The sequence below is a fragment of the Sodiomyces alcalophilus genome (genome assembly GCF_042370955.1).
Source record: "Sodiomyces alcalophilus JCM 7366 unplaced genomic scaffold ACRALscaffold_1, whole genome shotgun sequence".
NCBI classification, from domain to species: domain Eukaryota; kingdom Fungi; phylum Ascomycota; class Sordariomycetes; order Glomerellales; family Plectosphaerellaceae; genus Sodiomyces; species Sodiomyces alcalophilus.
Genome location: NW_027263532.1, coordinates 10,864,804 through 10,936,892, shown reverse-complemented (window position 1 = coordinate 10,936,892; position 72,089 = coordinate 10,864,804). Strand labels below are relative to the sequence as shown.

Below are 72,089 nucleotides of genomic sequence, written 5' to 3'. Positions count from 1 at the left end.
TAAGAGCTTCCTATTAAGGCTATAAATTCCTGTTTTCGCCAAGCCTTCGGCGACCGTGTACTAATAGTTAGTAAAATTAGTAGCTTCTTTTAGATAAGGTTACTTCCCTGCGTTCGGTTATAATATTAAATTTTATACACCGCCTCGGCTATATCACTAACAATAACGCTACGGTCCTCCTAGACTGGGTTCGTCCGCCTTATAAAGACGATTTACGGGATATTATATCCCTTCGGTGTTATCTCGCTGACCTACGCGTTATATATCGTTACGCCTATTCTAATAAGAATGGTTAGGAAGGTCTTAAGGCCTTTCTGGCCCTACCCGGTCTCGCCGCTTTATTAGCGGCTGTTAATAGTATACTTATAATAAGTAATAATTATAATAATAATAAGTATAGTATCTAAGTCAAAATAAACAGTATATGGTTATAGCTATATAACTAGACGTCTACTTAATAACCAGCTTAACCTATACTATAATACTATACGTATTATACGTGTATATATACTTGGCTTATAATATATATAATATAATATAAATACACTAGGTATTATAAATACGATATCTTAGTTATTACTTAAGCTAATAACGTGACGTGATAACCGTCGCGTAGGCTGTTAACATAACAGTCGCCACCCAATCTTCCAGGGTCTTTTGCCAGCCCCGGATCCAGGAAGAAATCCCAGAAGTCAGTTCTTTACACATTCGAAAAACAAGCAGTAATCCTACGGATCTACGAATTCAACAGCTATTTACTTGATTTTCCTCTCTTCCGCGCGTACAGCCTACTACTCGTAGCCCAATTTATTAAAAGGTTATAAGCCCGGGTTAGCAAAGAAGGAAATCTACTCTTTTCTACCCTATTATTCTACTCGAAATACTAAAAAGACTCCCTGCCTTTTTAGGCCACCTGCCTTTTCAGGCCATCCCTTTATCCTCCCCCGGTCGCAGATCCTTATCTCCGACTATACGAAATCCCTTTATCTCCCGAAGATAGCTAATCGATTCGAACCGTTCGTTCCGATACCACGGTTCAAAGCTCTTTATTCTTCCTAATACGGTTGCTAAGAGCTGTGCCAAGCTCTTTGTTCCTGTTCCGGAAGAATCATATAATCGGAATAAGACTCTTTGTTATGATCGGATATACTGTTCCTTTATTCTAAAAAGGACTTTTTAAAAAAGAAGAATAACGAATACGTGGATTAAACACAAAGGCTCTTATAACTGCTCCACGAACAACAGCTATAATAATTAAGCCACTTAACCTACCGCGCTGCCTATAATAACAGGATATCGTAACGTGGTATATAAGCTTTTAGCAAAAAGTCCGCCCGTGGAAATCCTATTATTCGCTTTATACGAGCATCGCTTTTCTTCGCGTCGCGAGATCTATAAATAGCTTCACCGTTTAGACCCACTTTTAGACCCACTTTTCGAAGCTAGGCTAATCAGAATCAGACCTTTAGCTCAGTATTCTTTATTTCTGTCCTTTATCGACAACGCAATAAAGAAAAAGGAAAAAGTAATAAAGAAAATAATAAAAATAAATCGTTAGATAACTTAGTTAATTCTAACCTAAATAAATAATAAAAAATATCGTTCTGCTGCTTAAAAATGGCTGAACAAGAGACTATCCAAGATGTCTTAGTCCGGAAGTCACAGAGCAGTTCTGCAACTAATAACAATAATAATAATAATAATAATACTAACCTTAATATTAATTAGTTAGTAGAAAAGATCTATAAAATATAAGCAGAAAACAGTATTAAGCTTAATCTGAATTTCTGTGTTAATAGCGGGGCTACGGCGTATATAATAACTAATAAAAGACTCTTTTCTACTTATAATATAAAAGAAAGAACCATTTGTTAGGGCCAGGTAAAAGAAATAAAGATATAAGGTGAAGGAGACTGCGTGATAAAATTCCGGGATACTAGAAAGCTTCTGCTTTTAAAAGAGTATCTTTATATACCGGAAATAGGCACGAATATTATCAGTCTCTCTTATCTTAATAGTAAAGCTCGCGGTCTTACTAGAAACAAAAAGCTCTTATTATTTACTAATAAAGAGCCCCTCTTTCTTTATATAACGGCTCTGCTTTATAACGGGCTATACTAGGCTACAGCACGGGCACTATCGTACGGGGGGGTTAAGTCTTAGAAAATAAATATAATAAATACTAGAAAAAACACAAAGAAACTATTACAAAGAAGTATTTTACCTAAAGAACAGTCTCAAGACTTAACTAGGATAAAGAGGTTTCAGAGGTTTAAAGAACAGGTTTTAAAGAAACTAAATAAACAAAGAAAGGGATTAGTTCAACCTTAATAAAGAAATAATATAATAAAGAAACCTTAACCTCTTTAACCTCTTTAACCTTAAGAAGAGCTTTATAAACAAAGAGACCGTAATAACCGTCGAAGGACTACCTCTATAACTGAAAACATAACGCTATGGCATAACAAGATAGGTTATATTAACCTTGTTGCCTTAAAAAGTCTTTATACTAATACTCTTTAAAAGGATTATAATATAACTAACGAAGAGTTAACTGAAATATAGAGCTATAATACCTATAAAAGAAGCAAGTCTATTATACTTACGGATAAAGATTGAGTTAATAAACACAAGGACTTTTCCTATTTAGAAAAGGTTTATATAGATCTTTACGGACCGATCGAACCTCTTTCTTATAAAAAAAAGCGTTGGATTTTATTTATACTAGACCGTTCCGCCCGGTTTCTATAGGCATAACTACTCTCAGACAAGTCTAAAATAACGGTAGTTATAGCTATAAAAGAGTAGAAAGCTCAGGTAGAAAATAATAATAATAATAAATATCACTTCTTTATTAAAGAAGTAGTGTTACGGGTTAACCCCTTAAAAGTATAGTTCCGGTATAAGACCGGAACCGCTAATTAGCACGCAGAACCGACGCTCGGACCTCGCGCTGCCCTTACCGCGGATTCGTATAAACCTAGTAAATCCTACGCTCTTTATAGACCTTTTTCCTTTCCTTTCCTTAATTCTAGCTAATATAATTATTTGGCCTTACTTAGTGCGATTAACCTATAACCAGCCGCTTATATAGCTAGAATTTAGCGAACCCCACGCGCTATATTAGTATAGAGCCAGATACGAACGCGCCGTTAGGCGGCGGCGGTCCTATAAACCCCGCTAAGCTAGCTAAGTGGACGGATAGAAGGATCACCGAAGCTATTAATACGACGCTCGGTCCCTTATAGGAATAGTTAGCTTAATAATAAGAGCTGCTTTAACGACTCGCGAACGGCCTCGCGAACGTCTAGGCCCCGTAGTAACCTACCCTTAACCTCGCGCCCCCCTCGGAGGGGGGCCCCTACGAATACTCTTATAGAATCGGTGGTAGGCCCTCCTACCCCGGCGACCTCTACTCTCCCCTAAATCAAAGTCCCCTAAGAACTATATCCACTACGTACTAAACCTCTGCTATACCCCGCGAAGTTTAGTAGAAGGCGAACGGAGTACGCTACCTAATTATAGTAGATACGCGATAAGCTTTAGTTAGATAAACACTTATTTAATAACTAAATAGAAATATAGTATTATATTAATTTATACCTAGAAGGGAGTATATAGTAAGTGGTGTTAGCCTTTTACGCCACGGGGGGGCCGGGAGGTACCCGCGACCTAGAATCGTTCCTTACCTACCTAGACCGTATATATAAGGCCTAGAATAAATAGCCTCGCGCGGCCCTTACGCTACGTTCCTTTAAATAACACGAAGAGTAAACCTTTTCGTAGTTCCTACTAAAATTCGAAAAACAGATCGCCTAAGCAGGTAGTAGCGAGTAGGTAGACTCGGCGAAGATTATTTTCCTAGAGGGAGCCCTAAGCTAGAAGCTATATAGCGCCCTAGTCACCGCGAAGTTACCCCATAACTATATAAGCTAGGTTATTAAGGTCTAGAGTATCGCCTAGAAGCTAAAGGGTCTACGCCTAACTAGTCGGAACACCTACGTACTAAACTAAACCCGGAACTAAGAGACCGACGCTAATAAAGATATCGTGATAGGCGGGATTAATTAGGTCCGGCCCGATACGATTATAGACCGACCTCGTAATAACCGGGAGTGCTAGGGTTATAGGAAAAAGGGATATATCCGTATAAACTATAAGTCTCGGGATAAGGATAAGGGCTCGAAGGCTAAGGGCGCCCGCGTAGCGAAGGTCTAGGCTAAGGATAACGATATCGCTACGAGTTTAAATAGCTTAGATAATAAAGAGTCGGGAAAAGAATAGCTCTAACGCGAAAACGGGTATTAAAGCCGATAGCCGCTTTACGGCGGGAGTAGGAGGCGTTTAAACACTTAGCTAGTAGCGACTTAGCTCTAATATTAACGTAAGTAAATAGAAGATATATATATACTCTTATAAATACGGGTTATAACTACTACGCTGCTATAAATAAACGCTTTACCTAAAGACTTTAGTTACCGTTAATCGATAAAAGGAGATAATTACTAAAAGGATTCTCGGATACGTCTAAGCCGGCTACTAGCGCCGGGATCGCCGTGTTTAAGCTTAAGATTAGCGGCTATATATAACGAGTCTTTGCCTATATAATAAAAGGACTAGATTAGGATATATTCCTAGGAAAACCATAGCTAGAATATAACGACGTTATATATTACGCTAAGAACCGTAGGTTATACTATAGAGTCGCCGATATTAACCTGCGATTAATAGGCGAGGAAGAACTAGCCGATATACGAGCTATCCGCGAAGTAAGGCTAGTCTCGGGATCGGTGTTTACGGCTATAATATAACGGATAAGAAGAGGATTAAAGGGAAAAGAAAGAGACGAGTTTAACGCCTTAATCCGGGCCGTTAGTATACGGGATATCGATAAGGCCCTCCGTAAAAAGGAACTAGTAGACCCTTAGGACTATATCCCTACGAATATACTATAAGAGTTCGGCGACCTCTTCGCGCCTAATAAGGCTAATAATTTACCCCCTTACCGACCTAGCGTTAACCACGAAATCACCCTAAAGCGAGGTCCCGATAGGCTTAAGCCGACCCTACTATAGGGGCCCCTTTACGGTATATCCAGCGAAGAGTTATTAGTACTCCGGAAGACGCTTAACGACCTAATAGATAAGGGATTTATACGAGCTAGTAGCTTAGCGGCTGCCGCGCCGGTCTTATTCGTGAAGAAGCTAGGGGGCGGGCTACGCTTTTATTATAATTATAGAGCCCTAAACGCGATTACCTAGCGGGATCGTTACCCCCTCCCCCTAATTACCGAGACCCTACGTAACCTAGCTAGCGCTAAGTGGTTTATAAAGCTCGATATAGTCGCCGCCTTTTATAAGATCCGTATAGCTCCCGGGTATAAGAGTAAAACGGGCTTTAGAATACGCTTTAGTCTCTTTAAGTGGCTAGTATATCCCTTCGGACTAAGTAGCGTACCCGCCACCTTTTAACGCTATATTAACTAGACTTTATAGGAGTTCCTTAATAACTTTATTACGGTATATATCGATAATATCCTAATCTACTCGAGTAGAACTCGTAAGGACTATAAGGCAAAGGTCCGGCTAGTACTATATAGGCTTATAGATACCGGCCTAAATATAGACCCGGCTAAGTATAAGTTTAGCGTAACGATAGTAAAATACCTAGGCTTTATCGTTATAGTGGGTAAAAGAGTGTCCTGCGACCCTAAGAAATTAAAGGCTATCCGCGGCTAGGAGGCCCCTACCTCTATAAAGGGAGTGCGAAGCTTCTTAGAATTCGCGAACTATTACCGGATATTTATCTACGACTTTATAGGTATCATGGCCCCCCTTATAGTATTAACGAAAAAGGACCGGCTTTTTAGGTAGGGGACTAAAGAAGACGCTGCCTTTAAGGAACTAAAACGACTCTTCTAGATAAAGCCTGTCCTATAGCTATAGAACCCAGACTATAAGACTATATTAGAAACCGACTACTCGGGCTATACGCTAGGTGGTATCCTATCCTAGGTAGATAAGCTAGGATATCGCTACGTAGTTATATATTACTCGCGTAAGCTTACCCCGGCGGAGTATAACTACCCTATCCACGATAAGGAGATACTAGCGATTATAAGCTACGTACTCGCCTAAAAAGCAGAACTAACTAGCTATAAGTAATTCACGATACTATCGGATTATAAGGCCCTTAAATACTTTATAACTAAACGGTCCCTTACCGAAAGGTAAAGCCGCTAGGCTAGCGAACTAGCCTAGTTTAACTTTATACTAGAGTACCGGCGAGGTACTAAGAACTTCGCGGTGGATACCCTCTCTTATCACGAATAGGACGCACTAAAGGATAGCTTAGACGACTAAGAATAGGGACGAGTAATCTAATTAATACCCGACTCTATATTCCCGAAAACGACCCCTAAGCCGGTTATACAGAGAACGATATTTATTAAGCGTATATTTATAGTTAACGAAGATCTTTAACGACTTTAGGATAAAACTATAGCGACTAACCCGTAGTATTAAGGTATCCTCGCCGCGATTATTATAAAAGCTCGTAGCTTTAACCCGTCCCTTAGACTATAACTATAAATAGCGGAATACTTTTTTAACCCTATAGGATATATAACCTCCCGTGATCGCCTCTAGGTCCCGAGCTTAGGAAAAGACTCGCCGCTAAGAGGACGCTTAGTATAAGCGATCCATGACTCCGCTATTAGCGGTTACCCGGGTAAGGAGAATATAATCGCTATAATAGCCCGATAATTCTTCTAGCCTAGTATAAATAAGGATATACGGAAGTTTATCCGTAACTATAACCCTTATAACGGAGGTAACTAGTAGCGGAACGCGAAGCGCGGTTTATTAAAACCATTACCTATACCGGAGCGAATCCGTAGCTACCTCGCGATAAACTTTATAACGGACCTGCTACTTACCGGTAAGAGCAGAGCGCGTTATCTATAAGTAATTACTAACCGGTTAACAAAGTTAGTAACGTTAGAAGCTATAGAAATAATAGAAGTAGAAGCCTATACGGAACGCTTCCTAACCTATTATTTTAGGTTTTATAGTATACCCCTCTTAATTATTAGTAACTAGGGCTTAAACTAAACCGGGAGGTTCTAGCGATACTTCTATAAGCTTATAAGGATTAAGCAGCGACTTAGCACGGCCTACCACCCTTAAACCGATAAAGGGCCCGAAAGGTTAAATTAAGATATCCAGGCCTATCTCCGTGCCTTTATATACTATTCCTAGGATAACTAGGGTCGTCTATTACCCGCCGTGTAGTTATCGCTTAATAGCAGGAAAAGCTCCACGACTTAGCTAAGCCCCTTTTTCCTAGAACACGGGTTCTATATCGACCCTATCTAAATCTATAACCCGACGCCCGTATACCTAAAGGAAGCCGCTGCTTATAACCTACTAAGTCGCTTATAGAGAGTTATAAAGTTCGTATAAGTAGCTATAGCCTCGAAGCAGCTATAGGATAAGGAGTCCGCGAATAAATAGCGACTCTTAGCCGAACGATTCGAGGTAAGAGACCTCGCCTAACTCTTTATAGCTAACTACTCTACGCCTAGACCTTTAAAGAAGCTAAGCTGGCTATATTAAAAGTATAGAGTAACGAAGGTGATTAACTCCCACGTTATCGAATTAGATATACCTTCGGGGATATATCCCCGTCTCCACGTTAATATCCTAAAACAAGCTAGCCGCGACCCCTTCCCTGGATAAGTCGTAACCGACCTATAGCCTAAACCGATCCGGGATACCCTTTACGGCGATAAAGAGTAGGAGGTAGAAAGTATCCTATGCGTATAGAATAAGCGGTAAGGTTATAGCGTACGCCGTAAAGTATTAGTATGCTAGGCAGGATACGCAGAACCCACTTAGGAACCGTTAGATACTATAAAAGATATTATAGCGTTAGACGTTTTCGAAGTAAAATACGGCCTAGCTAATATAAATAACGGGCCTTTATAAGACTATATTATAAGGAATACGCGAAGATAAGGAGACCCTAGTACGAGGGGAGTATAACCTATAGTTATAAGTTAATTAAAGGGGGGGAATTTACCGGCCCCCTTACCGGTTTCTAAGGAGATAGATAGTGCCTCCGTAAAAGACTTTAATTAGCGGTATTACCGCCCGGACCCTCCTAGCTATTATTATTACTATTACCGGTAATAGGACCGCTATCTCCCTAGAGGGCGGCGAGGATACCCTCTAGGAGGCGCGTTATCGCTACGCCCTATAAATAAACCTTATAGCGGAGGGCCGCTACCTCGCGGCGGAGACCCTTATTATCGTTAATAGAGGCAGGAGCGGGGTTAGCGGCGGGGGCGGAGGCTGGCTTAGATAAAGAGGCGTAATAATCGCTACGAGCTAGTTCGTAGGCCTCGCGGAGCTAGGCCTAAGTTAGTAGCGACCTAGATAAGGATATAGAGGAAAAGAAGAAGATACTTATATCGTTATTATCGGGGTTATTATATATAGTATAGCCCGTGTCGGCTAAAGGCTTAATAAAAGGCATAGCGGCGGCGGGGAGCTATAAAGGTTAGTTATAACGACCTCGCCTATAACTTATAGGAAACTTATAGGGCGGTACGGGTAGGATCCTATAGTATATTCGTAGTATTTAGGCTTATTATAGGCTATACTAGGCCCGGATTAATTATAGTATATTTAGTTAAATTTTTAATTAACGCCGGCTATATAATCGGTATAAGGATAATAAAAGGCGTCGCGGAGATAGCCGGGGGGATAAGCTAGGCTATATTAACGCTTAGAAAGCGCCGCGGACTACTAGAGAGTTAGTAGGATCCTCGTAGCGAAATACTAGGCCGTATTATAAACCTCCTTTTTAGCCGGATACTTACCGGTATTCGCTATAATAGCGAGGGCCTCCTCGGCTACGCTTTTAACCGACTAACTATGTTTTTTATTATTAGGGGCGGGGGGGGGGGGGCGCGATATCGCCGGCGGCCGGCTACTCTTTAATAGTGCCTTTATAGGCGTGGCGGGCGCTACGGCGGAGAGGGGATATCTATACGCGCTTTATTAGTTACTATTTAGCCGGCTTAACGCGAGGGCTTATTAAGAGACTTATAATAGTTAGAAAGATAAATAAAGATACGGATTATAAGATCGACGAAATAACTATAAGTGCGGAACGACTATACCGCGAGTTAGCAGAGAACGATACGGCCCTAGGCATAGAATAAGTAACGGAGCTTATTACTAAAACGAGGTTATAGACTTATAGAAGAAGAATTAATTATAAATAAAAAACCGGGTAAAGCTATGCTTATACTACGATATCGGACTATAGAATATAATAGAAGCCTATAGAGCTGTTTATTATAATAGTTTACGAATAAAGAAGAAGGAGTAACCGGGCGTTTTTAGATAATAAAGGGTAAGCGCTCGGCGTAACGCGGAATATTAGCGATTTAGGAGCGAGTTCGCCGTGAACGCCGCGCGACACGAATATATCCGATATAAGGGAGGATACACGCCTCCCTCGCGATGCGTTTAGGAAATAACAGGTTCGGCGCTTGGTTATTCCGGCCCCGGAGGAGGGGGGGGAGGGGGGTAATATTACGGGTTAACCCCTTAAAAGTATAGTTCCGGTATAAGACCGGAACCGCTAATTAGCACGTAGAACCGATACTCGGACCTCGCGCTGCCCTTACCGCGGATTCGTATAAACCTAGTAAATCCTACGCTCTTTATAGACCTTTTTCCTTTCCTTTCCTTAATTCTAGCTAATATAATTATTCGGCCTTACTTAGTGCGATTAACCTATAACCAGCCGCTCACAAGTAGATACTAACGGTGGAAAAGAATTTAATAATGCCTCTTTTTAACGCCTCTTTATAGGTATAAAGCATAATATAAAGCCACTATATACTTATAAAGCTTAAGGCTCTGTTAAACGAGTTATAAGAACTATAATAGAAAAGGTTCGAGCTTTTCTTTTCCACTTAGGGCTACCTCGATACCTTTAGGGTAAAGCTATTCTCTTAGCTATTTATATATATAACAGATCACCTAATTCAGCTCTTAAATATAAGAGTCCCTTTAAGCTTTCACAAGGTCAGAAACCTAATATTAATAATATACGGGTTTAGGGTTCTATTATTTATTATAAAAACAACGACCCGAATATAAAGAAACTAGACACAAGGGCACTTCAAGGTGCTTTAATAGGTTTTAATAACTATAACTATAAGGTTTATAACCTAGTAACTGGAAAGACTGGTTGGTTGCGAGACGTTTATATCTTAGAGAATTAGTTTCTTCACTCTTCTTTAGATAACTATAATAATAACTATACGCCTAAAAATAATAATAATAACCTCCCTCCTTATATTAATACTCAGGCATACAATCAGGTTTCCAACCGCGGGCCTTATTAACCCGTTAAGTATAATAAAGGAATCACTTTTAGTGAAAATACCGGTTAATTTTTATAAAATATTCCTTCGCGCGTTTCGAAACGTTCTGTTAAGTCTATTTAACCTAAAGAAGAGAATAATAATAGACGAAAGAGTCTGCGGGCAGCGGGCTATAAAGTTCCAGCTAATAATAATAATAATAATACTAATATTATCCATAGCCCGGCTAATAATAATAGTAGCCAAAGTACCAGGCTAGAAGTCTAAATACCTTCAGAACTATTAAATCCGGACTATAAGGATTTAATATCCTATAATAATAGTGCGCACTTACTATATTATATAAAAGATATAATACTTAGAAACCTATAGTTTCAAGAAAATTCCCCATTTCTTTTAACTATAAATTCGATTAACGAACCAGCTACCTATAAACAGGCTATGAACTGCCCAGATAAAGATAAATAGGTAGACGCGATGGTAGCAGAAATATCAGAACTCGAAAAGAGAAAGACCTGGGACTTAATAAGTATAAGAAATACGCCTAATAATTATAATAAAATAAAAGAAGACTACCACGTACTAGGAGGTCGTTAGGTCTTTAGAATCAAATATAATAGCTCTGGCGAAGCTATTCAATATAAGGCTCGGTGGGTTATTCAGGGTTTTAATCAGGTTCTAGGTCTTGATTATCTAGAAACCTTTTTAACTGCCTACCGGCCAGAAAGCTATAAACTAGCTTTAATACTAGGCGTATCACGCGGCTAGAAATTCAGGCAGTTCGACGTTAAACACGCGTTCGTTCATACCGATATAGATACCCTGATATACGCTATACAACCTACAGGCTTTAAGAGAGAAGATAGCTTAGAAAATAATAAAAATAAAAATAATAATTATATAACACTCTGCAAGCTTAATAAAGCTTTATACGGGTTAAAACAAAGTCCTAGACTCTGGTATAATTACCTGGTTAAGATATTATCTAAACCAGGTTACCGGGTCTCTGAATATAATAACGGACTTTTTATCTTTTATAAATATAATAAAATTAAAAGAATAGAAGAACAAGCTATTTTTTTATGCCATATTAACGATATAGTGGCTCTAAGCCCTTCTAAGAACACTTTAGACTACCTTTTTAAGGAGATATCTAAAGATATTACACTTAAAGACTTAGGTGAAATAAATACCTTTCTAGGCCATATAATAAATATAAATAAAGATAATAAGACTCTTTTTATAAGTTAGTTGCCTTATACTAATAAGATACTTAAAAGGTATAATAAACGAAGTCTGAAAAGGGTTGATACTCTTGTATATATAAGAAGGTCCTAGTACTAAATCCTGAATAAGCATTAACTAATAATATAAATAAATACTAATAGGAAATCGGGGCTTTATTATATTTAGTCTTATATTTAAGACCAGATATAACTTACGTAGTTAACTAGTGTTCTCGCTATATAAGTAATCCCTTATAAGACTACTTTACTATGTTAAATCGAATCTGGGCTTATATAAATACATATCCTAATATCGGTCTTTTATATAACCTTAATAAAGAAGACCTTGGTATTTACGGTTATTCTGATGCCAGCTTTTTGGATATAATCGAGGATAGAACCTCGACTTCAGGATATATTTACTACGTGGGAGTAAATAACCCCGTTAGTTAGACCTTAACTAAATAAAAAGTCGTTGCTTTATTAATAACAGAGGCCGAATATATGGCTCTTATAGAACCTTCTAAAGAAGGAATCTATCTTTATAATCTATATAAAGATATACTATAGAATCTAGGTCTAGATTCCAATATAAGAGGTAATAATAGTAATAATAAAAATAATAATAATAATAATAAAACTCTCGAGATTCCTATTATCTTAATAGATAGTGAGAGTATAAAGAAGCTCGCCGAAAACCCTGAATTTTATAAACGAGTAAAGCATATCGACAGGCAGTATCACTACTGCAGGCAATAACTTTATAATAATAAAATAAAAATCGTATATATAAATACGAAATTTAATATAGCTGATATAATGACTAAAGGTTTAGCAAAAGAGACTTATAATACTCTTTGCGGCTATATGAACCTAGGTTATAAGGACGATACGTTGCCTAAGTATGATTTACCGCCTTATAATAATATTAAAGAATTAAAATACTAGGTTTTAATACTTAGTATTCTTAGTTCTTTACAAGGGGATATAACTAGGTTTTTTACCTCCGGGTTTTCCTAGATATTAAAGGTTTGTCTGAACTTTCCTTTGGATAATATACTATAATAATAATAATGGTTTTTGAATTTTCCCTTGAATTAAAAAGAAGAGGTTTTTTTAAATTTTTCCTGTATGTATTCTAGTCTTAGATAGACTAGGATTACTGCGCTATAACATAATATAACTATAAATATAACCTGACTAAGCTGCACTTATTATATAAGAGTTAGCTTACGGGGGGGTGTTAATATTAGACTTGTAACAAGTAATAATTATAATAATAATAAGTATAATATCTAAGTTAAAATAAATAGTATATAGTTATAGCTATATAACTAGACGTCTACTTTATAACCAGCTTAACCTATACTATAATACTATACGTATTATACGTGTATATATACTTGGCTTATAATATATATAATATAATATAAATACACTAGGTATCGTAAATACGATATCTTGGTTATTACTTAAGCTAATAACGTGACGTGATAACCGTCGCGTAGGCTGTTGACGTAACAGTCGCCACCCAATCTTCCAGGGTCTTTTGCCAGCCCCGGATCCAGGAAGAAATCCCAGAAGTCAGTTCTTTACACATTCGAAAAACAAGCAGTAATCCTACGGATCTACGAATTCAACAGCTATTTGCTTGATTTTCCTCTCTTCCGCGCCTACAGCCTACTACTCGTAGCCCAATTTATTAAAAGCGGCTATCGATAAGCCTTATCGTCCACTTCTAAGGCGTTATATCGCTACTATTCCGCGGCTTCTTATTATAGCTATACTCCCGTAACGGTCCCTTTATTAGTTAATCTTATACTATTAAGCCGACGCTATCTAATAAGCCAGTTTATGCTCCTTATCGACGTGCATTTACCGCCTTATCTACTACTAATAGCGACGGTAATAAGGATAAGGCTCTGTCTGGTCCGTTCCGGCCTAACTATTACTGTTATTTATCCGGCGGTATTTCTGGCGGCGAAACCGACTTTTATAATTTCGATAACTGATTTGTTTTCTTTTTCCGGTTACTAAGCGTTCGCCGGAATTAATCGTTTATAATAGCGTTAAACTTTATTTTAATAGTTATTAGTTTCAGTATAGTTAAGGTATTAGGCGCGGGGCGTAAACTTGTAAGCCGCCTATAAAACCCTTATTTGTTTTTAGTTACTCTTAACTATAGTCCTCGTAACTAATAAATTAATTTATTTTTTATATATAATAACCCTTCGGCGATCTAACGCCGCCTTATAGTCGTCCCACTTTTTATATATATGTTTCTTATACTTCTAGTACCTTTCCGGATCCTAAAAGCGTTTTCTAGGTGGTTCTCTAGTTCCTATGTATTATATTCTACCGGCTAACCTATCTATTTTATAAGGTAGAACGCTTTGCCTTATTCTTCCTTGTGACTAACGACATCTTCTACGCTTTACCGCCTAGCTTATCGTCAAGCCTCCGCCGCGTTATCAGTAACCGATAATCAGATTAGTAACGCCGACTATACGCCGCCCAGTTAAGCCGGTGACCCCTCCTTCGATAATAAAGGCATCCCTTATAGCCGTATCCGCGCACCTTATCGCCGCACTTGTATTGCCTAATCAGCTTCTAACGATAACGACGATACCGATAATAATAACCTACCTAGTGTGAGCGGCTGGTCATGAGTTGTTTATAAAGTGAGGCCGAATAATTAAATTAGCTAAAGCTAAGGAGAAAAGGAGGAAAAGCAGAAATCTCTAGAGGTGCTTATAACCTAAATATAATATCGCGGCGACCCACCTAGTACGTGATACAATTAGTCAGTAGATCCAGTGCTTTACTTGATTATATCCACGGGGTGAACACCTAATATCACCCCCCTCCTCCCCTTAGTAAGTCGTTAGTTTCCGGTATAAGTTAGTAAAGCGTTACTATTTAATTAAATAACGACCCTTTATCGATTAAATAAAACCTCTAATAACTCTTTTCCCTCTAAAATAACCCCTTATAGTTCCGTTTATTCGTCGAAGGATACTAAAGGCGAGCCTTTGTATAGTTATACGATTAATTAACGTTCTAACTAAGGATAGTGTTATGATTAGTAACCGGGTCGTATAGTTATTTCTTCTATAAAATATTCTTATAACGTATCTTCCCTAACTATATAACTTATTTATACCGATAATACTATGTTCGCCGTCGCCTCTATAGTTTTATTTTTCTTCTTTTCTTTAATAATATCTATTACTATTAGCAGTACGTTTCCTATCGCCTATAGCGCTATCTCGCGTCGCTATATCATTCTAATCTCTTATTCCTCTTTATAAAGGATATTTAAGTTTTTGGGATTATCTCTGGCTCCTAAGGTACGTTTTCTTATTCTTCCTATAAGCTTTACACGACTTTTACTAACTTGTATATAATAATAATAATAATAATAATAATAATAATAATAATAATAATAATAATAATAATAATAATAATAATAATAATAATAATAATAATAATAATAATAATAATAATAATAATAATCATAACGGTAAGGAGGCGCCTACTCCCGCCCCGGCTAGTAAAAGGATTACTACCTCTGCCTTAGCTATAGACCGCCGCGCCTAGCTAGGCCGAGCCGCTAAGGCTAAGGGTAAGCATTTCGCGGGCGACGCTTTTATAGTGGTTACGAGCCGCGTAAAGCATGCTCGTAAGATAAAACATCCTTTTAGAGGAGCCCGTAAGGACTTCTGCTATACTTATATAAAAATAGTTACTTCCGGCTAGGATAAGCGGCCTTATAGCGACTACTTAGGACCTAGATTAAGATTAGCTAACCTTAAGTACTATAACTACTTAAAGGGCGGTTATAAATACCTTCCTCCTCTACCTAGAATAGCTAGTCTATCGGTAGTAGCCCGAGAGGTAATGAAAATAGTTAACGACGACCCTTTCTATAATTCCAAGGCGATAAAGACGCTTATAGCGGCTTATTCGGCCTTCTAAAAGGCGTTAGGAGTTTATAGAAAGACTCCCGGCACTTTATAGGAGGATAAGTCTATCTCGACACCTATTAACTTAGGAGCCGGTAAGCCTCGCTTATCAGTTTATATTATTACCTCCCCGCCCCCGACGGGGATTCCCTTATTATAGTAGGTAGACCTACACCTATTATAGCGTCTTTTATTATCGTTACGCCTACTCCTAGTATAACGATTACCCTTATAAGGGTAGAAGGCCTATACCAGTTTAAACTAGTTTATATAGGTGGTTAAGATTATTATAAGGGTTATAGATGTTAAGGTAGCGGACGTTAAGTCTGCTAAGGAAAAGGAGAAAGAGAAGGGTGGGTAGGCCAGAGTCGCGTCGGCTATATTATCTCCTATTATCCCTAAAAGTGATAGCAGTCGCGAGGGCGATTGTAACGATATTAACCTTAACGCCTAAACCCGGTACCTAGGAGCGGGGCTTATCCGCCTTAAATTAATTAATATAGACGCCTTTATTACTATCCTAACCTTTATTTAATCCTTATAACCTTCCTTATAACTCTTTTTCTTTTTATAATATTCATAGGGTCTATTATTAGTCTTAATTAGCCTATACTTCTCTTCGTAATAATCTAAGGCGCTTCGTTCTTATAGGGACTCCGTCAGCTCCTAGGATATTTAGGCGTATCTCTATTACTTTACTAACGCTTCTCTTATCACGCCTTTACATACTTTCCCACTCCTAGTGTATAGGATCTCCTCCACTATCTCTTCGTCTTCCTCTAGACTATTACGGATCGGGCCGGGTTAAGGGTTACATAGGATCTAGCTAGGTAATAGGTCCTCGTTTACGCGTCGTAATAGGTCTATATTAAAGCTCGGGTATATATTCAAAGGTACGTTTAGCTCTACTATATATAAGTTAATAACCATGGTTACTCTATACTTTTGGTATAACTAGTTTAATTTATATAGTAGCCGAGGAGTAAAGTAATTCGTAAATTTATAAAGTTACCCTCTCGGAACGGTTCTACTAAAATACGACGTTTATTGGCAGACTCTTTTTATTATAGTTATATAGCCGCTATCGCGGCTTAGGCAAACTCTATGGCCTTTTAAAGGCGGCAAAATAAGTTATAGGTAGTAAACTCCCGGGTATCGCCGCTTAATTCTTCGTCTATCTAGATAGGGTTAATATAGTATCTACGAGATTTCTCCCCTCCCCCTACGGGGCAGGAGAGAAGATCTCGCCCTTCGGGCACAGCTGCGATTTTTAGCTGGCTCTCTATACGATAATTGTAAGTGGGCTCCTAGTACGATAGATTATTAAGCGACCGTATACTACCCGTAATTAAGTTCTGTACCTCTGATTAGATCGCTTTTCGGAACCCACTATAGTTGTGTTTAGTTTATTAAAATAAAGATCGCCTGTTGTTTTCTGTGCGCCTATAAACTAAGCTTCTTTTATTGTTTATAACGCCGCCCACTATTTTGTTTTTATTATTTTATAACGCTAAAGAAATAATAAATCGATTAATTAATAAACTATGCCTACGTTAATCAATTAATTAATTAATAACGATGAAACTCCTTACTACTAACGTTAAGTAAGCGGGCATAAATAACCCTAGTAGCCCCGAAGAACTTCCGATACTAACCGCCGAGCTATAGGATATCCTACGATTAATAGATTCGAGACTATATTCTAATAACCCATGATGCCTTACCTGCCCCGCCGCCCGCTCCCTCGCCCCGCCCCTAGTCGCTATAACGAGATAATCGCAGAGCTATCGGCATATAACCGGCCCGATAGTCGCGCACGGACCGCCGATCCGAATCTATCTCTACGCGTATTAAGGGATACAGTTTAATCCCTTAAGTTAAAGTCTTAGTTAAAAGTCAGCGCTTAGTTAACGAATATACTGCGATCACTCTGCGATCTTAAGCTATCGAGCCTTTTCTATAATATCTTTTCCTTAACCAAAGTCCACGGACTTTCCTTTCGTTATAGTCGCTTACTAGTAGTCTGTCCCCTAGCTTATCAGAGTCGCTATAGGATCTACTATAGTTAATCCCTGGTATTAATCTAATAACGCCCCCTAGTGCCCGAGCCTATACCCCCACTACCCCTAGCTTCTACACTACCCGCACCGCTAGCTCCTAGGAAGCCCCCCCGCCCCCCTCACCCGCTAACCCCCCTCCCCCGTTTCCCGGGGCCGGGTTTAGAAGACGATAGCTATAAACGGAGGATATATAGTGCCACGAGGAGAAATCCTCGAGAAAATCTATAATAAGGGCTATAAAGATTCTAAAGCCTTACGGACTATATATAGTATTCGGGTATATTTTTAATACAACGCGACTTATTCTTATAATATACTAATAATCTATAACACCGTAGGCTAAACGCGACCTTATCCTCTAGGAGAATAAATAACTTAATCTTAATCGCGCTGCTAATCGAGAGGCAGTTATAATAACACTTATCAGTATATATAGTAAAGACTATAAGTAGTACGCTAATAAAGACAGTGTATTTGCTATCTACTATACTATACCCGGTATAACTAATAGTAGTTATAATAACTGCTACTTTAATTTAAAGGGTAAAAAATACTTATATCGCCCTGCCGCCATGCCTCGTAAAAGTAAGCGTGCCGCTAATAATAATAACGGTAAGTAGTGACCCTATATTGCGCCGAATACTATAATAGTATACTAACGCCTTGCGATACTCTAGAGCCCGTAACTCCTACCCCGTTTTTAAAGAAGACGAAGACCTTGGCTAGCGCCTCTAAGGGCAAAACAAATACGACCCCCGGACTATCGTATACGTGGCCGGTCCTAGCGCCCGCCCCTCCCGCCGTACCGCCTGCCCCCCCCGAGCCCCTAGCTCCTACCGCTGCCCCCCCCGTAATATCCGTTATCCCAGCGATACAGGGAATACATAGATACACGGAATACAGGGAATATAAAGCTGGCCCGTAATACCTATAATGCCTGTAATACCCGGTATAATAGGAGGTATATATAGTATATATAGTATAGCCGGAATATATAGGATATATAGAATACCCGGAATACCCGCTCCCGGCCCCCCCGCCTACTCCGCGATACTCGGTAATATAGAGTAGAACCTTATAATATTAACGGGTAGTATAACGAATACCTAGAAGCGGGCCTTAATCGGATTCTACTAGGATATTCTATAGATCCTAGAGCGTAGTCTAGAAAATAAGTAGTAAAGGATAGGGTCCAGTTTTTGGTTGGTTTTATAGCTATAAAAGGATTATCCGTTATTTTCTTTTTCGTTTGTTTATGTTTTCTTTTTATTTTACTGCTTTCCTATTTTTTTTTTATTTGCTTATTAATATCATGGAGGGATATAGGCGTTCGGCCTTACTTTTCTTTTACTTTATACGATACTATAAATTAACGCGCCCGCTATTCTCCTGCCTATAATCTATATTATAATACACGCGACCGGTAAAATAAGTATTAGGAAGTATATAACCCTAAATAAACGACTCTAGTAAGACCTCCAGGTATACAATATTATTTATATAACGCCCCTCTTCGGTTAGTAGCCTATCTTTGCCCGGTAAAGGAATAAATAATCGCCGTATATCGGTAACCCTGGATATAGCGACGTAGAACTACCTATACGTAAAGACCGGCAGACTTAAATCCATACTAATTGTACCGAACGACTAACCTTACGACTTATTAATAGTTATCGTAAAATAGAGGCGTACGAGAAACTAACACCTATGGAGAATAAACGCGCATTCCTCCTCGGTATTATCTAGTATAACCCGCGGGATAAAGTGATACTAGCCTGTATACGACACTAATAAAATTTTCACGTCTAATACGTTAGTTACTATATATAACATAACTATCTACGTATCGTTATAAAGGCCCTTCTATAGGCTAAGGTTCCGTATAAGAATACCCAGGGCCCTAATCTTAAGCTTAAGCTTAGTAGGCGGGATAAAAGAGAACTCTATTAATAACAGGATATCTAGACCCTAGGCCGGAATTATACTATTAGTATCGGATAAGGGATTTTTAACCGTGTTCGTAAAGAAGTAAGTCCGCGACTCCCCCGGTAGATACTCGATTATAGTATTATTAATATCGCTAATATATACGTTAAGCGCTATTAGGATAACACGATCTATAAAGACCGTGTGATTAAACGGACTCTGCTAAAGAACCTTAATAGGATAGATATAATTGTACAGATAGACGCGCTCGAAGATAGTGGTAATAAAAGGGAAGAGGTTAATTAAACCATGATAGGCCAAGCTATATAATAGGTCACGTAACTATTATATAAACACTTAATTATCCGAGTTAGCGTTAGTAACCCGTATATTCTAAGTAGGGCAGAGAACACGAAGCTAGGGCTAGAGGGGCGATCGCTAGAAGTAGGCCTGCATAATATAAGACCGACTACCACTATGAATAATAGGGAGAATCCAAGTAAAATCGCTACCGAATATAATAGGTATCCTACTAAAAGGCTCGCTATAATCCCAGATATCCTATAATATACGATTAACCGCCTCGAAGCAGTGCCTCTACTATATAGGAACCTTATCCTAGATAACTAAGGCCGCCTCCTATAATAATCGGGTAAGGTTAGTATTCTTCCAAATATTATAAGAAGAGTCGCTATTAATATAAATAGGTATCTTAAACTGGGAGTAGGCAGTACAGCCGCCCTTTAGTAATATAACGGTAGTCCTAGAAGACGCGATATATAGAATAACCCGTCCTTATAATGGGAAGTAGGCGTAGAGGCTATGGTATATAAACGTCTTCCCAGTACCGCCAGGGCCCTATAAGAAAAACCGACTACTACGCCTAGACTCCACACTCCACCGCGTCGATAATCTTATAAAACATAGCCACCTAGTAGGCGTTAAACTTCTAATTAATATCGTTAAAGGCCGCTAACTAAGCTGCATGATCGTAGTTAAGCTTATTTACTAAAAAGGAGTTCCTAGTACTAAGCTGCTAATTATAAGCGGGAGGCGGTAAACTATACTCTTTAAGAGTCCTGCTAGCGTTAGTAAGCCATATCCTTATAAGAAAGAGACTATAGTTTATATAGGGCCGCTTAAGGGGTAGGGGATAACAGAGTCCCTCTCGCTTAATCCTATACCTAAGGTTATCGTAAATCGACTCTATTATTACGGGTTGACCCTGTGGAGATAATCCGGTAGAGCACCGGATCTTCCGACTAATTATAGCGTGTTCCTAGCGGGTCGCCGCGATATTATATTCAGGTCGTAAGCACTTATAGAGTTTCCCCCTTTCCTTATTGTCTCCTTAGCTTTAGATAATTTAATTATTCGACCTTACTCTATAAATAACTTATAACTAGCCGCTTATATATCTAAAGCTTAGCGAAACCTATACGCTGCGCCTATGAAGATAGACTATTAGTTCGATCCACCTCCCGGCGCTCTGTCACGCCTAGCGGGCGAGTCGCCCGAGGCTAAGCAGTGGAGGAGGGAGATTATTAACCCTCTATAGACTTAGGTCGCCACCTTAACTACCCAGATCTAAGAATAATAGAACGCTATTAACTAACTACTATAAGCAATATAAAACTAATAATATATAGCTATACCGCGGCTAGCTACCCTATTAGAGGAGGTTATATAAGGCTCCTAAACGCCTACCCCGATATACACGCCCGACCTAATATCTGCTACGAACCTATAAACTAAAGCACTCCTACCACTATAGAAGTTTAACGGAAAACGCTTAGAGTATATAAGCTAGTTATCCGAAATATATAAAAAGCTCCTATTAGATTAATACCTCTTCTAGAGTCTTTATAAGAAGTGGTACTTTATTAACGCCTATCTAGACAAAGCCCCCCGCCGTGTTATTACCTCCTTTTAGGCGGCGGGCGGAACCGATAGTTATTATAACCCTAAAGACTTCCTTAATTACCTTAATCGTATATATAAGAATATTAACGAATAACCTCGCGCGGCTAACGCCCTATAAATATTACGATAACGCGAAGACTAAGTGTTTAGTAGTTTCGTGCCCGGCTTCGAATAATAGCTAGCTATTATAGGCAGAGGTTAATAGGATAATACGGTAAAGATCACATTCCTAGAAGGAGCTCTTAGTAGCCGCCTCTATACTGCTCTTATTGTTACGAAACTCCCGAATAATTACCACGCTTAGGTAGCCGAGGTATAGAGTATCACTTAGAGACTTAAAGCCCTCGCTACGAGGCCGCGTTTTAGTTAAACACCCCGTAATAGTAATAATAATAATAATCACGCCTAGGACTATAACAGTAATATAAAGATAGGAGGAGTTAATCGAGTATAGACTAAGAGAAAAAAGATAAAAGAGTGCTATAACTACGGGAAGAAGGGATACGTTACTAGGAAATACCGCTTAAAAAAGAAGGACGCTAAAGATTAAAAGGATAACCGTATAGCTAAAGTCTTAGTAACCTCGGATAATGAGATAACCTATATAAGAGTTATAGATAATAATAAAGACTTTGAAAAAGAATAGCTTAGTACGAAAACGGGTACTAGAGCCTATTATAAAGGAATAGAGGGATTAAAAAGAGTTTATATCGTAGTCGCGAAGTAGTTACTTAGCTCTTATACGAGCGCGGATAAATAAGAAGTTAATTACTACTCTTATAAATACTAGATATAACTATTACGCCGCTATAAGTAAACGTTTTATAAAGTCCCTCTGCCTCCCGTTAATCGATAAGACTAAAAGACCCCTCTCGGGGTTCTCTAACACTATAGGGTCCACTAAGAGTTCCGGTATCGCCGTATACGATCTTAAGATTAGTGGATATATATAACGATTATTCGCTTATATAATACTAGGATTAAATCACGATATATTCCTAGGGAAACCTTAGATAGAATATAACGATATTACTTATTACGCGAAGAGACGTCGCCTTTACTACGGAGTAGCTTAGATAGATATCCGACTCTAGGGCAAAGAAGAGCCCGATAATATTAAAGCTATTCGCGGAGCTTAAGTAGTAACCGGGTTAGTGTTTATTGGTATTATATGCCGGTTATAAAAGAAATAACGGTTCGGAAAAAAGGAAGTCGCGCTCTATATAGTTAGTATTAAAGATATCGATAAGGCCCTCCGAGGTAAGTCTTTAGTCGACCCCCGGAAGTATATCCTAAAGGAGATCTTATAACGATTTCCTGACTTATTCTCCGATTTATAAGCGAACCGCCTTCCCCCTTATCGACCCGGGGTTAACTATAAAGTAAACCTTATATAAGGGCCTAATAATAAGGAGCTAGAACTACCCTGGGGTCCTCTTTATAATATATCTAGAGAAGAACTACTAGTCCTACGGAAGACCCTTACTAACTTACTCGATAAGGGGTTTATATAAGCTAGTAGCTCCGCCGCTAAAGCTCTAATTCTATTTATAAAAAAGCTAGGAGGGGGGCTATAATTCTATTATAATTACCGTGCCCTAAATACGATTATATAAAGAGACCGCTACCCTCTCTTACTAATAATAAAGATACTCCGAAACCTAGAGTAAGCTAAGTAGTTTACGAAACTCGATATAGTTACTATATTTTATAAGATCCGAATAGCCGCTAGCTATAAAGCGAAGATAGTATTCTGAACCCGATTTAGCTTATTCGAATAGTTAGTATACCCCTTTAGACTTAGTAGCGCCCCCGCGTCCTTTTACTAATATATTAATAAAACGCTATAGCGTTACCTTAATGATTTTATTACCGCCTATATTAATAATATCCTAATTTACTTAAGTAGATCCCTATATAACTATAAGAAGAAGGTTAACCTAGTACTATAATCGCTAAGCGATATAGGATTAACGCTTAACCCGGCGAAATACGACTTTAACGTAAAGACTATAAAGTACTTAGGGTTTATAGTCACCGCCGGTTAAGGTGTTTTGTATAACCCCGATAAACTAAAGGCGATCCGAGAATAGGAAGCCCCGACCTTAGTAAAGGGAGTCTAAAGCTTCCTAGGCTTTATAAACTATTACCGTATATTTATAGAGAACTTCGCCTATATTATAGCCGCCCTAATAAGACTAATAAAGAAGGATCGAGTATTCTCCTAGGGTCCTAACGAATAGGCGGCCTTTAAAGAGGTTAAGAAGAGGTTCTAGGAGGAACCGATCCTACGGTAATAGGTCTTAAGTAATAAGACCTTCGTGGAAACTAACTACTCGGGATTCGTATTAGGAGGTGTATTGGTTTAAGAAGACGAATAGGGACGTTATTACTTGGTCGCTTACTATTCGAGACGACTTATAGGAGCTAAGTATAACTACCCTATCTATAATAAGGAGATATTAGCGATTATAAGTTATATAATATATTAAAGAGTAGAGCTCCTAAGTTATAGTCGCTTTATAATCCTGTCCGATTATAAGGCCTTAGAATACTTTATAATAAAGAAGATACTTAATAAGAGATAAAGCCGATAGGCCAGTAAGCTAGCCTAATTCGACTTTATACTAGAATACCGTAAGGGTGCCGATAACTATACTATTAATACTTTTTTACGAAGAGAATAAGACGAACTAAAGGACTTCTCCGACGAATAGGAATAGGCATAATATATATAGTTAATCCTAAAGACCTTAATTCCCCTAAAGGTCCGCCTCCTTCGCGAATACCTATAAGTATTTAAAGCCGATAACGAATTAAAATAGCTATAGGACGCTATTATAGAATAAGATAACTAATATCGCTAAGCTATATAAGCCGTATCTAAGGGCGATTAATAGTTTCCTCCCTTATTAGGTCTCCGAGCCTAGATTACCGAATACGGGACTACCTTATAAGGACTACTAATATTCTAAGATCGCCTATAAGTGCCGGGAGCTTAAGAAGGGAGTATATTACGAACACGAGTAATTTAATCTATACACGACTTTATAATTAAAGGCTACCTAGGGCAAGATAATATAATTACTTTTATAGCGAGACGCTTCTTTTAGCCGGGGATAAATAAAGATATATATAGGTTTATATATAACTACGACGTCTATAATTAGAACTATATATAGAGGAACGCTTAATAAGGGCTCTTAAAACCGCTCCTAATTCCTAAACGAATAAGGAGTATGTTATAGGTTTGTGTAAGGAGTGAAGAGAGTCGTTAAGACTATAATAAGGATAGGTTACGAGGCTGACCTTAGGGGGGAATGATTATAAGATTATTCGTTAAGCCCTTCTAACTTAGGACTTATCGGGAAATACCCTACTTAAGGGCTAGTGACTATCCTCCCTAGGACCAGTATATAATAACCTAAGGCTCTAAGACGATAGGTCTTAGGCCAGCTTAATAGTCCTAAAACATAACTCGGTCCTAAATATCTCCTAGGGTTAACCTTAGGGCCGGTTCCGGGTTCCTAACGCATTCCTTACTGCCTCTAAGTCCCCCTTAAATAGAATGCCCCTGATATCACGCCCCTCCTTCTAAGGCTCCTGTCTATAGGAGCCGGTGACTGTTATTAGTCCGGACCCGTCCGTTAATCTATCCCGACCTAGGGACGGATAGGCCGGCCTAAACCCCACCTATTAGGGCCACTAACTCCCTCCTCGTCTATCCGAGCCAAACTAGACGTCCCTGTTAACCTGGCCTAACCTTCCTCTAATTAATCCCGTCCTCCTTATATAGTATAACCGTAATCCTTATAAACCGGGAGACCTCGTTATCTTTAGATAAAGCATAACTCTCCTAGGTCCCCTTATTTATTACTACCACTACGACTATACCCTAATAAAGCCCCGAGCGCTCTGGCCGGGGCCCCTCCGATAAAGGGCTTTAGTCTAGATAAACTATAATTCTAAAGGCAGGTATTATATCGGTAAATAGTGGTATTTATAGGTAATAAACCGTAGTCCTTATTACTTTAGTAATCCTCTAGGGCTCCTTTTATCCACTCTTCTTATACTACCATTATTATTAAAGCGGCCTAAGATATATATATAAAGGGCCTATCCTAAATAAAGCCCGTCACGATATAGTCCTAAATAATAAAGAACTTGCCCCGTTTCCTTTATCGCCCTCTCGCGGCTTATCTAGCTTAAGGCCGGGCAATAATAAGGCGTGATATCTATTATAAATATTAATAATAATAAAGCCCCTCCGTAGACACGTATTCTATAATAGCACCCTAGACGCGCCCTTTATTAACTAAATAACCGTATCGTAGAAACCCGTAATAGGTAGTCGTATCTAGGTAAAAGGGGAAGGAGTAATATAAGTAGGGCCTATATTAGGTTATACGCCTATTCTAATATAGGACTTTTCTATCTACCTAACTTATCTTATTATTTTTCCCTTTCCTTACCTATTCTTATTTACCTATCTATAATAATAATAACGCTATCACTATTAATAGTAAGTTATCCGCCCCCGTCTATATTAAGGGCATTAACTTATCCTATCGACTCCTTATTAGGGTACGTATTATCTCTACGTGGTTCCGTGTATTATATATAGGAACGCGGGCGGCTTAGGGTCCGGCTAATATCGTAGTAGATTATTATTATTATTATTACCACCGTTACTATTACTACTATATAAGTATTATACCCCCTTCGCGTAGACTATAGGCTAACTTATAGTATTAGAGCAGACTATTATTATATAATAGCGCCCCCTACTTTAGCTAATAAGTATAAAAAGTCCGGCGCGGCCGGTAAATCTAAGAAGTCCGGTAAGGCCGGTATAAAGTCTACTAAGGTAGCACCTAAGGTTATCGATAAGGGGATAACTAAGACTGCCAGGAAGAAGGCATAGCGGGCCGCTAAGAAGGCTTAGGCTAAGGCTAAGGCCGCGGCTATAACGGCTACTCTTAAGTAGTAGTAGTAGTAGTAGTAGTAGTAGTAGTTTAACTCTTTATCGGACTCGTCGTCGGATTCGTCTTCGGATTCGTTATCTTCTTCCTCCTCGGAGGATAAAGCTATCGAGCAGCCAGGTATAGCGGCTACTCTAGCTAAGTAAGCTATGCCGGTTAGGACTATTAAGAAGCCGGCTACTACGGCTACTCCGGTTACTAAGTCGACTAGCCCTCTCCCTTTAGGGCGTAATAACTCGCCGTAGGGTGCTCTTAAGCCCCTTAGTGACCTAGAGGGCGTCCTTGACTATACTAGTTAGGATATCGTTATAAGCGGTGGTGCCGATAAAGCCACCCTCTTTAACGATAAGGAAGCTAACTCCGATAAGTCGTTATTATCGGAGTTCGCTTTATTTATAAACGGGTCTAGTAATAGACCCTTAGACTTTAGCGATAGCGACGGCGTTAAGATACCGGTGCGTCCCGTTATCTTAGTTAGGTTAGGCCTAAAGCTTCGTGCTCCTTATAGGCGGTACGCCCGCGTACTGGGTTTCTTAGTGCTATATAGCGATAACGCTACCGGTCCTATCACTATACGGCCCTGCTATAGCAGTAAGGTATCCGATAAATACTATTACTACTATAATAATAATAGCCGCGACTACGAGTTAGTACGTTTATATAGCTATAGTCCCCTTTACTTTAACCGCTCCCGAGGTTACTAACTAGATATATAGCTTTTATTATAGGCGGAGAGGGTAGCTAAGAAGCTATAGAAGATATTAGTGGCGGCTATACGGGGCGGCGGTGGTCTAAACGACTAGGCGTTTATAAGTTAGCCCGATATCTTTATAAAGAGCACCACTAATATATATAAGCGCCGGGCCTTCCGGGTCTAAATTAAGTTACGCCGGGCCCTCGAGGCTATAAAGAAATACGCCCGTGATAATAAGGGGTTCGACCCCCTAAAGCGTTATCGCTAGGAGGAGGAGGAGGAGGCGGAGAAGAAGCGCCGCGATACTCCTATTAATATAGAGCGCTACCTAGCCACTATTACCCGCTATCTAGGCTAGTTAGTTAAATAAAATTCGAAGTTAGCCGGTCTTCGTGAAAAAACCGGCTATAAAAAATAAATAAGGACTATTTACGGTTATCGTTAGGCTCGGACTAGGGGGAGTTAGGGGTAGGGGGGGGGGGTATTAGTATTTAGTTTTTTTTAATTTTTCTTTTTTCTATTTTTTTTTTTTCTATTTTTTTTTCCCCGGCCTAAATAAAAAAAGACCCTACGGGGCACCGATAACACTATTAATTAGCTTCCCTCTTCCGATTATAATACTCCTTAATAAGCGTGTCGGGGAGGTGTCTTCGTGGTTCCTAAGTATTATATTTATGCTTATACCCGGCCTACTTAATAAGGTATTCGCGCCTATTCCTATTATAACGATAAGACAGGACTTCCTTTACCTTATATTTATCCGACTCTTATAGTTCGACTTTAACGTCCGCGGGTATAGGCGACCTGCTATCCCGAGACTTCTATGGTTCGAGGAGCGAGATCGGGAAAACGTTTTAAATCTTTATTAACTCCGGGAGCTATAGCTTATAGGCGAGCCTATGCTAACCTATTATAGAGGTGATCTTATAGGGGCCGAGGAACTTATCTAATAGTTTCTTATTAAGGCGACGTTACTTAATATTCTTCGAAGATAATAGCACGTAGTCGCTAATCTTAAAGCGCTAGGCTACCCGGCCGGCGTTATAGTATCGTTTATAGGTGGTTTAGGCTTTCCTAATAAGGACCTCTATAGCCCTACGATTCGATATAAGGTACTTTACCCTTTACTTAGCTATAGCGGCACGAACCTTACCCGACTTACGTATCTGTATATTATATAGTCCGCGTAGGTTAAAACCTATTAGCGTAATAGAAGGGGTTTACCGGATAGCTAAATACTATACGGTGTTATAAGTGAACTAGGCTAGGGGTAGCTAGTTAACCTAGTCGTCCTATTATAGGGTACCGAATACCCGTAGAAAGTGCTCTAAGTTCTAGTTCTATTATTCCGTCTAGCTATCCGTTTAAGGGTAGAACGCGGTTAATAACCGCCGCTTAACGCTTAGGAGGCTATATAGGGTGGTCTAGAACTTACTAATAAATAGGGACCCTTAGTCTAAAACGATACTATTCGGTAGGCTATGGATACTAAAAACGTGCACCTATAGAATATTAGCGAGACCCTTAGCTATTAAAGAGCTGCTATAGGGGATATAGATCGCGTACTTAGTATATTAATATACCACGATTAGGATAAAATCCTTTTTTTTTTCCCTATAAGGTTATAGGGGGGAGGCCTATTATAAAGTCTATCGAGATCTCTTAGAACGGCTATTCGGGTACGGGCAGAGGTGCTAGGTACCTAAAGGGCTTATACTAGCGCGGCTTAGTCCTTTAATAGATACTATACGTAGGCACGAACTTCTTAACGTCTCGCGAGAGGTATTCCTAGTAATAGGACTCGGAAATCCTCTTAATCGTCTAACCTAACCCATAGTGGCCTATAGTAGGCGCGTTATAAAATACCTAGAGGACCTTCTTACGTAAACCTAACTAGTTCGGTATAAAGAGACGGTCCCTAAAGTAGACCGCACCCTAACCGTTATAGGACTATAGGTCCGCTAAGTTATCTTTTAATGCTAAGGAGATATAAAAGGGATCGTCCTTTTAGGCAAAGATAATCTTATCCTTTAGGCTGGATAAACCCAAGGGCTTAGGTATACCTCGGGCCCTTATAAGGCTAATAACGAACTTCTTAGTAAATCCCTTAACGGGTTTCTGCCGCTCCGCTTCGAGATCTACCTAATCTATAACGAGCTACGGCTTCTATAAAAGCCTATCTACGGGGTTCTAAACGCCTAGGCGGTAACGGATCTTAAAATTAAAGCTTAATAGCTCCTTTAGCTAATAGGCGTATTAAGGTTTAATTCGAGGCTTATTTAGTAGATACCGGTAGTTTAAGTAGTTAGTTAGTACCTTTACTAGGGTCTAACTATACGCTAAATAGTGGCGCTATTACCGGAACGCTTCGATAATCGCTATTAACTTAGTGTCTAGCGTCGGATAGTTTAGTTCGGGTCCCCTTAGCTTCCTAGATAAGAATACCACGGGTCGCTATATTCGGTCCTTATACTAGCTAATTATAGCGCCTAGTATAAAGTTAAACGCGTCGGGTTTTACACGAATAGGTAAGGCTGGGTTAAAATACCATAGTATAGGTGCCGACTAAAATAACGATCGTAACTTCTTAAAAGCGGCCCTCTCTATATCCCCTAACTAGAACGTACCTGGTCTGCCCCCTAACCTTAATAGGTCCGTAAAAGGGGCAGCGACCTTAAAGTAGCCTTCGATAAAATATCGGTAGAAACCGGTAAAACCCAGGAAGACCTGAATCTTCTTAACGGAAGTGGGTTCCTCTTAATCCTTAATAGCCTTAACCCTCTTTAGGTCTATAAAGACCCTATTAGGGCTATATATAAAGCCTAAGAACTCGACCTTTTATATCTTAAACACGCACTTCTAAGGGTTTACGAATAGGGACTATTCCTTTAGGCGTATAAGGATCTCCTTAATATATACGCGGTGGGTACTAAGGTCCTTACTATAGATTAGGATATCGTTTAGATATATAACGCAGATAGTATCGATAAAACCCTTTAAGGCTTTATTAATATAACGCTAGAAGCTAGCGGGGGTATTATATAGACTAAAGGGTATTACTAAGTACTTAAAGTGTCTATACTTAGTTCTAAAAGCCGTCTTCTACTCGTCCCCTTCTCGAATTCTTAAGCGATAGTAGGCGTCCTTAAGATCTAACTTAGTATAAACCGTGGAGGACGCGAGGCGGTTAAGGATCTTATATATTAGGGGGAACGGGGTACGGTCCTTACGGGTAACCTTATTAAGACCTTAATAGTCTATATATAGGCGTAGCTATCCACCCTTTTTTAGTATAAATAGAATCGGGGCGCCTATAAAGCTTATTAATAATCGAATCCACCCTTTAGCTATAGCCTCCTTAATATATTCTTATAGGACGGCTAGTTCTTACTCGGCTAGGGGGTAGATAGGGCCGAATAGGGGTGACTTACCTTCCTCTATCTTAATAGCGTGATCCTAACGCTAGTAGGCGGGTAGACGGCCGGCCTTTATAATATCGAAAACGTCTAAGAACTCTTAATAGTGCTCGGGGATAACGTTCCCTAACTTGTCCTTATCTAGCGACTCTTAATACGGCCCGGGATTAAGATATTCCAGGATCCCTTTATTTAGTCGGGTCGGGTTAGGGGGTATAGGGGGTATAGGTTATAACGGGTCTAATTAAATAACAGGGATTAAAGGACTATTAGGTAATATATCCTTTTCTTCCTTAGTAGCGTTCTACTTTATACTAATAACTCGGCTAATATAGGGGGCACCGGACTTTATAAAGCGGATAATAAGCTATATATACTCTTTCGCCTTCTTTAACTCTTTTTGACCCGGGACGCCTTAAAGGTCCTCTCGCTAAAGTCGATATATCTATTCGCTGGACTGGAAGGAGGTAATAAGGTTATATTCCACTAACCAGGGTATACCGAGGATAACTTAGGACCTATCGGGGTCTATATCTAACACCTCGAACTTAATCGGATATATCCGGGTCTAGTCCTAACTATCCGTAACCTTAATATACGTCTTAAAGGTCCTAATAAACTATACGTTAACCCTAGGGATAACCTATCTAAGTCGCTTTAGTGGTCCTAGGGGACTATAGGCAGGAGGCAGGGCCTTTCGGTTAATTAGGTTAACCTCGGCACCTCTATTAAGCTTAGCGCTCCGGCGGCCCTATCCGCCGCTTAGCCGTATCTCTAACTTCGCCTTAATCGCGCCCTTACTAGCAAAGAATAGCTAAGACGGCGGCCCTTCCTAGGCCTAAGCCTATTTAACGACGGGGTGCCTCGTGTTAACCGGTAGGTTATTCGGGTTCTAACTAGCGGAGTATCCTAATAACTAACCTAACTTAGGGGGTTCCTTCGGGTATTCGTTCCGGTAATACCCCTTTTTATTATAGCTAAAACACGTAACGCTAGGGTAGTAGCGCCTTTTAGGAGGCCCGGGGGCTTTTATATCGTCTACTTTAATTAATTCTATAAAACCTTAGGGAGGCATAAAGGGCCGAATAGTTATAGTACGGGCCCTATTAGGGGCCCTATTTCGCCTACGCTTCTCGCCGCGGGGCTGCCTTAGGCGATTATTCCGGGGCGTCTTTTTTTTATTTTTACGTAAAAGAGTAATCTCTGCCTATTAGGCTATAATACCTAACGCCTTATTATTAGTAGGGATACCGGCGGCCACGATTTAGTTATATAACGGCTTATTAAGCTTTATTAAGATTAACTATATACGCTACTTATCGGGGAAGGGTAGGGATACCTTATTAAATAATAAGTCTAGCTTATCGATACACTTAGTATAGGTCTAATTAGGTTTCTATATAGTCTAGTCCGAGAATAGCTTCTTAGTTATATATATTTTATAGGTTTTATTATTAACTAACTACTCGGTTAGGAAGGTCTTAAGGTCCTCCTAGGTAGCACCTCTAGTCTTCCTATAGACGCGCTTATAATAAGCACGCTATCGGGACTTTATAATCTTTAATAGCAGGGTAAAGGTAAGATAGATCTTCTCTGCCTTAGACGGCTCGACCTTATTAAGTATAAAGCGCTCCTTAATTTCTTCGATAAACGTTTAGAACTGGTTATAGGACTGCCTATCCTATTCGGGGAGCTTTTACGGGACCTTATACTAGCTTTTACGGGAGTCCCCTTAAGGGGTATATTCGGAGGTATCGGGGTCCTTCCCCTATTAGAGGGTAAGGAGACGCTTCTCCTTCTTTTCGCGCGCTCGGCGGTCCTTATAGTGCTTAATCAGGAAGTCGAGTTCCGCCGACGATAAAGTGCCGGGGGGGCGGCCCTTAAGGTCTTTAATATCGAATTAGGGTCCTATATGGATGACTTAGGGGGTCCCTTAGTCGAGTAGTGGTCCTATTATAGGATCACGAGCGCCCGGGTTAGCTTATCCGCGAATCTCGAATTCGGGGTTATTATCTTTATCCTCTAACTCGGGCGTAAGGGATTACTCGTGATCGACGCCTAATAGCCCGGCTTCGGCTCCTTTAGTAGCGGGGAAAGTATCCTAGGTATAAACGGGGGCGGTGCGCTTAGGGGGTATCTTAGGTATTAGTTAGGGGTAGTAGTAGGATTTAAAAAAATAACTAGTTTTTTAAACTCTTAATAGTCGTTATACCCGTAAACGGTTAGAACGAATAAAATGTTATAGGTTTATATAAGGAGTAAAGAGAGTCGTTAAGACTATAATAAGGATAGGTTATAAGGCTAACCTTAGGGGGGAATAATTATAAGATTATTCGTTAAGCCCTTCTAACTCAGGACTTAACGGGAAACACCCTACTTAAGGGCTAGTGACTATCCTCCCTAGGACCAGTATATAATAACCTAAGGCTCTAAGACGACAGGTCTCAGGCCAGCTTAATAGTCCTAAAACATAACTCGGTCCTAAATATCTCCTAGGGTCAACCTTAGGGCCGGTTCCGGGTTCCTAACGCATTCCTCACCGCCTCTAAGTCCCCCTCGAATAGAATGCCCCTGATAGAGTAACGTATTAATAGACTTTATAACGGATCTACCTCCCGCTAAAAAGAAAAAGTATAGGTACCTATAGGTTATAACCGATCGACTTATAAAGGCTATTACTCTTAAAGCGATAGACTCTATAAAAGCGGAAGTATACGCCGAATAGTTCCTATACTATTACTTTCGGTTTTATAGTATACCTTATTTAATCGTAAGCAATAAAGGTTCTAACTAGATAAGTCGCTTTTAGTAATACTTCTATAAATTAGTTAGAATCAAATAATAATTAAGTATAGCTTACTACCCTTAGACCGATAATGCTATTAAATAAGCGAAGTAAGAAGTATAGGCGTACCTCTAAGCCTTTATTTACTACGCCTAAGACGATTAGGATAAGTTACTACCCGCCGCCTAACTAGCGTTAAATAACCGGGAGAGCTTTACTACTAAGATAAGTCTGTTCTTCCTAAAACACGGATACTATATCGACCCGATTTAGATTTACGAAGAACTAAGTTACGATACTTAGGAGTTTATAGCCTATAACCTGCTCCGCCGCCTCTAAGAGGCTATAGAGTTCGCCTAAGCCTTAATAATAGCTATATAGCTATAATAGGAAGAGTTAGCGAATAAGTATTATATCCCTGCTAAACGGTTTTAAGAAGGCGCCCTTTATAGCTCTTATTTATAAACTACTTTACCCTATAATTATCGCGTAAATTAAGCTAGCTATACTAAAAGTATAGGGTTACTAAAGTTATTAACCCGTATATTATAAAACTAAATATACCTTCAAATATATACCCGAGGTTTTATATAAACCTCCTACGATATATAAGCAAAGACCCGCTTCCTAGTTAAGTCCTATATAACCCCTAACCCGGACTAATTCGTGATAGTCTAAAAGAAAACGAATAGATAATAAAGGAAATCCTATACGCTAGGAATAGGAAGGTAGGTAGAGGCGTGGTAAAGGAGGCGTTAGTAAAGTAGGAAGGATACGCCTAGATATACTAGGAACCGATAGAGTCTTTATAAGAATTAAGCGCCCTAGACCGCTACGAAGAGAAGTATAGCCTAATTAAAGTTAATAATAGACCCTATAAACGTTACGAAAAGAAGAAGGGTTATAGGAAAGGCAGTAAGGATTAAATAAAGGTTAGAAAAACGGTAAAGCCGTTTATATTAATTAAGTCGGGGTGGATAAGCCCCGCCCCTAGCTACCGGGTTTAGGCGTCGAGGTTAATATCGTTACGAGCGTTCTTATAACCGTTAACGCTTTCCGCGATAATAGGAGACGATATAGATAGCGTAACCTTAGCCTGCCTATTTATCTTCTTTCCCTTAGAGGACTTAACGTCCTTTACCTTAACGGCTATAACCCCTACGATATTCTTAACCACTTATAGGAACCGGTTAAGCCGGCGTAGGCCTTCTACCCCTATAAAGGTAATCGTTATATTAAGGATAAGCGTAACGATAATAGGAGGCGCTATAATAGGTATAGGTCCACCTACTATAATATAGGAGTCTTTATAGGGGGGGGAGGCGGTAATATATACTGATAAGTAAGGCTTACCGGCTCCTAAGTCGACGGGTATTAAGATAGGCTTATCCTCCTACGAAATACTAGAAGCCTTTTTCGAGACCCTGGACGCCTTCTAAAAGGCTAAATAAGCCGCTATAAGCGCCTTTACCGCTTTAGGGCTATAGAAGGGGTCGTCGTTAACCACCTTTACCGCCTCTAGAAGTGCTACCGACGGATTAGTTATCCTAGGCGGAGGAGGAAGACACCTATAACCGCCCTTCGAGTAGTTATAGTATTTAGGATCAGGTATCCTCGCTCCGGGTCCTGACTAATCGTGGTAGCGCCGCTTATCCTAGCCGTTAGTAATTACCTTTATATAAGCGTAGTAAGAGACTAAACGGGTCCCTTTAGGAGGATATTTTGTTCCGCGAGCGCGCTTCGCGGGGCTCTTAACTATTATAGAAGCTTCGCCCGGAACGCTTACCCTTAGCCTTAGTGGCTCGGGCTGGCTAGGCGCGGCGGTCTATAGCCGAGGTAGGAGTAGTGATCTCCTTACTAGCCGGGGCGGGAGTAGGTGCCTCTTTACTAGTATTATTATTGTTATTATTAGCCCCCTGTATTATATATATAAGTTAGTAAACGTTACGCGAGGATTATAAGAAGAACGAGAAGACGTACCTTAGGGGCCGGGGATAATCCTAAAAACTTAAATATCTTCTAAAAGAAGGAGATAAGAGGTTAGCGTGATAGTACGATATATAAAGGAGTCGTAGTTAACGGAAAACGTATTATAGATAGTGATAGATATTATTAAAGAAGAGAGGAAAAATAGATCTATAGAGGCGACGGCGAAGTTAGTATTATTAATATAAGTAAGTTACTTAGTTAGGGAAGGTACGCCACCGGGGCTCCTTATATAGCAGAAATAACCCTACGACCCGACTACGAATAATAACTATATCCCTACACGGAACGTTAATTAATTGTATAACTATAAAGGCTCGCCTCGAGCGCTCTTTAATAAACCGAGAGGTTACTTATAGCAGAAGAGCTGCTAGAGGTTGTTATTTAATTAATAAAGAGGCGTTATTTAATCTAATATTAACGCTTTATAATCCTATACCGGAGGTTAACAGCTCACCGAGGGGGGAGGGGGGTAATATTACGGGTTAACCCCGTGGAGATAATCCGGTAAAGCACCGGATCTTCCGACTAATTATAGCGTGTTCCTAGCGGGTTGCCGCGATATCATATTTAGGTCGTAAGCACCTACAGAGTTTTCCCTTTTCCTTCTTTTCTCCTTAGCTTTAGATAATTCAATTATTCGGCCTCACTCTATAAACAACTTATAACCAGCCGCTTAGATCTATAAAAGCCTCCTAGATAGCTATTAGACGTAAAATATCGCTAAAGGTAAGTACTATAATAAATAGCTCCCGTAAGGCGTAACTAGTCTACTAAATAGCGGCCTCTTTAAAATAGTTGACCTAGTAATAGTCGTTATATAATAAACCGGTAGTAACGCAGGCCTCGAGAAAGGTTCTATAAGGGACTCTATTAATTATACGTAGATTAGTAAAAGAAGTCGGGCTATAAATAGATACTAATAGTAGCTATAGGTACTAGGGCTCTCCTTTGGTAGGCGGGATATAATATAGGCGGCTAATTTAGAAGCCCCGCCGCCTTAGTCGCCACGTAAACTCTTAAGGTAACTAAGTATAACGGCCTAGGAATTCGTAATAGTATAGATTATAACCGTAGCTATATTCGCGATTATAATTAAAGAAAGCTCTAAGCGGACCTTTCCACTACTCTAACTACCTAATAATCTAAGAGGCGGTCGCGTCCTCTTAGAAATAGATCGGCTCCTGACCCTTAAGATAGACCGGTAGGTGTATAATAGGCGGATACTCTTAATTAACAGGGAACTCGAATAACTGCACCACTGCCTCTATCGGCCCGATATAACGACTCTATAGATAAAGGGATACCTTATTTTCGCCCTCCTTAGTAGTAATCTAAACCGTTATACGGTCGCTGCCCTTATAGACGTACTTATATAGATACTTAATTACCTTTATAGTCCCGTAGATCTTAACGTTAATATAAACGCTATACTTAAGATATAGATACGGATTATAAAGGACTACGAAACAGTTTTCTAGGCGGACTTTACTAGACCGGCCCCTCTTTAATATATACTACTTAGTATCGTAACGCCTATATTCGGGGTAGCTATTATCCTATATAACTATCTCCGGGGTAAAAGGCTTCGGAAATCCCTTAGAGTAGCGAGCGACTAGGCCGCGATTAGACTATATATTATAGAGGGGTAGATCGGGGACCTAGTGCTATGTTATTAAGATATTATATAACGTTATAGACGCGCGGTCTTTTATTTATCTTATACATTATATATACGTAGCGACGCCACCTAGACATAGAGGATGCGTATTATCCTATATAATCATTATCCTTTTAACCCTAAGTTGTGCAGTTTATTGTATTCACTTCGTTTAAGCTACGTTGCCCCGATCAGAGCACAATGCACCTCCAGAAACCTCTCTTAAAGGTTTCCTTATTATATATATTGTTTTGATTATATACACTTCGTAGTCTTAAGCACTCCTATTATCGAAGATTTATACGAGTTTATACTACCCACGCCGTTCTGTATAGTAACGGCTTTGTCTTTCTTTAATATAAAGCGTAGAAAGCTTATCGTCGTCGTATAGACTATAGACTATATTCCTACTGACGATATCTAAGAGACAGCTGGTCGGGTCTATCTTTAACGTAGGTAACTCTATAAAAACCACCCTATTAATATTAGCCTGCTTTTTATATAAAGCGGACGCTTCTGGGATAAAGAAAAGAAGTATATACCGGTAAAGTAAACAGTGTTTTTAGTGCTGAATAGTCTAGATAATCCCGGTAAACGCGCTAAAGATCCTATCGCGTAATTCCTTCTTAGGCTTACGCCACTTAAACTTAAAAACGAGACTAACTAAATTAAAGCAGTTATTTATATCCTAGCCCGGTAAGAGTATATAATAAAGAAAGGCGAAGCCGTCACCGTGCAGAACGGCTCCGCTAGGGCCAAAACAAATAACCAACCAATAGGCTAGCCGAAGGGAGGGTCAGGCTCGTCACGGGTCCGTATCTAGAGCTAAGGGTCCCGAGGAGACGGTCGCCGGGCCTCTAGAAGGGTCGGTAGTAGTCCGATCAGGGGAACGAATAGCTAGATAGGCAGGCGGGCCTACGGTCGGCTCTTCTGGATCGTCTAGATATCCGGAAAAGGAAGGATAATATAAATTATGATTATAATAGGTGATAGGTGACGATCGTAAAAGATCGGACGAAAAGCTAGCTAGATATAGTAGGTCTATTCCGAAGAATAGCTGCATACAAGACCAGATCTCTAGGACCGCGTACGTGGTCACGTGATATCTAACGTCCTGACCCGGAACACGGGTCTACACTTTTATAATCGGCCCTAAGTTATTAAGCCACGCCTCGTGGTCTTAATAATTTCTAAATATAAATAGCAACTATCCTAAATATATCTCTATTATCCTGATCAGGGCATCTATAAATAGTCTAGTAATAAGTAGTCCTTCTTTCCTTACGCGGTATTCCTAAAAACGTCTCTTAAAAACGCGGGCTTAAAGGACGGTAACCTCGAAGATAGAGGTGACCTCGTAGGTCCTTTATACGTATAGAGCAGGCGGCGGCGGCGGCGGCTTCCTCGGTTCCTAGTCGTGCCTATAGGAATAAGCAACGCGGCGGCGGTAATAGTAGTAGTAGGCGGCGGTAAAATAGGCGGCGGCCCTAGCATAGTCTTCGAGAAGACTATAACGACGAAGATATAACGACGTGGCGGCGAACGCATACACAGGGCAGGCGGTAAGGGCGGGCCTAGTAAAAGATTAATAACGTAGAACACAGAACCAGGCGATAACGCAGAGTATATTTATCTCTTTCTAATACTTAGATTAAGGCAAGCAGTCCACTTCTCGGTTCGTAGGCGTAAAGGACGTAGGTCGGATCTTTTTAGCGGTAGCATAGCACGGTATATAGGAGGGTCGGTTCGTCGAAGGCAGGAAGGTATCGCGGTTTATCGGTTCTTCGTAGAGTCGATAGGCGAAGAACAGAACCGGGTCTCGTAGCAGGAATCGGTAGGCTTATAGCCGGGCTTAAAGGAACAGGGAGAAAAGCAGGATTAACATAATTAACTAGATTAACTAGATTAACTAGATTAACTAGATTAACTAGATTAACTAAATTAATCGGATTAACTATAGGTAGGCGGATTAGGCTCGGGCTAATTAGAGGAACGAAGATATCGGGAAGAAGAAGAGTAGTAAAAAGAATAGGAAAAAGAGGAAAAGAGGAGAAGAGGAAAAGCTTATAGTGACTCTACTAGTAGAAAAAACGGCAGGCAGGATTAAAAAGGGTAGGCGGGATTAGTGGTATATAGTCTGCTTCGAATAGACGGCGAAGATATCTAACGCGTACTACTAAACTAACTAATAACCACTTAAGAACTAGCAGGCCGAATTAATTAAAATCGGAGCCGTTCGACTTATCTTCTTCTAATTAGGCTAATATAGCTATGAGTAAAAGAAAAGGTGAAGAACTATAAAAGATATAGTCTAAGGAAGAGGTAAAGTGCTGGGTAGAAAAGCTAAAGAAACTGAAAAATCGGTAGGACTCCAATAGACTTATAGGCTAGGCCCCGGGCCTAGTTATCTATCGGCCCTAAAGCTATACGAAGAAGCTTCTGCGGCGTATAGCTTTCTATATAAAGAATAGCCTCGTGATTAGGGTATTCGCGTAAAAAAGAAGGGAATAAAAATCAGGCAGGGTGGAATCGGGGGAAGGGTAGGACTCTATATCCATCGGCCCTAAAGCTATACGAAGAGGTCCCCCTCAAGGGCAGCTTTCTAAACAACCCAAAAACAATAAATAAAAACAAAAGGTCCTAATCAGGTTAACGGAGCTTTTAGGAAAAAAAATCAGGCTCTAGGGCGTAATTAAAAGGAAGACGCGGCCCTAGATACGAGTCCACGAACGCGGCCCCCGTTAGGAACTAAAATAGCTCCCACGGAGTCTATAAACGAGTTCTGCTTCCGAAAACGATTCTATTACCCTGATTAGGTAAAGGAATAGGTGGAGGAAAAAAGAGAAAAAAGGAAAAGGGCGGGAAAAGGGAAAAGAGGGAGGAGGAGGGAGGAGGAGGGAGGAAGACAGCGAGGAAAAATAGGATTAAAAATCCCTTGCCCCTAAAGGCAAATCCACCTAAAAAAAGATATGTTAACGCCCGTTCAGGACCATAAAGCTAACAGGGCTCTTCTTCACGGCGAGGGCGGCAGAGCTAGCACGGGAGCTCTACGCCGGAATAACAGGATTAACGGAACCAACGCGCCAGTTCTTCTAAAGCGCGGAGCTATCACGGGAGCTTTTCCGGATCCCGGAGCTAGCAGGGCTCTTCCTTTCTGGGCATATACGCCGAAGGTGGCTATCCTAACCGTAGGAATAACACTTAATCTAGCGAACGGGATTATACCGGGCGGCGGGACTCTTTTCCTGACTTTACCGTGGAGTCGTACTTCTACCGCGGCGGCGGCTTTTCCAATTACTACTTCGGCTCAGGCTACGGCTACCTTCGGTAGGCTGCCTATAAATAACGTTACTATTAGTCTGATTAGACGAATAGGAAGCAAATAACGGCAAAGAGATATCGCGTGCCCTTTAAGCGTATAGCTCCTATAGGGCTGCCTCGTATACCTTTAGCGCGACTCTCGCGAGGACCTTAAAACATAAGGTTAACCCGATTAAAAGGAATAGGAACGTATCCTATACGCGACTCTAACCACCTCTATACTATATCCTCCTCTTCCCACGACATCGCCGTCGTAATACCTTCCTCTTATATTAGGACTATTAATATACAGGTAGTCTCTGCGTCGGATTAGTGTATAGCTGTTATTAACAAGTAGGCAGCCTCTGCGTCGGATTAGATCATTCTTTCGAAGCAGGCAGTCTCTACTCTTCCGTATCCGTAGTACTAGGACCCGTCGAATCGGAACTAGTATCGGACTATTAATATACAGGCAGTCTCTGCGTCGGGATAGGGGGCGGCTATTATTAACGAGCAGGCAGCCTTTACTCTCCCGAAGGACTCGGGCCCCGGGCTACTATTTTTAGTGTTTTCGTATATAGTGTTTTTATTGTTTTTGTTGCTATTATATTATAACCGGAATCAAAACTCGAACTCGAAACAGAATCGTTATCTCTAAGACCGCTTCTTCTTCTAGTGCCCACGTAACGCGATATTCTTCTAGGCCTTTTCTAGAGCCCTTTGCCCGTTATTAGAGGACTAACCAGAAATCGTATCGTATCTAAAATAAGACTTAAAGAACCGAAGGCTTAAAATCCGAAGCTGTATCATATCCAAACGCTCCAGACTCGAAGACTTAAAAGCTTAAAACCCAAGACTCCAAGGCTTAAAACAGAATAAAGAAAACCGTGACCGTATCGTATTAATAACGTTAATAGGCCGTTCGTTTAGGCAGGCCGGAACTACCCTCGAGCGCAGGAAAGGTCCTACGCCGAATATATCCGCCTCCGAGTACTAATTAAAGAAAGGCGAAGCCGTCACTATACAGAACGGCTCCGCTAGGGCCAAAACAAATAACCAACTAATAGGCTAGCCGATAGGAGGGTTAGGCTCGTCACGGGTCCGTATCTAGAGCTAAGGGTCGCGAGGAGACGGTCGCCGGGCCTCTAGAAGGGTCGGCAGTAGTCCGATTAGGGGAACGAATAGCTAGATAGGTAAGCGGGCCTACGGTCGGCTCTTCTGGATCGTCTAGATATCCGGAAAAGCAAGGATAATGCAAATTATGATTATAATGGGTGATAGGTGACGATCGTAAAAGATTGGACAAAAAGCTAGCTAGATATAGTGGGTCTATTCCGAAGAATAGCCGCATACAAGACCAGATCTCTGGGACCGCGTACGTGGTCACGTGATATCCAACGTCCTGACCCGGAACACGGGTCTGCCCCTCTATAATAAATAACTCCGGCTACCCCGGGTTTACTATAAAAATAATAAAGAAGGTTGGTAGGCTAAGGGACCGAATAATTGCTATAGAATTCTAATAGTATTAGGAGATAAAACGCTGCCTGCTAAGATAAGTAGCGGGCAGAATAACCCGCCGACTAATATTACGAAAATTACTATCCCCGCGATAGGCCTAGTCTACTATACCGGTATATACGTCGGCCCGTATCTAGGCCTAGTGGCGCTAGATCTAGTTAAGCTTCTTCTAGTTATATAAAGCCTATAAGTCTACTAGAAATTAAGAGAGTTTGAATAAAATCCACAAGCTTAACTGGAAGCCATAGATTAAAGAAGGGGATAGTAAAAGGGGCTTGAGTAATAGAAGGCTGAGTGAATCGAATAGAGTAATATTCCATAGTACTGATAGTAGAATACAGTAATTAACAAAAAGAAGAGTAAGAAAAGGAGTGAAAGAAGAAGGAGAGGAAGCAGATATATATAGACAAACAGTATATAGAGAGACTAGTCTTAAAGCAGTAATAATAAGCTTTGTCTATTATGCAATAGACTACTTCCTTATTACACAATAGACTCTTTATTATATAATATATTACGCAGTAGACTCTTTATTGTATAATATATTACGCAGTAGATTCTTTATTACATAATAGACTTTTGTCTCTGCTTATACCTTGTATCTCCGTATTACTAACTACCTATATTAATAATCAGGTATTAAGATAGGTAAATTAGTATAAAGATATATATCCTTTTGCTCCTGATTCCACTGCCTATAACTATAAAGTAGTTATTAATAGCAGATATTAACACCCCCTCGTAAGCTAGACTATCTAGCTTAGATCATCTTGATAGCTGCTATAGGAGGTATATGAGTTATTTTCCTTTTTCTTAGTTTCTTCTTATTGGTTACAAGAAGTTCAAAACCAATTTATGCTTATTAAAGGTGATATTTACTTAGGTAAGACACCCTGATACTAGGGAAAAAATATCCTAAGTCTATTTATAGTAGAAAAACCTGTATAGGTAAAAAACCCACTGATTTTATAGGAAAATTCCTCTTTTAGGAATAAAAAACCCATAATTACTCTGATCTTATTAATCGATTAACTATTAATATTTAAATTCAGTTAATAAGGTAAAATCAGGTTTCTTATACTCTATTAGAAGTTCTTCTATAGTGCCTAAATTTATATAGCCACTAAGAGTTTTATGCTTTAGAGCTACTAAACCCTTAGTTAATATATCGGCTATATTATAATCCGTATTAATATATACGGGTTTAATTTTCCCGTCTAAGTATAATTAACGGCAGTAATGATATTACCTATTAATATATTTTACTCTTTTATAAAATTCGGGATTTTAGGTTATTTTCTTTGCTCCTTCGTTATTAAGTAAAACGGTAGGAGTTAGCAACGATATATCTAACCCAAGACCTATAATAAGGTCTTAATATAGGTTATAGATATATACGACTTCCTTTCAGGATTCAGTTAAAGCCATATATTCGGCTTCTATAGATGATAAGGCTATAGTCTTTTGTTATTATGAATTCTAGCTTCTAGGATTATTTAACCCTATACAGCAGGTATAAGCTCCTGTTGAGGTTCTGTTTTCTGGTATATCAGACCAGCTTAAATCAGAGTAACCGAATATATTAAGGTCTTTATTATAGTCGTAAATAAGACCAATATCAGGATAGGTATTTAAATAAGCCCAGATCCTATTTAAAGCTATAAAATGGTCTTTTAAAGGATTGCTTATATATCTTGCACACCTATTAACTGCAAAGGCTAGATCGGGTCTAGTATACAGGGATACATATAGTAGTGCCCCTATTTCCTGTTAATATTGATTTATATCGGTTTAATAAGCAGTTTCCTGGTTAGGAAACAAAGTTATTTTTATAATAGTAGGAGTATCAGCCGGTTTAAGGCTTTGCTTTTTATACCACTATAATATTCTAGCGGTATATGCCGTTTAGCTTATATAAATTACTTTCCTTTCGGAATTAATAGTAATTTAATAGCCTAAAAACGTACTTAAGGTTCCTAGATCTTTAAGGGATACATCCTTAGATAATTCCGTATAGAATTAATTTATAGTCTTTTTTTCAGGCTTATTATAATTATATTATTAACGTGGTATAAAAATAAGGCTTTTTCGTTATCTTTATAATACGTAAAGATTCTATTATCCATAGGTGATACCTCTACTCCTAAATTATTTAGGATTTTAGTAAGGTATTAATACTATAAACAAGGGCTTTGTTTTAACCTATATAGTGCCTTATTAAGCCTGTATATTCGACTATTCGCCTTATTTTGGTTTTTAAAACCAATAGGCTGTATAGTATAGATATTTTTAATATCTATATTAGCGCATACGAACGCATTCATAACATCTAGTTATTTAAATTTTTAACCAAGACGCACTCCAAGGATAACGGCTAACATATAGCCTCCTGGTCTACAAGTAGTACGAAAGGTTTCGAGGTAATCTATACCGAGTACCTGATTAAAACCTTATATAACCTAATAGGCCCTATATCTTATAGGTTTTCCCGTATTATCGTATTTAACTTTATAGACCCACCGTCCCCCTAAGACGTGTAAGCTGCGTTTTTCCTTTTCTAGAAGTATATTAACGTTAATAATATTCCAGGTATTTCTTTTATTTAATTCTTGAATCTTAGCTTCTATAGCCTCTATCTAATAGTCTTTTTTAGGGCTTTTTAAGGCTTATTTATATATAGCTGGTTTAAGTATAGTGTTTATAGTTAAGAGTATAGACTCTATAGTAAGCTGCTAAAGACTTCCTAATAGGGTATCTTCTAATAGATATAGTAAGGCCTTACTTGTTTAATCTATAAATTAATCTAAGGACTTAGAGATAATATCCTTATAGCTTCCCTTTTTAGTAAAAGGTGGAAGCACCACTTCTAGATTATCTAAAGGGTTTCTGGAATATTTAATAGCCTTATTATTACCTTTATAAGAGGTTAATAATCATATTTATAGTGGGTCTTTTATAGGATTTATAGTCCCGGTTAGAGCCCTATTACTATTATAGGAGGTAGCCCGTAAATTATTTTCTTTTTAGATAAAGGTATTTTCTATAGGATCGCTTTAAGGGGAAGTTTTAGCCTAATCTATTAGTATAACTAAATCAGACTCCTCGCGCTGTGTTAAAGACTTTAAAAACCGATTTTCAATAATATACACATCTCGAACCCAGATTATGCTTTTTAAATCTGGATTATATATTTTATAGTTATAATCATTAAAGCCTATTAAAGCACCACGTAGATTTCGTGGGCCTAATTATTTAAGGTTAGGGTCCGTATTTCGATAATACGTTATAGACTTCTATACCTTAATATTTAAAATATCAGGCTTTTTATTATTCTTTAGCTTATATAGCGTTTGAAAGCCTATAGCTGAATTAGGGGTTCGGTTATATATATAACCTGCAGTTATTACTGCTTCTCCCTAAAGATAAAAAGGTAGCTCTAAATAATATAACAGAGTCCTAATTTTAATAATTATAATCCCTATTGCTCTTTTAATAGAGCCTTAAGGTTCGTGTGTATAAGGGGGTTTAATATAATGTATAGCGCCTATAAAAAGACGTCTAAACGAATCATTAACGAATTCGCTACCCCTATTGGTATCCACTTCTTTAATTATGGATTTAGATATATTTTCAACTTATACCTTCTATTCGGTAACGGCCTTAGTAATAAGTTCCTTAGATTTATCGGGTAGTAAAATAACCCAAATATATCTAGTTAATCTGTCTTGAATTAACAAGATCCAGCGTTTTCGGTTATATATTATAGGTGTAATAGGGCCATATAGGTCTATATAAACACGCTCTAAATAGGTATATACCCTATTTTTATTAACCGAATACCTATTAGCTAAAGTAATAGGTTTTACGCTTTTATAGGCATAGCAGCTATTAATCTTTTATAGCTCTTCTTTAGATATAGATATGTCTTTTAGAAGTAAGGTATTTTATAATAAACTGCTTAAAGCCTTAGGATTAATATAGCCTAGTCGGTTATGCTATAAAGATAAAGTATCTTTTAAATAAAGGGATCTTCTTTTTAGATTCCTTTTTCTTTGTTTTTAATGCTTATCATCAGATATAAATAGCTTAGATTTTTTAACATATACAGCCCGTATAGTGGTCCAGTAAAGACCTTTATATAATAAAGCAGTAGTATATTTTAATAAGGACTTATTATTAAAAATTACTAGTCTTTTATTACCTATGAGACCCCGAATATTTTCGGTGTCTAAAACAGGAAGACTAATAATATTAGTACCTAGTTCAGGAATATATAAACACTCTTTTAAAAGAAGCTGTTTATTAGTATTCTTAAATCTAACTAGGGCATCTCTAATTTAAGTAATTAAAATACTATTTGCTCGTCCCCATTTGGCTATTCTGGATATAGATTTAACAGAAATAAATAATCCCTTATTAGATATAACGTGAGACGTAGCTCCATTATGGATATAGAAGTTCTGTTCGAGATCTAAAGGGCACGAAAATAACTAAACTTCGTGAATTCTTTCCACTATTCGATCTATATTTAAATCAGTGAATTATAGTTAATATAAAGAAGATTAATGGTTTAATACCTCTTCTTTATCTTCTATTATATCCATTTTTTCTATATAAATAGGTAGAGGATATATATCCTTAAGAATAATATTATTATTAATACTAGGTTCTTTAGTATTAATAGTAGGGCTTTATTAACGTTATTATATAATATTAATAACTTCAGAGTCATTTAAATCATTTTCTTTGTCTGGGCTTTACGATATAAGGTTTATAACCTTTTACTCCTTTTTAGATAACTAGTCTCCTTTAGATAGAAAATTTAAAATCTGCCGATCTCTTTTAGATAAATTAACGGATCTAGATCCAGTATTTTTATCTTTTTATTCTTTAGAGACTTTTTACTATTTACCCCCCCTAGAGTTAAACCAACTAGGTTTTTTCTTAGGGTGTAATTTAAAGTAATCGGCGGTATTATAACTAGCTTTATTATAGTAGTTATAGTGTTTTCCCTTAGTCTTTTTCTAAGGTTTTAAGGACTTTTTACGTCCCTTATTTAAGAGCAAAGTAGTATTAGAGCGTTCCACTTTATTGGAGGCGTCGATTAACTCGCCTATAAGTCTATTAAGAGAATATTCTTAAATATTATAACGTAAGGCTTGAGTTATTTGGCTAGTTATAGAATCATATCTATTATTAAGGCTATTTAAGATCCAGGCAAAAATAACCTTATCTGATAGTTCTATATTACGGGTCTATAGTTCTACTATCTTTTCTTATACCTTATACAGAAAGTTTTCTAACTTAGAGAAGTCAGATACTATAAGGTTAAATAGTGAACGTAAGACCTCGTAATCAGCCTAGAAGCCTTTAGCTTTATATAATTCTTTAAGCCTTTCCTATATTTCGTGTAGGGAGTTAAGGTTATAAACGTGGGTTAAAGGTCTAGCTAATAAGGTAAATAGAATATCTCCTATAGCTTTTAAAGACTCTTCTCTTTATTTATTAGAAGGGTTAGCCGGAAGTGGGGCTATAACCTCTTCTAAAAGCTTTCCTTTTCGAAAGAAATAAGCTTTAATATTAAGACTCCATGTTTTATATCCCTCTCGACCTCGAAGTTTAGAGATAGAAATCTCTTTAATATCTTCGTTATTTCCTATTTTTAAATAATTAAAGATAGAGAATAAGGTCGGGTTTTTATAACACGAATAGTAAAGGAATTAGAAACTAAAAACGGTATTTGAAAAGGTTAATCTTTATAGATGATATCTGATATATAAGATTTCTACTTAAGCATAACTAAGTATATATACCAGTTAATTATAAGTCACTATATACTTAACGGAATAGTGACGTAGTGGTAAAGATATAGCTGTTTTACACGTTTAATCCCCGCTCTTATTAATACTTATTTTTATGTTTTTATATTTTTTCTGATTTTTCCTTTATAATAAGTGATCGAATCGATTCGTGGATTAACAATTTTAATAGCCTCTGTCGGTCGAAAGAGGTAATTGAACCGATAGAACGGATCGTGAAACCGGTAGAATGGATCGTGGAACCGGTAGAATGGATCGTGGAACCGATGGAACGGATCCGTGTAACCTCTATCGGTCGGAAAAGGTAATAGTACCGATAGAAAAGAGCCGTGGATTAATAAATTAGAAACGCGACCGATAGAAAAGAGCCGTGGATTAATAAATTAGGAACGCGACCGATAGAAAAGAGCCGTGGATTAATAAATTAGGAACGTGACCGATAAAAAAGAGGGAACGCGACCGATGGAAAAGAGCCGTGGATTAATAAATTAGGAACGCGACTAATAGAAAAGAGCCTTGGATTAATAAATTAGGAACGCGACCGATAGAAAAGAGCCGTATAAGAGTAATTCCTAAAGGGATAATCCAGGAGAGTAAATACCCGGACCTAAGTTACTTTAAGATAAAAATTAATCCTGATTATCGTTAATAAGATCGATAATATCTTTGGACTCGTTAATTAGGCTGTTTCTTAGCCGTGGAAAACAATAAGTGAGTGGTATGGAAGGATAGCGAGGTTATTAATTTCTCTTATTCTAGTTAATATTATCCTTGATTTCTATTACTTTAAGGTATAGTTCTTAGTAGTCGATAAAAGGTCGAAGATTTTCGTTTAGGATATAATAAGGAGTTAAGAAACAGTTCTCCTTTTTATGAATAAACTCCTATTACCTCTTTTCGAGATAGGATACTAAATAATCGTTATAAGGGAGAAAGGAGAGGCTATCCTTATAAAGAAAAGGAGGGGAGTCTAAGACTATTAGTCGAAGGAGTCCGTTTTGATTTAGAAAATACTAAATACTCCTAAGAAGCTCGATCGGCGAACCTCTTATATTAAGAGCGTAACGTTTAAGAATTAGTAGAAAGGGAACCTTTTCTTTGTTAGTTTTAAGATAGATTTCGAGCTTTAAGTAGTGAATAAAGGGGTTTATAAAACCTGGCGCCTGCGTGTATTTAAGCTTGCCGGGCTTATAACCTAAGAGAGTTTAAATAAAATCCATAAGCTTAACTAGAAGCCGTAGATTAAAGAAGGAGATAGTAAAAGGGGCTTAAGTAATAAAAGGCTAAGTGAATCGAATAGAGTAATATTCTATAGTACTAATAGTAGAATATAGTAATTAATAAAAAGAAGAGTAAGAAAAGGAGTGAAAGAAGAAGGAGAGAAATTAGATATATATAGATAAACAGTATATAGAGAGACTAGTCTTAAAGCAGTAATAATAAGCTTTGCCTATTATATAATAGACTACTTCCTTATTATATAATAGACTCTTTATTATATAATATATTATATAGTAGACTCTTTATTATATAATATATTACGTAGTAGATTCTTTATTACGTAATAGACTTTTATCTCTGCTTATACCTTATATCTCCGTATTACTAACTACCTATATTAATAATGAGATATTAAGATAGATAAATTAGTATAAAGATATATATCTTTTTGCTCCTGATTCCACTGCCTATAACTATAAAGTAGTTATTAATAGCAGATATTAACAGAAATTACTAAAACAGCCGGCCGTATATAAAGGGTACTAACCTCTACCGCAGGCATTAATATAATAGGTAATAGTAGTATTACCGGAACTTTACCTCTATAACCTAACGCGCACGGTTATTAAGATCCCGTAGCCTTATATTCTAGTGATATACGGTCCCGCCTAGAGAATATATAAGTGGATAAGAAAGTGGTAGATACGCAGGGTGCTTATAGTTAATACGATAGAAAGCCCGTATGCTATTTCCCGGGCCCCTCTCTGCCAGGACGATATCCCGGTAACCCCTCTAACTAGACTTATTAGGATTAATAGCGGTAACTTTACCTATAATAGGCAGGTTCTTCTAATAGCGATTTGCACCGTATTCTATTATTAACCGTATCTATGGGTTTAGCAGCACTCGGCCTTACTTACTAAGAGTATCTAATTATTTATAGGCGGTAAGATAAATCGTAGTAAACGGATTATATATATATAGGATAGATAATAGCCCGCCTAGAACCTCCTAGTTAAGCGTCCCGTTAAGAGATAGGGCGTTAGCGTGGCGGTGGTCGGCTATACCTAAGGATTATAGAAGGGTAAGGATAATCCGACTAGGGCAATCAGATATTCCGACTAGGGCGGTAGTGACAAGGCCTGACGCCAGCCGCCAATACTTCCTTTAATACCTACATACTTACAGACACGTATAATTAATTAAGCGTATCGTCGCTACGATTACTTAAGCGTATCGTTGCTACGATTAATTAAGTGTATCGTCGGTATCGTCGCTACGATTAATCGAGCGTATCGTCGCTATAATTAATTAAGTATATCGTCGGTATCGTCACTACGATTAATCGAGCGTATCGTCGCGACGATTAATTAAATTATATATAGAAGTATCTAGGTATAGGCAGTGCGAGCAGGCGGGTGTCACCGGCTGTCAATATAGGACCCTAGTTAATTATCCTTACCCTTATAGAAATATAACTATATAAAAACAGGAATACGCCCCGCGTGATTTAGTAACCTAGTAATATAATAAAGGGCGCCGTGGATCAAGAAAGATATAATACCGGCGGTAAGCCCGCGACGGGACTCTATACACTATATAGACGTAAAGGTAAACGCATTATTATATCGATAAATAAACGTTTAGAAGTTAACGGACCTGTGGTAATAAAAGAGTAGTAGCTATTCGATATAGGCAGGCAGTTTAGGGCTAGTTTTAACCTTTTATTGCTCTGATTATAATAGGAACTAAACTTAAAGCTTAATATAATAGACTCTTATAAACCGATAATAAACGTTAGTATAGTTATAAAAGCAGGATACCTACCTATAATCTCTTACCTATCTAATAAAGGGTAGTGTAATAGTTATACTCTACCCGTATTAATCGTAGATTAGAATACTCGATTATAACCTTATTAATTAGAGAGTATCTATCTAACCAGATCTAATCAATAAATATATAGCTAGGGATTCGCCTAAACCACCCGGTCCCGTAATATACGTGTATTGTCGTTTCTAGGGGGAGAGCCGGGGGCTATGGCCTCGCGGCACCTATAGCACCGGTTATAGGAAGCACCGTTACGGCGAGTCGGGAAAGCCGTAGTAGGCCAGTAAGTTCGATAGGTAAAGTATAAAAATATTCTAGAGAGAATGACGGGGTTGGTTGTAAAGGGCGCCGGGGGCGGTGGCGGGAGGTATAACGCCTAGCTATAGGTGCTATATAAGCTATAGGGCTGGTTTAGCGACTGGCCTGACTATTAGCCTGGTTGGTTCTAGGGTCGGTTTAGGCCTGGTATATTATATAGGTAGTATATATATTATTACCGTGGTAGAATCTAAACTCGGCGAAAGGTTTAATAATCTTATAATAACGGTAACGCTGCGTAGCGGGCGTATTAATAGGGTGGCGATTAGTCTCGGGGGCAGGGTTAGATTAGCGATTAACCTAGTTAGTAGTTCGGAAGGTTATATAGGTGACGTATATTCTATTACCGCAGTAGAATCTAAACTCGGAGAAAGGTTTAATATCCTTATAACGACGGTAACGCCGCGTACCAGGCGTAGCGGGCGTAGTAGGTATGGGCATCGGCTTAAAGTATAGTAGTAAAATCAGTAAAATCTTTTCCTACGGGCTTAAAGGGTGCTATAAAATCTCTTTCCTATAAACATAAGTATAGTTTACGCGAAGGGATATACACGTCCAGGTTATTAGGTTTTATCCGAAAATAATATCTATTTTCATTAATTTCCTATATAAAAAGAGGTACCGCCCGAATAATAATTGTCTTACGTGTTAGGGCCGTAGGTCACTAACGTACTATAGAGAAATTCTACGGGCGAAAACCAATAGAAAAACAACTAAAAAAGTCCGTGTGCATAGTGGAGATACAAAACCTCTTAACCACCCTTTACGGGTCTAGGCTTAGTGAGTATATAATATTCTAAGAAAAATAGGCTTATCTTTGTGGTTAAGCTCTTTTGGTTCTTTAACACTAACAATACTATAAGTAGTAGCTTATCCTAATCGTCTTAAGCGTAATATATAAATACTCGGAGGTACGCTTATATTTTTTAATTAACTTATTCAATAGAGCTATTAGTTTAAGGGTGGTAGACTATACTTAATTATTACTTAATCCTGGCTAGTTTATAAAAGTATCGCTAGAAACGGCTTATGTAGTTAGAACCTTTATCGCTTATAATTAAACAGGGTATACTATAAAATCGAAAATAATAGTATAGGAATTATTCGGCGTAGGCTTCTACCTTTATAGAGTTTATCACTTTAAAAGTAATAGCCTTTATTAATCGGTTAGTTATAACCTATAGGTATTTATACTTTTTCTCGCTAACGGGCCGTAAGTCTATTATAAAATCTATAGATAAGTAGTTGTTTATTCGTTTAGGACTAGTAATAGCTTTAAGAGTCCTTATCTAGTATTCCTTTAGGCATAGCTCTAGTTATACATATCGTAGTTTTATATAAACCTATATATATCTTTATTTATTCCTAGGCAGAAAAAGCGTCTTACTATAATGGCGATTATATATTCTTCTCCCGAGGAGCCTCTAATTATAGAGTCGTGTACAGCTTATATTACTCGGGTTTATAGTATACTCCCTTTTTAGGCTCTTAGCACCTAGAGGCGGTCTCGGAACGTTAGTAACTCTTATAAGGTGGTTATATACTTAGCGATCTAAGCTTAGAGACCTAATAAAGGGGGGAACTACTATTCGCCTTCGGATACGGCTTAGGTAGCTAAACGGTACTAATTATCTTTCTTCGCCGTGGAGTCCTATAATTATTATAGTTTATCGTCGGCTTCAAATATATACAGGTTCTCGCCAAGGAGTCAGATCTTTTTCGGAATAAAGGCTTCTAGAATTAATTATATATATCGGGCTTATTCCTATTCGTCTAAAAAGTCTTTCGGTTTATCTTATTCTCTCCGCGAGAGGACGTTAATAGTATAGTTATTAGTACCCTTATAGTATTCTAATATAAAATCGAATTAAGCTAACCCGCTAGCCTATCCACTTTATCTTTTATTAAGTATCGTTTTTATTATGAAATACTCTAATACCTTATAATCAGATAGAATTGTAAAGCTACTATATCTTAGAAGCTCGGCTCTTTAATACGTTATACAGCTTATAATCGCTAATATCTCCTTATTATGGATTAAGTAATTATACTTAGCTCCTATAAATCGCCGCGAGTAATAGCGACTATATAACAGTATCCTTATTCGTCCTGCTAAGTTAAATGGCCCCATAATAAATCCCGAGTAATCGTCTTCTATAAAGGTCTTATTACTTAGGAACTATTGTTATAGGATTAGGTTTTCCTAAAACTTCTTCTTAACTTCTTCGAAGGTCGCTTATTCGTTAAGGCCCTAGGTAAACTCCCGGTCTTTCTTCGTTAATCTTATTAGTACGGCTATAATATAAGCGAAGTTCTCCACGAATATACAGTAATAGTTTATAAAGCCTAGGAAGCTTCGGACTCCCTTTATTAAGGTCGGGGCTTCTTATTCTCGGATCGCCTTTAGTTTATTAGGCTTATATAAAACGCCCTAACTAGCGGTGACTATAAATCCAGGATACTTCACGGTCTTTATACTAAACTTATACTTCGCTAAGTTAAGCGTTAACCCGGTATTGCTTAGAGATTATAGTATTAGTTTAGCCTTTTTCTTATAATCAAGGAGAGATCCGCTTAAGTAGATAAGGATATTGTTAATATATATAATAACGAAATCGTTAAGGTAGCGTTAAAGAGTCTTATTAATATATCGCTAAAAGGATATAAGAGTACTACTTAATCTAAAGGGGCATACTAACTATTTAACCAAACCGAACTAGGTCCAGAATATAGTCTTCGCTTTATAGCTAGCGGCTATTCGGATCTTATAAAAGCGGCGACTATATCGAGCTTTGTAAACCACTTAGCTCGTTCTAGGCTCCGGAGTATCTTAGTGATTAATAAGAGAGGATTAGAGTCTCTTTATATAATCGTATTTAGGATATAGTAGTTATAATAAAATTATAGCCTGCCCCCTAGTTTCTTTATAAATAGAATTAAAGCTCCGCCTCTAAGCTACTAGCTTATATAAACCCCTGATCGATTAGGTTAGTAAGGGTCTTCTATAGGACTAATAGCTCCACTTTTAATATATTATAAAGAGGACCCTAGGGTAGTTCTAGCTCCTCTCCGTTAGGTCCTCGTATAAAGTTTACTTTCTAGCTAACTTTAGGTTAGTAAGGTAGGAGCCGGTTGACTTATAAGTCTAAGAGTAAGTCGGGAAATGATTATAGGATCTTTTCCAGAATATACTTCCGGGGGTCGACTAGTAACTTACTACGGAGGGCTTTATCGATATCCTTAATACTAATTACGTAAAGCGCTAATTCTTTACTTCTAACCCGTTATTTCCTTTATATCCAGCGTATAATACTAGTAAATACTAAACCGGTTATTACTTAAGCTCCACGAATTGCTCTAATATTATTAGGCTCTTCCTCGCCCTTTAGCCGGATATCTACCCAAGCCGTTCTATAATAGAGGCGGCGCCTTTTTATATAGTAAGTAAATAGGGCATAGCTATTCTAGGATATAAGTCCTATTAAGAAGGCGAGCAGCGAACGATCGGATACTAGTCGTAAAAGGACCCTATCGAACTTCTAGTATTCGGAGGGTCGCTTTAGTCGGGGGAGCACTCTGGCGACGGGTTAGTATACGCCCGCCGACCTAAATAAAGCTATAGACTGGAAGAGGGCGCCCTTAACGGGTTAAAAGGCCTTAGGCTCGGGCCTAGAGCCTTTATAAGCATAGCCTGGCACGCGTACCTCTATAGGCGCGGTGATATAATTCTAGTAAATAGGGTTACTATTCTAGGAACTACTATAGTAATAAGGAATAATAGACGACTAATAATAGGGTGGTGAAGGGTCACGCCTGTATTAGTAACGTGTATACTATATATAACAACCTTAATAATAATATTCGGGTTAGAGAACTCTACTCGTTGGGACACGAGTCGGCGTAGACGGGGGGGCCGAACCTACGCTTAACAACTAGCTAGCGATCGCTATAGGTAAGGTAGCAAGATCGATAATAATAATAATCCGTTAGAGGAAGGAGATCGAATTTAGCGTAGATTTAGATACTTATACACAGGTAGATATTATTAGCCTAGTATTAGTAGAACGCCTAGGGTTAAAACCGCCCCTAAAGGTTAAGACTCTAGAAATCGAAGGCTTTAATCGTAGCCCGGCGAGGGTCTAGGGAGCTTATAGCCTAGCTTTCTATTTATTAGACGCAGAAGGATAGCCACGCCTATTGAAGAGGGTCTTCCTATATACGGATCGACCTGAGGGTACCATATAATTATTACTCCTAAACGATTGTATAAGCTAAGAAGGTGTTATAATTAACATGGCCTGCAGAATATTCGTTTATAGGCCGATTTTTACCGTAAACCCCGAGCTATAAGCTTACGAGGTTATCGAGAAGGGAGCGAAGGCGTATATAATATATATTATTGATATTATACTTATAATAAGTAAGAATCATAAGAATAATAAGTATAATATCTAAGTCAAAATAAACAGTATATGATTATAGCTATATAACTAGACATTTACTTTATAACTAGCGTACCCTATACTATAATACTATACGTATTATACGTATATATATACTTAGCTTACGATATATATTATATAAATATACTAGGTATCGTAAATACGATATCTTAGTTATTACTTAAGCTAATAACAGGGCGTGATAACCGTCGTGTAGGCTATTTACGTAACAGTCGCCACCCAATCTTTCAGGGTCTTCTACCAGCCCCGGATCCAAGAAGAAATCCCATACAAGGGCACTACGAGGTGCTTTAATAGGTTTCAACGACTATAACTATAAGGTTTATAACCCAGTATCTAAAAAGCCTGGTTGGTTTCGAGACGTTTATGTCTTAGAAAATCAGTTTCTTCACGCTTTTTTAGATAACTATAATAATAACTATACGCCTAACAACTATAATAACCTCCCTCCTTATGTTAATACTCAGGCATATAATGAGGTTTCTAACCGCGGGCCTTATCAGCCCGTTAAGTATAATAAAGGAATCACTTTTAGTGAAAATACCGGTTAATTTTCACAAAATATTCCTTTGCGCGTTTCGAAACATTCTGTTAAGTCTATTTAACCTAAAGAAGAGGATAATAATAATAGACGAAAGAGTCTACGGGCAGCGGGCTATGAAGTTCCAGCTGATAATAATAATAATAATAATAATAATAATAATAATAATAATAATAATAATAATAATAATAATAATAATAATAATAATAATAATAATAATAATAATAATAATAATAATAATAATAATAATAATAATAATAATAATAATAATAATAATAATAATAATAATAATAATAATAATAATAATAATAATAATAATAATAATAATAATAATAATAATAATAATAATAATAATAATAATAATAATAATAATAATAGCCAAAGTACCAGGCTAGAAGTCTAAATACCCCTAAAACCTTTAAAACCGGACTATAAGGATTTAATATCCTACGATAATAGTGCACTATACCTTATAAAAGATACTATACTTAGAAACCTATAGTCTTAAGAAACTTTCCTATTTCTTTTAACTATAAATTCTCTTAACGAACCAGCTACCTATAAACAGGCTATTAACTGCCCAGATAAAGATAAATGGATAGACGCGATGGTAGCAGAAATAACTGAACTGGAAGAGAGGAAGACCTGGGACTTAATAACTATAAAAAACACGCCTAATAATTATAATAAAATAAAAGACGACTACCACGTACTAGGAGGTCGTTGGGTCTTCAAGATTAAATATAATAGCTCTGGCAAAGCTATTTCATATAAAGCTCGGTGGGTTATTCAGGGGTTTAATCAGGTTCTAGGTCTTAATTACCTAGAAACCTTTTCTACTACCCGCCGGCCAGAAAGCTATAGACTAGCCTTAATACTAGGCGTATCACACGGCTGGAAATTCAGGCAGTTCGACGTCAAAAACGCGTTGGTTCATGCCGATATAAATACCCTGATATACGCTATACAACCTACAGTAAAGTTAGCTCTTTACACACATAGCTTCACGCTCGCGTAATAAGCAGTAATCCTACGATTCTAAGAATTCAACAGCGTTTTGCTTGATTTTCCCCTCTTGCACTCGTACAGCCTACTATTCGTAGCCCAATTCATTAAGATATATTGCTACTATTACTATTACCACACCGAGTACGCCGGATATAACTATCCTATCTAAAAATAATAATAAGATGATATACGGACTAGTCGTTAAATGACCGCCGGAAATCGCCGACTACTAGGACGTGTTTTGGGAATAGGCCGCGAAGAAGCCACCCTTGTTAAAGGACGCTGAATACATGATTAGCTTATAAGACGGGAAGAAACCGCTATTCGCGCTCTTATATGGTTTATTTTAAGCTTAGCTAAAGGAGCTAAAAAAGTATATCGCCGAAAGGATAATAACCGGTCGTATTCAACCGTTAATAAGCCCCGTAGGCTTACTAGTGCGAAGTATTTCTTAAAGGTAAATATCCGAGATACCTATTATAGGATCCGGATTAAGAAAAGCAACCGCTAGAAGATAGCGTTTAGAATACGGTATAGTCACTATAAGTATACGGTTATACTATTCGGGCTAACGAATACTCAGGCAATCTTTTAGACGTATATTCACTAAGCGCTTATCGGTTTACTAGATATATATTATCTCACTTAGTTTAACGATATCCTTATATATTCTATATTAAAGGAATAATATATAAAGAATCTAAAGAAGATTTTGGATTAGCTTTATAGGGCCTAGTTACACGCGAGACTATTAAAGTATAAGTTTTACTATAACTAGGTAGATCTCTTAGGGTTCCTAGTAACCCGCGAAGGTATTGTTATAAACCCAGAACGTATATATACCGTCGCCGAGTAGCCGGCGCCCGAGTTATTCCGTGATATGTAAATTTTCCTTAGTTTCGCTAAATTCTATAAGAGGTTTATTAAAGGATATTCTAGAGTAACGATACTGCTAACTACGCTATTTAAAGGTAATTAAGCGGGTAAGAAAAAGGGACTTTTCGAGTTCCCGGATAGCGCTAAGCGGGCGTTCGAGCTATTAAAGATCGCCTTTAGTATTGTCATTATTCTACGCTATTAGAACCTGGTGCTAGATATAAGAGTTAAGACTGACGCCTTAAATAAGGCTTCATCAGGGATCCTGAGTTAGTAGTATAAGACGGGATAGTAACTAGTCGCCTACTTCTCGCGGAAGCTTACTAAAATAGAGTAACGATAAGGTATAAGGTAGTAGGAGCTACTAGCTATAATAGAGAGCCTTAATTAGTAGGCTATTATCTTAAAGGTATGGGGCAGGCGTTTATAGTACTAATAGACTATTAGGCGCTTGGGAGTACACTGAACGCGCAGGCGCGGGACCTTCGCGGAAGGCTTACCAAATACGTATACTTATTATCGTTATTCGATTATAAGGTTTAATACCGCCTAGGTAAAATAAACCTAGTAAATAGCCTATTAAGACGGCCGGATTATATAGTAGACTAGACGCCGTATAATCATATACTTCTTAACTTATAAAGATTACAATTAGTTAGCGACCTCCCGACGAGTATTCGTTAACAGATCGCGAAAATCCACCTTACCCTAATAAGCAACGCAGTGAGGATTATATATATTTAAGCTGCTTAGGTAATAGTACCCGAATATAGGCCTAGTAAGCATAAGCGGGTATAAACTCTATAGGAGGGGGCCCTGCCTAGCTAAGTTATCTACCACTAATTATTACACTAAGCTTAACCTTAAAGATACCTATTACCGGCTCTATATCCGGGCAGGTAATAAATATAAGACGGTGTTCCGAATAAAATACGGATACTTTAAATACCTGATAATACTATTCGGGCTTATAAACGCCTAGGCGAGTTTTTAAGAATAGATTAACTAGGCTCTGGCCGGCCTTATAGAAACTATCTACGTAGTATATCTTATTAATATTTTGATTTATAGTCGGGACCTAGACAAGTACCGGGTATATATACGTTAAGTCCTATAATAACTCCGCGACTAGTCGCTTTTTATTAATCCTAGGAAATACGAGTTTAAAACTGGCGGAGTTAAGTTTAGGTTTATATATAGCCCCGAGGGAGTCTATATAAACTCTACGCACGTCGAAGCTGTCCGCGATTAGGAGGAGCCGAGTACTATTAGGAAGATCTAAGTCTTTACTGGCTTTACCGGGTTTTATAGAAGGTTTATTAAGAACTATATAAAGGTAGCCGCGCTATTAATAGACCTGACTAAGGGGGGGAACCACGGGGTTATCGTTTTTAGACTAAAAGCTAAGGCAGCGTTTACTAAGATAAAGAGACTTTTTATAAAGGCACCTATTATTCGGCACTTTAACCGTAAGTTACTTATACATATTAAGCCTAATATATTAGTACTTATAATTAGTGTAGTTATTAGCTAGCTTAAAGATAAGGTATAGCGTTCCATTATATTTATATGCTAGAAACTATATAGCCGTAAGTTAAATTATAGTATACCCGACTCGGAGTTAATAGCGATTATGAAATCTTTCCGTACTTAGCGGCACCATATAGCTTATAGCTAGACTCTTATATTAGTCCTAACCGACTATTCTAATCACCGATACTTACTAAAAAAGCTAAAGTTAAAGGCCTAGTATACGCGCTGGCTTAAAGAGATTACTGCCTATGATTTCGAAGTTAAGTACCGGTCGGGCTTATTAAACCTAGATACTAGCCTTTGGCAGAAGCCGTAGTATACCCTAAATAATTCCGAAGTTACCTCTAAATATACTAAAACTGCAGAAGCGTTTTTAAGAAAGTTTATCCTAGGACTAATTACCCTAGGAGCGGTCGCTGATCCTGACTTGCCTTTATTATATAACGAGATTATCGAGGCTTAGGCCGAAGACCTATTTTATATAAACTAGTAAGACGCTAAGGATAACTGGTAGCGGGCTAGCTCTTAATGCCGGATAAAAATCAGGTATTCTATAATTCCGAGGAAAGATTTTAATACCAGACTATTTTAGTCTATAAAGGAAAGTTCTGCAAGTATTATATAATAGCCCGATAGCTAGTTACTACGGAATTAAGAGAACTATTCGTTAAAATTCTAGCTATTACTTCTAGAATTATATATCTAGGGAATTCGGGAGTTTATCCCTACATACTTAGTATACTAGTTTACTAAGCCTAGGCACTATAAGCTATATAATAACCTAGTAAGTCTTCTTATTCCTAACCGTCTATTTTGAAAGGCTTTAATTAATATTATTACTAGCTTATTACCCGTGATAAGGGCTAGTCGTAAAAAAGACGCGGCCCTGGTTATAGTCTACTGCCTAACTAAATCCGCGATATATATCCCGATAAGTAGTGGCTTAATAGCGCCCGGCCTCGCGGATATATTATAGATATACATTTTTCGTAGGTTCGGTCTGCCTAACGGTATTATATTAGATAGAGGGGCCCTTTATATAAGTTATTTTTAGGCGGCTTTTACTAACGCCTTAGCATAGACCCCCGCCTATTTATTATATAGTACCCGTAAACGGATAGGTAAACGGAATAATAAAACTAGAGTTTAGAGTATTACCTCTAGGCTTAGTATATATTATAATTAGATAACTAAGTAGATAAATTAGGATTAACGGAGTTTATATATTATCAGGCATTTATGCCCAAATGCCCCGATAGCCTATTAGGTATATTCGCAGAGCCACGTCACACACTGCTCCGAATACGGCGGTACTTCTATTAGATATATCATAGTGCTTTTTCCCCTCTTATAGGTATATATTTAATATCGTGGACTGGTACTCTTTCATAGTCCATAATAAACACAAGTTATACTTCGTACGATATTAGTGTCCTGATAGTTATAAGCCCGGCGCTCTGGTAAACGCCTCTATTCCGGTCGATCTAATAGTTATAGGCTCTGTGCCTCTCTCTTTTAAAGCCCTTTTTTTGCCTCTACTCTGTTACGGATAGAGTCGTCTACTCGCCCGTCCGCCTACCTATTATCACTAACACCTTTAACCGCCTCTATCTATTCCTCCTTCTCCTTCTCCTTTTCCTACTCTATTTAATTAACTGCCCGTCGACGCCGTCACGAAAACTTCGATTATGCTAACCTCCTCTAAGGACTAGCACTAGTGGTATCTGCGTATAATAAAAGTCGCCCTCTTTAACGAGGTTACGAAGCTTGTGGATCCGGATCTTAACGGTACTAAACGCCCGTAATGCCTTTAAAAGGTTAGCCCTCCTGCTATAAGTAAAGACGATAAAAATTAGGATTAAAGATATAAACTATGGCTTTTCTCCTATAACGAATATAAGCAGGAGAAAGCCGCGATTAAGGCAGTACTGGATTATATCACTACCACCATGGACCGGAGCCTTATAGAGTCCTTCGCCGGCAAAGACGACCTAAAGGAGATCCTACGAATCCTAAAGGCACGTCTTAAACCCACTAACGCCGCCTAGAGGTCACTTATTAAGCGCCGTTAGGACGATTATATATAATCTATTAGGAAGATGCCTTACTAACGCTGGCTTAACGACTTCCGTAAGTTATATAAAGAGGTAAAGACGTATTAGGTTCGCGTGATTGATTCGAAGATAGACTAGCTTAACGGATTTTTTAACGCGATCGGATCGATTTCCCCGGAGTAGTCGGAAGCCCGGTTTTCTATGATATTAACGGAAGAAGACGAGGCTAAATTACCGGATATAAAGACCGTGGTTAACGAATATACTACCTGGCTATATTATAGGCACTCTCTACGGTTAGATCGGAAGCCGGGATCGTTATCGTTCTATATAGCCACGTTCCTAGGAAAAGATAAAGAAGGTTAGTAACCGGATCGCTAAAAGGATCGTTAATAGGGTTAGGGTACTAAAAGGGAATTTATCTATGATTACCGTATAGCCTAGAAGACCCGAAGCTACTATAAGCTAATTTAGACCTGCCTGAACGTTAACCCGGCCCGAAGAGGGAAGAACTTTAAGCTACCTAAGGAGACGGAAGAACGCTATAACCGGATTATTACTAGCTAGGATAACGAACGCCGAAAGAGGTTCTAGAGTAACCTTAAAAAGGACGCCGAAAATAAGGGAAATAAGGGTTAATAGAAGTCACCCTCGAAAGACCCTTCCAAGGATTCATCCAATTTTATAGCCACCGGGGGCGCCGGTTCTTCGGACTCGGATTCGGATAATAAAACCGGATCGTACGGCATATACAGCTTTTTATTAACCGGAGCCGCAGACGGACCCTTTAAAAACGAGCTGTTAGTTGATTCCGGCACTATAAGGCATATCACTAATAAGCGTCACCTTCTAGAAGACTACCGGCCCGCGGAAAAGCTTGTGATATTCGATACCGGTAGAGGAGAGTCGGATCCGGTTACCGGATTCGGAACTATAAGGCTATAAGTTAAAGACCGGGATCGTTAGCCTTATACGCTGATTTTAAAGGATATAGCGTATATCGAGGGATATCCTATAACCCTTATATTAGCCCTCCGCCTGCTTTTATTAGGATCGCTCGTTACGGGTAGATGGGCGTTGGAAATTAACGAAAAAGGTAGGACCGTTACCCTGCCTTTAAAGAATATAGGAGATTAGTTTGCCCTCTAACTAACGGCTTAATAACAACAGAGCTTTTTTAATAGCTTAAGAGCCCCGATCATAAGCGTCGCCGATACTCGTTTATAGTATAAGCGGCTAGGCCATATAAGCGCCGAAGCCCTTAAACATATCACGACCGCCTATATAGGCGGTACCGTCTCTAGAGGGGATTTTCCCCTTATAATAGAGTACGAGAGCTACTCCGGCAGTAAGGCCCGGAGGCTAATACCACGAAGGCCACTAAACCACCGACCCACACGCCCTTAGCAGCGTATGGATATCGACCTTTTCTCTAATAACGAATCCTTTAACGGGCTTATAAAGCTAATACTATACCACTACCCCTATACGCACTTTATTATAGGGGACTTCCTAAAGGACCTTAAGTTAGCTTTTCTATCGGTCACCTCCTTTAAGCTGCGTACGGCACGGTAGTACCACTATCCTATTATAGTGATACGCCTAGATAATAAACGAGCCCTGTAAAGCAATCTTAATAACTAGGCTTACTAAAAAGGGATCCTGATCGAAAGGTTATTACCTAATACGGCCGCTTAGAACGCCGGAGCCGAATGCTACGGGGCCGTTATATACGCTATCGGCTAGGCCCTTGTTATCGCCTCCGGCTTTTAGTAGGATATATAGCCAGAGATTATCACCGCCATGATATACCTATATAACCTGATTCCACGCTGTGACCTTAGGTGGAGTCGCCGAAGGGTTATATAGATAAGTGGGTTAATAAGATAGGCATCGAGCGTATTACTAGCACCCCTCTAATCGGTTACCCAAAGAGGTACGGATACCGTGCGTATCTATTAACTACTAACTATTAACGTGGGCGCCGGAAGAATAAGAAGCTCGCGGAGAGGGCTTATATCGGTTATCTAATCGGCTACGAGAGCACTAATATATATCGGATCTGGGTGCTAAAGCTCGGAAGGGTCCTGCGTATAAGAGATATCAGCTTTAATAAGAAGATTCTGTATAAGGATCGCGATATAGATCTACCTATAGTAATAGAGCTTTTTAAAGAGCTTAATCTGCCTAACGATACCGAAAAGGACGCCCTGGCGTCTATTAGCGTGATACCGGTTTTCGATTAATTATAGTGTTATAACAGAATACGACGATGGAGTCGTTCCAGGATATTAGAAGGCCGGAACAGCTTGAAGTAATTAAAAGAGCTGTAGCTGTTAAAGCAGTTAAAGCAGTTAAATAGGTTGAAGAAGAAGAGGTTGAAGCAGTAGCTGTTAAAGTAATAGAAAATTCGACTCCCTCGCTTAATTCTGGGGGGGTGGATAAGTTATAATAGCGATCGCAGCCGCCTAAAACGGTAGCTATAATGGCTACCCGGGTTACTCCTTCCACTATAGCAGCCACTACCGCCTAAGCTTAGGGCTCTGCCACTATAACGGCTATAATTACTGCTATAATTACCTCTAAAACCTCTTCTAAAACCTCTCCTAAAACAACGCCCTCTTCTTCGTTTTCCCCTCCTATAATAACGCCTCTAGCTTCACGTTAATTAACGCCTACAGCAGCTATTCCACTGGCTAGCATAATAGCTACCCACTAGCCGGCTCCTCCGGCTAAGCCTCCAGCTCTAATAACGTTAGTAGTAACCGCCGCTGCCTCTAATAATAACTCTAATAACTCCGATAACGACGATGACTCGGATAAAGACTCTTCCGATTCCGATGACTCTGACGATACTATTGCGCCTGCCGCCGGCGCCGCCGGCGCCGCCGGCACCACCACGGCTATAGGTTTATTATCCCCTGATTAGTTAGTTCTGGAGGATAAAGTAATGGCTGCTGCTATGGCTGCCGTAACGGCAGCCCCGGGGCCCTCCACCACTCCTACGGCAGCTACTTAATAGCTGCCTCTATCGGCTGCCTCTTTAACGCTGGCTAGCACTCTATTTTCGGACTGTCTAGTGCCGGATACCCGTCTATCCTTATCCACGGCGGGTGCCTTATCTTTAGCTGCCACCACGGCGGATATCCCATCTTTAGCGCCGGCTACCACGCCGGTAGCCACTACTTGGCCGTAACGTAACCGCCGGCCACCGTAATAATACGCCGACTCTGCCTTCCTCTATCTTAACCGCTTCGATATACCGAAGAAGCCGCTACTACGCCGTGATATACACGAAGAGCCGTCTAATTAGAGCTAGATGATACGGTCACTATACAAGACGTAATGGGTTATAGCAGCCTCTAAAAAGGTATAGGCTCTTATTAAGATAGGCATATTTAAAGCTATTAAGCCGTCGTCTTCCGCCCTTCCGAGCCGCCCTTTGGATCTGATATGGGTATTGAAATATAAGGTTAATCTATCCGGCTACGTTACTAAATTTAAGGCACGCCTCTATGTTCGTGGTGGTTAATAGCCTTAAAATCACCTTAACGCCTACGCCTCTACCCGGGCCGGCAGGACGCTTAAAACGCTTGTAGCTATTACTACCCACTTCGATCTAGAGACCCGCTAACTTAATACCGTTAATACGTTTACGAACGCCCACCTTAACGAAGAGGTCTACGTTAAAGACCCGCCAGGATAGAATATCTTATAAGCCGTATCACACGTTATTAATAAGGCCGGATTAGAACCGTTTTTAAGCCTCCCACGCCCCTTAAATCGTGGGATTAACCGGCTGCTTCGGGCCCTATATAGCCTGCGCCGTTCCCCTAAGCTATAGCACCAGGAGCTCTCTTCTATTTTAGGTAAGTATGGTCTTACGTAGTTAAAGGAGGACGATTACGTCTTCCAAAGTGATAAGCTGCTTATATTCTTCCACGTTAACGATATAGTTTTACTATATCGTAAAGAGTATATTAACGCCGCCGAAGACCTGATTAAGCAGCTATAGGAGCGCTTCTAGATCCGGGATTTAGGTCCTATTAAGTGGTTCCTTAGTATTAGGGTTATAAGGGATTGTTAATATTAAAAGCTATGGTTATCCCTTAATAATTATATTACCGAAAAGATAAAGGCGTTAAATATCGTTATTAGCCGGAGGGTCACCATACCGCTCGCCTTTCCCGATATATTAGAACCGAACGGTTAACAGCAGGCGTTAGAGGACTCTATCCACCTATATCTATAAAAGGTCGGATTAATTAATTACGCCGCCTGTTAAACGAGGCCGGATATCGTAAAGGCTGCTTCTAGACTAGCCGAATTCGCTACTAATCTATCCGGTTAGTATCACGAGGCCGCTAATAAGTGCCTTAAGTACCTCGACTTAACAAGGTCCCTCTACTTATCCTTTAGGCCACGGGATTCCGATAAAAACTCAGCTAAATACGCCCTCTTTTATATAAGCGACGCCGCCTTTAGAGACGATCGTAAGACTCGGTATAGCTCCTAGGGATATATAACCATGTTTCTTAGAGGTCTTATTAACTGGAAGGCGAATAAGTAAACGAGCATTATTATATCTAGCATAGAGGCAGAGCTTATAGCTTTAAGTACCGCTGCCCGGTAGTATATCGCGACGCTATGGTTAATAAAGGACCTAACGTTAACCTTTAAATATAATCCTATTACTATCTACTACGATAATAACTAGACCCGTTAGCTACTAAAAAGCCCTTGCCTATAGGTAACGTTAAAATTAAAGTATCTCGATATATAGGCCCTGTGGATCCGGCAGATTATATAACGCCGGGAAATCGTGTTTAATTAGATCGCTACTAATAAGATGGTTAGCGATGGGATAACGAAGGCGTTACCGCCGTAAAAGCACGCTAGGTTTATTAAGATGCTTAGGATAGAAAAGAACCCTGCCGGCTCCGGCTTAATTTAATCAGATTAATTACTATCGACTTAACGGTGGTTTGGATTGGATTACGATCGCAATTAACGCGATCGTTAGATTAACTATAATGATATAATCATTATCACGTTCTTTTTAGCCTTAATTTGACTACTGTTTTGGGATTATAATAAGGCACGAGCTGTTTAATAAGCCGTTGACCTTTGGATTGATATCTAGGCTTAAAAACCCTAGATTTTTATGTTATTTTTAAGCTTTAATTCGATTAGAACTATCGGGATTAATCCTGCGGCTCTGGGGGGGTGTGTCAGGCATTTATGTCCAAATGCCCCGATAGCCTGTTAGGTATATTCGCAGAGCCACGTCACACACTGCTCCGAATACGGCGGTACTTCTATTAGATATATCACAGTGCTTTTTCCCCTCTTTTGGGTATATATTTAACATCGTGGACTGGGACTCTTTCATAGTCCACAATAAACACAAGTGACACTTCGTACGATATTAGTGTCCTGACATATATAATACGGCGTAGTACTCGGCTATAACGATAACCCCCGCTAAGGCACTAATAGGGTATACCTAGAGGGGACCCAACGAAATAAAGTTACCCTAAGCTAGTAAGATCCGCTTTATAGAGGCGGACTAGTATACCACCTAGCTTATAGCCGAGTATAAGACTTTAGCTAAATTGGTTCAAAGGGCTTAGGCGATATATAAACGTTATTATAATTATGGACGTATAGCTTAACGGTTTAAGATAAGTAACTATATTCTACTCTTTATAAAGAGCCTAAAGTAAATAATATACACTAACCGTATATATCTCTGACTAGCCAGTACTATAGGACCTACGAGAGAATTTAAGTAAGGTAACCTTAGGGTGCAGTAAATCATATATAAATAGGATGAATTCTCTAAAGGAGAGGGCGAGGTTCGTGCTCTGTATATCTACCAGGGAGCCTTAGGCTATCTAAGGCTAGGCGCTATACTAGGTACGGTGCTAGGACGGTGCTAGTACTAATCTAGCGCTATACGGGTTTAGTGCTAGTATAGTACTAGCATTAATCTAGCCCTATACGAGTTTAGTGCGTATATAGTGCTAGCACTAATCCGGAGCTATATAATTTAGGATATAGTATAGTGCCGGATAGTTGTGTATAGTATATGCTCCGGGAAGGATAAAGCCCTGCGTCCCGCGGGCTTTCCCCCGCTCTAAGGTCTACGATATGCGACTTAGACTTGGCGTGGCCGATTATTATACTAGTAATACGTGGTAGACGTAGTCAGAATTTCTTATTTTAGCCGAGGCTAAATATATATAAAAAGAACCATAGTATATAACGGCACTTTATAGCGTAGTTCCCTAACTCTATTAGGCTCCGTTCGTAGTACTAGTAACTATGCCTGGCCGCCCGTCCCCCTTTTTAGAATTACTAACCTAGGACCTATAAAAAAGAATAAAAGGAAAAGCGATTAGGTAAAAATAAGGTGAGGGCTTATAAGACCTCGATATCCGGGGCTCTCGGCTTTAGATTAGGTAAATAAACCTTATTCCTCTATAGGTATCCCGAAGATAACTTCGGTATTCTCGGGCTAGGTATATTCCTTACGGTGCTTAAGTTTACTGCTAAGCAGATCGTATAGTACTAGTAGTCGCTTACGCTAGTTATTCTTATAGTGGTCGTGGATAACTGCTATATAGTGGATAGCGTCTATAATCAGGCTTATATTACTTATTAGTCTATTCGCTATAATAATACGTTTACTATTATCTAAGCTGCTATTATTCTTTAGTTTAGCGACCTAGATAAGCGCCTCTATATGCTATATTGCGACTAAGAAGGGTATATCTACTGCTTACTATACGTGCTTATCAATAATATACTCCTTAATAAAGTCTATTACGAACTTAGCTATAGGTAATAGTGTAATAATAGCGTGTTAGCGCTAAGCTATAATAGCTAGCTTATAACTCTTATACTCGAAGTCCTTTTTTATAACTTAAGTATTAGCGTCCTTAAGGCGACCCACAAAGGCCTTAGTTGCCTGTATCTATATTTTATCTTTACTAGGGATAGTGAATAGTAGGCGTTTAGCCTCTAGGGCCGATCTCGAGTCCTTATAAGGTCGCTTAGTGCCTATAATAGTTAGCGTAGATAGCCTAGTAACTACTAGGGATAGTCGTGGGGTGGTTTGCGTTAAGATATCGGTAACGGATCGAATAGTAGGGGTTAGACGCTTCTTAAATACTTATAGGTGGGTCTTAATAGCTACTATATGCTATTAGATATATTCATAGTGCTCCTTTATAGCTATAATAAATAGCTTTAAGTTAATTTCCCCGTCTCTAACCTTATCCACGGTAGCTAGTAATATAAGGCTAATACTATTTATCTTATTAATCTTATTAATGGTTTCCACGGATATACTATTACTACGGAATACTAGGCTCTGGCGGATATTCGGCGTATTAGTTATACATATTAGCGAGCCAGCCTCCGTTACCGTGAGCCTACTAGCCCGGCGGGCCGATTTATATAAGAATTAGCTGTTAGGGCCGCGGGGGGTATTATAGCGGGCTATAGCGAGATACTCTTTAAATAACTAATCTCACTATAGCTAATAAGCGATAATGCTGGCGTTATCTAGTAGTAACTATAGTTAGAGAAATTCCAGCAGGATCTTTTTAGCCTCGGACTTTATAATACACCTATTAGCGAGCTCCTCTAGTATAAAGGCTATACGATTCAGACGCCTGTTCTAGAGGTCGTTATATCTAGTATCCGATACCTTTTTACGGTACCGTCTAACGATATTCTCGTGGTTACTACGCTACTACTTAAATACGGAACCGGCGGTAGTTAGATAGTAAGACATATAGTTCTGATCTCCGAATAGGGTGATAGCCCTAAAGTATCCCTTAAATATTAGTCCCGCTCCGTCGCGGCCGTTTCGGAACTAACGCGTAAACTCCTGTCGGAGTTCTTAGTCTTTGGATCTATAGACGTTTATGTTAATATCTGCTATTAATAACTATTATATAGTTATAGGCAGAAGAATAAGGAGCATAAAGATATATATATCTTTATACTAATCTATATATATATTAATAATATTAATAAAGCATTTATGGCTTGATTATTAATATATAAGGTTAGTAATATAAAATACGAGAAGAGAAGAAGACTACTGCGTAATACAGTATCCTACTCTTCTTTATTCCTTTTTCTATATATATATCTGCTTCTTCCCTCTCTCTTCCCCTTTTTCTTCTTTTCTAAGCTAGTAACTATATTCTTAATATATATAAAAGTTATCTAATATATCCTGGATTATCTCGAATCATTCATAGGTTATAAGCCCGGTAAGCTCTCCTTCCTTCCGCTCCTCTTAACGATAATCCTGTCTCGAAGCTTCTCTCGAAGACGATTCTTTTCCCGGAAAGCTTCCTGCTTTTCTAGCTAAGTTACTCTTCTAGCTACTCTTCTAGCTACTCTTCCAGCTACTCTTCTAGCTACTCTTCTAGCTACTCTTCTAGCTACTCTTCTAGCTACTCTTCTAGCTACTCTTCTAGAGCTACTCGACGATTCCTAGGTTAAAGGAAGAACCGAAGACGTTTCCCCCTTTCCTAGAACTTCCTAGGACTCGGCCTCTCTTTTCAGGACTTCCTGGAACTCACTGGCTTTCCTAGCACTTCTTAGGACCTAGCCTCTCTTTTTAGGACTTCCTACGGCTCGCCGACTCCTCCTATAACCAGTCCACCCTTCCTAGATCTTCCTAGGACCCGTTAGGACTTTATTTCTTTTCGTGGAATTTTCTAAGAATCTTCCTAGATTTACTAGGATTTTTTTCTAGAATTCCCCTTATTTACCGGAATTCCCGGCCTTCTAGGATTCTCCCTACCTTCTAGGAATTCTCTTTGCCTTTAGAGAATTCCCCTCTTCCCGGGGATATTCACTATCTTCGAGATTTCCCTCTTTTTCGTGTAAAAAGCTTATTTTCGTACTAGAAAACTTAAATCCGTTCGGATTTACTACCGCGGTTCGGCCCGCTTTTTCTAACTAATAATACCTCTTTCCGACTAATAGAGGTTCCGCCTGTTTTCCTGCCTCTTAGCACCTCTTCCTGGCCGATAAAGGTTATCATTTTCCTTTACTTTTAGCCGTAAACGATCGATTCGAATAACCGATATAAAATAAAGAAAAAGAGATAAAGAAAAGAGATAAAGAAAAAATAAGACCAGGGATTAAACGGGAGAAAAAGAGCTATAAGTATACTATTACGCCACTCACGTCTTCCTACGTGGCTTTTTAAAGTAGCTTATAAAAGTAGTTTAAATACTTAGCTGTAATTAAGTAGAAGTCTTTACTTAGATATTATCTATAATAACCAACCGTTTTATAAACCGTTTTTAGTTCCGGATCCATTATCTATTACTTTATTTATAGAGTATATAAGAGGTTTTCCTTTTCCTAAATATATTAGGAAATAATAAGGAATAACGGAGATATAAAAGCGATTCTTTATCTTAAAACCTCGTGGTTATTAAGGTTATATAACCTTAGTTATATCTTTTATAAATACCTATTAAGATATACTTCTTCCTATTAAGGAAAGCTTATAAGGAAATCATAACTTTTAGTTATTTCCTTTATTATAAAAGCAAAAGAAGAGTCTTTATACTATAATAGATCATTATCTACGTTTATAGTAAAAGTCTTAAAGTTATAAACATAACCAAACCTCTAATAGATATTAAGCATATGCTACTCTATTATTATAAAAGAGTAATATAAAGATTAAGACTTTTATATTCCTTTATAAAACCTAGTAGCTATAGATTATTCTTAATTAGATATCTTACTATGTAAAGGTTAAGGAAAGAATTGTGTAACTATACGAGCTCTTTATTATATTATTCTAAGAGTACTCTTAATAAGTCTATAACTTTATATATCGATATTAATCGATAAGTGGAACTAAGTCCGGTTATTACTATACTTCTTAATAAGCAGAAGTAGTTAACGGTTATTACCTTCCTTCTTAATAAAGGAAGTAGTTAAAAAAAAATTCTTAAAAAGAAAAGATATAAAAAAGAAAAAGGATATTATAATAACTATTTTAAAGTAAGATACCTCTGCTTTATTATATACCCTAAATAATACCCTAATACCTATTAAGTTAAGGGGGGTTAAGTTATAGATAGTTTAAAAGAAAAATCCTTTAAAGGAGTATTAAGGCTCTAAGCCTCGCTCCTAGTTTCTTAATAAAGGAAAGGGGTAATAAAGACTTTATATTTACCTTTTACTTAAAAAAAGATAAATAATTATCTAATAAGGAATTTAATATCTGAAGGAGATAGAAAGATTATAAATCTCGTCTCTATAAATTTAGAGTATAATATGACTTTACTATCTTAAAGACTATAACGTTTGCATAGTCCTGGTAATATTACTAGTGATTCTAATATTAGGATATTTATCCTATTTACTATACCTACCTAAAAAGGCTATGGATATTATAGAAGAAATAGAAGAGGTAAAACCTTTTATTATTTATATTAAACTGGTTATAAAATCAGTTTATGAATTCAATAATACGAAGTATTATCTTCGTGGCCTTATAATACCAAACAGAGCTACTGTTTTAG

At 38.6% G+C, this 72,089-nt stretch overlaps 1 protein-coding gene across 1 annotated transcript; it reads left to right on the top strand.

Annotated features, from left to right (window-relative positions):
- Positions 1-48,130: 48,130 nt before the first annotated feature.
- On the top strand, positions 48,131-56,444 carry ACRALDRAFT_204666 (uncharacterized protein; the record flags this gene model as incomplete). Its single annotated transcript, XM_071021521.1, has 2 exons — positions 48,131-48,143; positions 56,152-56,444. The coding sequence occupies 2 exons, from the start codon at positions 48,131-48,133 to the stop codon at positions 56,442-56,444; spliced, it is 306 nt and encodes a 101-aa protein (XP_070880282.1).
- Positions 56,445-72,089: the final 15,645 nt, after the last annotated feature.